This window comes from Perca flavescens, chromosome 3, assembly GCF_004354835.1.
Source record: "Perca flavescens isolate YP-PL-M2 chromosome 3, PFLA_1.0, whole genome shotgun sequence".
NCBI classification, from domain to species: Eukaryota; Metazoa; Chordata; class Actinopteri; order Perciformes; family Percidae; genus Perca; species Perca flavescens.
The window spans coordinates 6,391,547-6,452,801 of record NC_041333.1 but is presented as its reverse complement, the minus strand read 5'-3'; the positions used below and the strand labels follow the sequence as shown (position 1 = coordinate 6,452,801).

Below are 61,255 nucleotides of genomic sequence, written 5' to 3'. Positions count from 1 at the left end.
GGTATTCAATAAAATGCGGAGGTGAGTGCGAGAGCCCTAGCTTTCTGGGCGGCTGCTGGTCATGTGATCTCAGGAAAGCATCCTTGTATATTTCAACTATGATTTCAACCCAGTGCCATGACTGAACACCGCCGGCCCTGCAATGAAAAACCAGACCCACTGGGAATTCTCTAAACAATTCGGACACAGCTACTTTTAAACGTGAAAGACTTGAGATATCAACAGGTTTTGAATATGCACAAACAGTGAATGTAAACAGCTTAGTCAGAATATTGTCTTTTACATAATATTCTGGTTTTCATCTCTACCACATTTTTGACCTGTGAAGACCTCTAGCCTGATGTAAAGGCTTGGGAAGTAAATAACCGAAGGCGCTGCTGTTCAAGTGTTGACAGATATAAATAAACATAGTAATAACTGTCCCATAATTATAACAACGGTGAGCTACAATGTCAAATTATATAAATACTTGTGGTTCTAATTTAATAAAGCTACAGTAAGCTGTCAACCCATATACACACTATTTTTACAGACTGAACAATAAGTGTTTGTGTGTATCTTCTCCTCAGCCACAACCTGCTGGACTCCAGATCAACACTGTGCTGTCCATGTGCCAGGACACCAACCTCCTGAATCCTGTCCATGGCATCGTCCAGGTGTGGTGTGCCGAGAGTCACCCCCAGTACCAGCCCTCCTACTTACAAAGTAATACCGCTGACTTTATCACATTCTGTACAGGCCAAGCATGTTAAAAGACTGGAAATGGGGAGAGGGAGGTATGACATGCATCAAAGGTCCCAAGGCTGGAAACAAACCCAGGACGTTGCATAATGTGGAATGAGCTGTAACATGCTACAAAAAGGCTCTCCAAGGCCAAGCATGTTAACTCCATTAATTGTACAGTTGGGACACAACCTGTTGCTTAAAATAGGAAGTTACCTAAAACTGTGACAGTTATTTAAAATGGATCACAGCTCTGTGCCTTTGTAAAGTAAGCATGTTCACTCTGTCTCCCATGTCTTTCATGTCACCTCTCCTCCTCCTCCTCCTCATCTCCATTCTTTCCCTTCTCTCACATCTCTGTCATTTACAGGCTTTGGCTTTAATGGACTTTGGAGGTTTGCGGACCCTTCTCTAAGGTATGAATGATTATTTTCTCCTGTTATAGAATGTGCATTTACAGAATAAAAGCACAGTGTACTAGATATACAAAACATGTGACACATTTTATTGTAAAAAAGAAGTTGATGTGGACTTTTTCATCCTGCACACTAGCAGCATTTGTAGTATTTATTACAGTATTTATTAATTGAGCTTCAAATCCATTTTTTTAAAGGAAGAGACTTTATTTAAGCAGGATGTCTCCTGGGGTTTGTAGCGTAATAATATTCCATATTAGGGCAACAATTTTTTAAATGCAATATGGATGCATTTTAAGGTCCCATGGCATGAAAATTTCACTTTGAGGTTTTTTAACATTAATATGAGTTCCCCAGCCTGCCTATGGTCCCCAGTGGCTAGAAATGGCGATAGGTGAAACTGAGCCCTGGATATCCTGCTCTGCCTTTGAGAAAATGAAAGCTCAGATGGGCTGATCTGGAATCTTGCTCCTTATGAGGTCATAAGGAGCAAGGTTACCTCCTTTCTCTCTGCCCCCAGAGAATTTGGCCCACCATGAGAGAGACATCATCATGAACTCAAGCGAGCCAAAGTGGCAGTTGGTCAAAGCCACACCCCACCCTCCACCTTGCCCCACCCTCTCTCCTCTCAATAGCTACAGACACAAAAATAGCAGATACTAAGGAAAGCTCATTGTGGGACTGGCTCCATTGGCTGTAATTCTGCCGCGAAGGTTGAATTTAGGAAAGATACTTCAGATACAGTATTAGGGGACCACTAAAGTCTATATAAAGAGACTTCAGATACAGTGATGGGGACCACTAAGGTCTATATAAAAGATACTTCAGATACAGTATTAGGGGACCACTAAGGCCTATATAAAAACATCAAAAACTGCCATGTCATGGGACCTTTAACATTTAATTTTAATTAAACAAATAACAATCAATTACAACACAGCCTACAGCCAATATAATATATGGTGAAAATGTGCATCGGACAACTTGGATTTATAAAGCAGGCATCTTCTAAACGTGGTTTCACCTCTTTATCAATCTGCATTGCAGGCGCTGTTGGGTAAAGTCCGGCTTACCCACACAGGATAGGAGAGGAAAAAAATAAACACTCTGGGTTGTTTGCATTTCTGTGACTATATATTTAACTTTGAAATGTTTCTGAAACTGTGTAATGTTCCATCTGGTGATCATAAATGACCAGTAACAGCAAAAGAGACTAACAGTGAAAAGAACCCTAGTTTTATATAGTTTTTATTAATGCCTCTGCCCCTGTCCGATTTTTTTTTTCCCACAAAGTCACAAAATGATTTACGGCAGTAGACGGCGCTAGAGCACACATTCTGATGGGTTACAGATTTAAAATAACACCAGAAAAAGCCTGTAGTCGTTATCCAGCCAGTTAAAAGGTAGCAGGAGATTTCTTTATATAGGCCTACTTTTATTTTAGAAGTAGTAGGCATAGTTATGGCTAATACTGGGGCAGGGGCCATCACAGGAAAGAAGGAAATAAGCGGAGAACTGAAAGGGAAAGTGATAGATGGAGACAATTACGGGATTGTAAATGATTCAAAACCCACCCCCGAATTGGCCCTCAGGTATGTAATAGGTCTATTTTATTCATTAAATAACTTTACAATGCGCCGATGGGTTGTAGTCAGTTTTCATTTGTTTAAGTAAGTGTTTGTGTTGGCCTACTATTTTTCTTTTCCTTGTCCCCCTGTACTAGAGCTAAAGATCTTTGCCCGAACCAGACGGGTTCAGTCAGGTTTGGTCTTAATTTCTATCATATTACACGGGCTCGGGCGGGCTCGGGCTTGTGCTCCGGGTTGCGCAGTAAATGAGCGGTCATGTGATGTATTTCAATTAAGCGTGAAAATAGATGCTGAGGAGGTGAAACGGAGGCTGGCCTCTGGAGGACTTATTTTATTTCTTTGTTCCAACTTCTATGGCCTATAGCCTCGTTAGGCATGAATAAATGATGTTAAAAAATGTATAAATGACTCATTCTTGACGAAAGGCAAAAGAGCTGTGTGCGTGCGTAATAATGTTGGGCTGTAAATGGGTTCGGGCTTTTAAAAAGCTGTCAATCAAAATGTATCCTACTTGTCGGGCAGAGGCCGAATTCTGTCGGGCATGGGCTGTGTCGGGCCTAACTTTTAAGGCCTGATTACAGCTCTACCCTGTACCTGTGTAAACCGTCCGTGGGTTTTGGTGAAATGTGCTATTATTAGATTTGTTGCTACAACAAACTCTTAATGCTTTGGCTCGTTACACGGTGAGAGTGATAACATTACCCGGTTTAGCTCACGATACATCCAAAGTAGGCTATGGATGCAACACTTGAAATGCAACGATGCATCTGTAATTATTATAATTATAATGACTTATTCTCTTATTGTAAATGAATGATTTTCTGTCTGAGCAAAACATTTATCGCAACTATATGACCTCCCCTAACTCAGTAATACAGCATCGTAAAGAAAAGACCTTTACAACAGCAAATGTGGTAAAACACTACCGCTTTTGTCCAAAGCGGTCGCTAGAATCAACAAAACTGAAAGTTACATATAGCCACTTTAAACCAATCACATTTGTCTTTTGTGGCTAAACTCCAGACGCAGCAACGGTGGCTCTGCTAAATAATCTCAGGAAGGAACTTGTTTTGGTGGAACATTTGCCCCCACAAAAGAAAACACCACATACAATATTAAATGAAGTTAACTGTTAACACAATACAGTAACGTGAGCTATTTAAATTAGCTGGATAAATGGTTAAACCTCATTTGCTCATACCAGTGTATCGCTATGTGTTAATTGTCCACGGCAATCCCACTAATCTGTCCCAAAACGGAGTAAGCCCTGACTGCAGTACGCCGCAGATCGAGGAGTCTCAATGTGGGTGGAGCTAAATGTTTGACTCCGCCGGAAAACACAGGACTTTCAAGCTGACCGGAGATCTTTTCCCGCGTGTGAAGTTTGCTTTTCCCGTTGTTGTTTTTTCTTAACCCAACCGTCCGTTGTTGGCATCCCCAGAGACATGGGCTTGTTTCCCTTGAATTACATTTGCTTTCCCCATTATTCTTTGCCTTAACCCAGCGACGGAGCGGAACCAAAACATCTACCGGGAAAATTTGGAGACCGCCGGCCCGGCAGGCAGTGTCCGTCCAGCGGGCAGTTACCGCAATTTCCACTGGATGCGGAACGCCTCCGAACGCGTCGGAGTCATTAGGTTTCCATTAAAGTCAATCTGTGTATTTCCACTGACTGCGGGCGTCTGCGTCCCTACTCCGTCCCAGTTCGTCCAGTCCGCAGCCCTCCGGAGCGATATCGCAGAGCTTCTATTGTTGACGGACAACGGAGAGCTCCGCAGCAATTCAGCACCACGGCAGATAGTGCGGGACAGGAAGTGGAGCACAGAAACAAAATAAATAACCGGTTAATTAAAAAGCATTAAAAAGGTAGTGTCCGTCCGCTTGCAGGCGGCCGGCAGCCAGCGTCCGTTCGCGGGCAGCCAGCCAGCCGGCAGCCACGCGTCCGTTCGCGGGCAGCCAGCGTCCGTCCAGCGGGCAGCCATTGTCCGTTCGCGGGCAGGCAGCGTCCGTCCCGCGGGCAGGCAGCCGGCAGGTTAGTCCGTCCCAGACTTTACCGATTGCCACTCCGCCTCTGCCTTAACAACCGTCAGTTGTTGTCTGGCGTTCCCCAGAGACCAGGGCTCATTTCCGGGAGTCATGTTTGCTTTCCCGTTCTTCTTTTCCTAAACCCAACCCCGTTCTTTTTCCTTTTTACAATTCAAATATCATGATTTATTATAATCTATATATCTATATATAATATGTTTTATAAAGGTGTTGCATTGACGTTTGAGAATGTGCTGCTGATGTCCGCCACCAGATGGCGCGCCCACGGTGCAATTGCCAAAACGTGCCAGTTAGAGAGGAAACGCCATAAACATACAGTATTCTTTGTAAATCTACAATCATTCCCCAAAAAGAACCAAGCAGGCCTGCCTTATTGCAGCATCCAAATCTTCTTCAAAACTTTTCATTTTCAGTGTGTAGCTCGCAGACTCAAAGTTTGTTGTTTGTTGGGATTTTGAGAACAGGGACACACAAAGAGCGGCAGGCGAGGGACCTCACGTGCCGGATGTCAGGCAGTTATCCTGGAAATGTACTTCCATTGATCCAGACTCCCTCTTTATCTATCCCATAATCTTGGGACTACTTTCATCATCATACATGCCAGCATATATAGCTGTCATATACTTTATGGTACATGCATTGCATTAACGAAAAGAAAAAATTATCGTAATTATAAGTTACTAAATTACAAGATCAGGTTTACTTCCGACATCAGACAAAAAAGGAAATGGTTCACAAAGCTTCATTCAGCTATCACTAATTTAATCTGCTTGTATTTCCTTATTACAGAAGTGTTCTTGCAGGAAGAGAGGGACTTCCAGTAGCTTAGCATCTCAATGACATACTAATATTAATTCCATCCAGATTAAGTAACATATTTCCCATTGTCTCATACCGAGAAGCAAATTAAAGCAGATTAAATCATCATTGCCCACTAATCTCGCGGTGATTGATAACTATACCTTAACTTGCCCTAAAGTTAAGATCATCTCAAGAGATAATTTAGTAGCAATTACTTATTATCATTAATTAATACCCAAATTGATTAATAACTCAAAATTATGCATCATCACTAGTTTACCTTAAATAACAGCATATAAACTAAACCTTCATTTGGACGCCACCCTTATTTTAAAAAAAAGGGAAGTTTTTGTGTCTAAGTGACTGATGGGAACAGCATTTTTTTAAATTGGTCTAGTATTAAACAAGGCTCTGGAAAAACAAGCTGCAATGGATTGTTAATGGGCAATTGCTTACCTTCCATTTGCATCCACTAAAAGTGCTGGTTTTGCCACTGACATGCTCAAGTTATTATTCTAAGTTCAAGTTAGTACTCATCCCTTAGTATTCTAAGGGATATTAATGATTAACCGTCGTTAATACCGATTAATACTATCAGTTAAACAGTTAAAATAAAATTATCAAAACACTTCTCATATTGCTAGACCTACTGTATCTCAACAGCGCTGTGGAGTAAGAATGTATGTGTCGTGTAGCTAGACAGCTACACCACACATACATCCTAGGATAGGAGAAATTAAGTTAACTGTTCACACAATACAGTAACATGAGCTACTTAAATTGGCTGGATACATTTGCGCTTACCAGTTACCAATTCATTAAGTTATGTTTTCATATAATGCAAATTAAATACATTTCATAAGATGTTGACATGAACAAGGTGTGTATGTGTTGATATGGTGTTATAATGCAAGTGTTGTCTTACAGTGGTTATCCATAAATCATTCAGCAGTGTTCACCTAGTCAACACTGTCAACACTTAGGCCATCAGTCTAACATTTGTCTTCTTCTCTGCCACCCCGACACACACCTGCTAACCCTGCAGCAAACGCAGATACCTGACTATGCCGAGCTGATCGTCAAGTTTCTGGAGGCGTTGATTGACAGCTACCTTCCAGCAGCTGATGAGGAGCGAGGGGAAGAGCAGCTAAGGACACCCACCTCACCCTACCCCCCCCCCACCAGCCAGAGCCAGCTCAGCATCACTGCCAACCTTAACCTGTCCAACTCCATGACCTCACTGGCCACCTCGCAACACTCACCAGGTCCCTCTCTCACACACACACACACACACGCACACACGCACACACACGCACGCGCGCACACACACACACACACCCCCGCAGGCTCCATCTGCAGCTGATTTAAGTCACAATCCAAGACCAGAACATCTAAAGGAGGTACTTTGTGGTCATTTTCAAAAACCCAAATGGGAGCTTAGTGAGTGTTCCTCATAGATTACCACGTTACTTAAAGTTCTATTCATAACTCCGGTTCTTTGAGTAACATGAGTGAGATGTCTCACTATGGGAGCAAGCCTCACTGCAGCACTTATCTCATTACACCAATCCTGATTGGCTGTAAATGTGTGTCCATCTGCACCAAGTAGTGCCACCTACCATAAATAGAGTGTGCGGATGGCACAGCGTCATTCAAGATAAGCAACCTCTTATCACCTGCCCAGCAAGAAGGGTTGTGGGGTCTCACTCATATTACTCAAAGAACGGGGGTTATGATTATATTAGATAATATTTGTTTCCATGTCTCACTATGGGATATGGTAGCTCCCGAATTGCCTCCACCACCCTGCAGGAGAGTAGGGCTGTCAATGAATATTCTAAATTCGAATATATATTCGATTAGTAAAAAAAAAATAATTATATTCTAATATTATAAAAGAGTTAAAAAAAAAATGGCACTACCGCCGTCGTTTGTGGGCCTGGGCCGCTACTGCCTAAACATTTAGCTTCCTTACTGATTGAACCTAGCCTAGTCTCACTGACCTATCTCCACAGTGATGTTGAGGAAGCCCAGAAGAGACTTCACAGCGAGCGAGTGGGTGTGTTGATGACGTTCTATCGTGCAGCTGCCGGTACCGGAAAGTAAACAAAGAAGAAGATGGCACAAGACGCTTATGTAAATCTAACTGCAGAGACAACCCTTACCTAGCTCTTTCTTTTGTGAGTGACAATGCCAAAATCCTCGGACCGGCAAGAGACTTCGGTTGTTTATGACAATTGAAGTTTCGGCCCTCTCTGGATTTTGAGAGAGATGATCGGAGGTCTTGCGTCTTCTCGTTCTCGACCCATATCTCCGCATGGTATGCGGTGACGAGCAAGAGGACGTTTAATGCTCTGGCCGAGAGCCTTATCGGTCAGGGCTGACTAAAGCTAGTCCGACTCAGTGGCTCAATTGGAGGCATACACAGGAAACCCAGCCCCTCCATCTCCAGGAAGACAGGGAGAAGCTGCTTGACGGGCAATCTTTTTCCCCTCACAATGGGTCCTGGGTCCAACAGGTCAGTGGGGAGAGAAGAAGCTGGCGTGCTCCTCTCACCTCCATCCTTAAAAGCAGTGAAGGAGTCTGGTCCAGGACTCGTCTTTATCTTCGTCTCCCCCATAGTCCTGTTCAAGGACGTCTTCCTCGTGGGGCGAACAAGGTGTAGATCCGCCCAGCACAGTGTATTTTATTTTGAATAATAACAATCTGCCCTGTGCTGAATTGCTGCGGAGCTCTCCGGCATCCGTCAAAAATAGAAGCTCTGCGTATCTGTTCGTGAGGGCTGCGGATCGCCGGAGCTGGGACGTAGTCGGAACGCAGCCATTCCGCAGTCAGTGAAAATACACACATTGACTTTAATGGAAACCTATTGACTCCGCCGCCGTTCCGGAGTGGATCCGCAGCCGTTCCGCAGTTGGTGGAAATTGGGGGTAAGCCAACTAACCTTGACGCGAAATATGCTCCGAGTGGGAAGAGGTTTTTGAATCACACTGTGCCATCCGCACACACTATGGTAGGTGGCACTACCTGGTGCGGACGGACAAGCGTTTACCAGCAAATCAGGATTGGCGTAATGAGACAAGTACTTCTGAGGGTCACAGTGAAGCGTGATTTATGCTTCTGCATTAAATCTATGCCGTGAGTACGTACGTAGGTACGCGGAGATACCGACCCTACGCTGTAGCCTGACGTGCACCTCTCGAAAAATTTAACTATACGTTGCAGCAATGCACGTTGCTCAACCATGGCTGCATGGCTTGCATTCCTGGTTCTCCTTCTCCATAAACAACATGAAATCAAGGAGGTGGTTAACTTTTCCTGCTACAGATTTCTGACTGTGGTCAGAAAGCACAGGAAGACACTTTGTTTCTCCCACTAGAGCACCGTGCCTGTCAGCAGCAACTTCTCGCTGTGCCGCCCGGTTCCAGCGGGCGGCCTGGACACCGGAGAGTCCAGTACAGCCTGACTCTGCTAACAGAGATACCATTAACGCTTGCTTCACAGCGCACACGTTCAGATTCAGTCAAATCAGCGCCAGCCGCTGTGGATGAGAGGAAGCTGGCTGCTGAAAATCGGGGCGCCAAAACTTTCTCTATGTAGGAAAAACCCTGCTTACACTGACAACATACCAATATTCTGTGACATGATGAACATAATTTAGAGACGTGGTTCTCAGCTAGTGTAGTTTTAGGGTTCAAATTGGCCTTTAGACTAACTTAACACCCATTCTGTTTATTTATATTTATCGATTTGCCTGTCAGTGGATTTCAGTTCTATTCTGCCGCTTGAATTTGATTACCTAAAGTGAAAGAAAATGGGAATTTTAAAGTCATATACAAGAGAGTGAAATTAGGGCTTGACACAGCTGTTGAATCTAATTCCGGCCTGTTTTTACAACGTAACTGTTAAGTTATGTGTGTCCTTATAACTAAATAAAGACACAGAGAGCTACGTGTGAATGTTTACTTGAACTTGTGTCACCTCACAAAACAGTCCCTGTCAAACTATAGTTCCCTTTACTTATGTACTTACATAATTATTGACAGGTTACAGCCCACTTTTAGACCATGTCCCACCAGTTAGGTACCACTGATTTAGGGGAAAGTCAGAGGAAATATTTGAGTTAGAATTTTAATCCTTTCCTGAAATTATTAAACAGATGGTAGCTAATGGCCTCACTCTTGTTTGACATACTGTACATGTTACACATACAGCATGCTTTTAAAACAATGTACAACTTTGTTATCTGTCCTCCCTGTGGTCCTCCAGGTGTTGATAAGGAAAATGTCCAGCTGTCCCCCAGCTCTGCTTTGTCCAGCGGGTGTCGCACTCGCCATGGTTCAGCCAGTCAGGTCCAGAAGCAGCGCAGTGCCGGCAGCTTCAAGAGACCCAGTATCAAGAAGATCGTCTGATCAGCCAGAGAACCGCCCCAACTTCCTCTCCACCAGGCCCCGTGCTGCACTTTTTACTCTTTTTATTTCCTCCTTCCTTTTCATGGTTGTTGCTCTGGCAGAAAAACAAGTTTTCTGTTTTGCATTGAGAAGAATATTAGCAACGGCAAACTTGAAAATTGTGCTGCTTGAGATTTTTTTCAAATCTTTCATTTGAGACAGCTCATGGTAGAGGAGAAACTTCTGTTAAATTATTTCTGTTCTCCTCTGGAGTCAATGTTTAAGCTCTTCTTCACAAGTGTTCAGCAGCAGTTGTGTCTCCTGCAGCAACGGAGGTCACACATGAAACTATTGGTGGGGGGATCCATCTGAGCCTGATGGGAATACAGTAAGATCAATGTTTAGTGTGGACATGGTCTGTGACATTTCCCAGACATAGGGAGGAACCAGTAACTGAAATTCTGTCTTTATGCTGAAGTTTGATCCGTAATATGTCCCTTGGCCTTCCTTATGAATAAACACCTCTGTGTCAGTGAGATGGACCAAATGACAGCAGTGGGGGGGGTCTGTGAGACAGGACCTTCACTCTGGACCTGCTCGGACATCTCATCTCCCCCAGTTCTGTACATATTTTACATAGACAGATGTACATATTTTACATAGACAGATTATGTAAAACTAGACCTTAGTGCTACTTTAGATGTTGACGTTTTCTCCATGGTGTGCCTTTGTCAGGGTTTTTCAATGTGTACAATTTGTAAAGTAAAAGTCAAACCTTGCTAGGGACAAAGAACAGGTACTAATTATGGAGGCGAGCTGTCCATATCACCACCAGTTCACACGAGCTGCATCATGATGGGTCTCTAATGATCGTCAAATATACAATCATCCATATACCCTGTTGCCTGAAAGTATTTATCCTGTACAGCTAAATAGTTCTACACAAATCTTCTTTTCAAACTCTTTCCAAAAATCTACTTTTCAAACATTTTTGATGTATCAACAGGAAGATCAAAACACTAGGGAAAATGTAACCTTGTAAAAAGCTCCAAGCTTTTTGTTTTTGTTTTATTTGCGTTTTGCTTTTATTTAGCTGTTTAATTTCAGTTATTTTTGGAATGAACTGTATTTCCAGCAGCATAGCATTTTATTTTGTTTACACAGTGACAGGGAAAATTGTGTAACAGGCAATAATCCTCAACTCTCAAACTCCTTTGTCCACCACCTATTTTATTTGTACATAAAACAGGGAAAACATCACTATGTCAGCTCTGTGCAATATTTGCCTGTTAACATACCTCCAATGATCATTTGAATAGATGGCAGTGACGTTGATCCCATCATATACACACACCTACATTTGTTTCACCTTAACAGTTTGAGCTGGACCCCCAACCATCACAGGTTTGTCCTGTGGGCTCTTAAAAGGAAAAATCCACCCTAAAGAGAGGCTTTGACACGGTTTGTTAGGGCTTTGTATCATTGGAAAGTTTACAAGCATTCTTTTTGCAGAGAGAAAAGACCCCAAATCAATCAATATGTAAATGAGAATCGACACCCCTCAACCCTGGCTTCTTCTGAATTCTTCTGCTTTTTTTTTTCCTACAAACTTATTTTATAGATTCTACAAAAATGTATTATTATTTAACAACAAAAGCCAATTTGACCATTTCCTGGTCAACACCAGAATAAACCCTTGTAAGCCTTCTTTTTAAAAACTACTCCTTCCAGTCACAAATAAACTTTCACAATTATAAACCAAGCTTCTTACAAGGACTGCAGTTTGTATATATATGATAAAAGAAGTTACCAAAAATCTGACCAAGCATTTTGTGCCAACTGTCAGTACTTGATCTCTGCATCTGTAGCTACTTGTAGCAACTGGACTACACAGTCAGTAGTCAAAAATAATTGAGGTCTATATTCTGCTCTATTATTTGGTCTATTCTCTTTTTCCAACACAACAGTTTCCAGAGGGTTTTCCAGCATTTCTACAACGTTGTGAAATACCACCATGCACCATCATACAGGATGCAGGTCAACACACCACTGAATTGATGAGATGACGCAGTGTGAGATTGTGGATTTTTCCTTTTAAGAGATTTGGTATTAAAGAGCCCTCCTTTTCAGTGTCATATTTGTACTCCTAGAATAAGGATTACATGCTTTGATGTTCAAATAACATGTTTCTCATACTGCCCATTCTTTCTCATATGGGCCAAGAGCTCAGACAGTGCGTGTCAGGTCTCTACCTGACACGCTCGGTCTGAGCTCTTGGCACGTCTTCTCGAAAAGCCCAGTCAGCTCTGATTGGTTGTGATTGGTCAACCAAATTCAAACAAGCCAATGGAGGGGCTATGCTTGCTTAGGCAGCACCTATGGGCAGCACATATGAAAAACAGGGCTAGCATTCTCAATCAGTGACATCAATAATTGAGGAATTTCAAACAGCAATGTGGGCAAGGCGTTTTTAGGCAGTTGAGAAAAAGTGCCATCTGTGGGAAGAAAGCTCCATTTGGAGTGAAATGTGTTTTTTTTATACGTTATACATCTATTACATACACACACTAAAACTATATAACACACTAAAAGACAGGAAAATCCAAAAAAGCATAAATTACGCTCTTTAATAATTAATTGATACAGAGGTCAGCTGTGTGACTTAACCTTCGCACCAAATACCTGCTCTGCACTACAGAGCAACAGGACAGAGAAAATATGCTGTAGTGTTTTGGATAGTTGTGTGTTTCTAACCTTCAAGGCAACTTGGTTTCCATTTATTTTACTTTCAGAGGTTGAAACTTGCTTGAGGTAGCTAATCCATCACAGTGAATATAATGTGATGTGTTGTCAGTGTTTACTTGTAATTGCTTGTGGTAATACAGTGCACACTGACAAAACAATCATCACAGGAACCCAACACATAGGCCTACGTCTGCATGGTTGCCATCAATCTTAGCCCTTCACAGATCTGTTTGTCAGCAAAATGTCAAAAATGTATTTGAAATCATTTAGAAACTATCTATCTATAAATCGAGCAGTTTTGTGTCCCCACACATGCGCAGTACAGCAGCAGGGAAGGGTAGTTGCTGTAGCGTGGTCTTCCCAAACATCCGCACAGCCTACAGGAACATTGCAATGCCCGAAATTTCTAGACTGTTTGTCCTATAGCAGAAACAGTTCCTGAAAGCAGACAACGGGAGCTTTGCTTTGTATGGGGCATTATGGGAGCTGCTTAGTACAGGGAGATATGACCAATCGCAGACAAGAGTTACTGGCTGCGTCCCACATTAGCGTAACACCTACACCATTGGTGCTATCGGAAAAAAAACGTTCCAAAAAACTAGGGAAACCGTTCCTGAAAGAACGAGAGCTTGTCGCCCATAGATGCGACATTACTGTAGGATCAGAATCGCTGCGCCAATGAGGAAGAGAAAAAGAGTGCACATAGCAAATATTAGTAGTAGAAAGACCACGAAAAACAATATTTTTGGAGAGTTTATCAACAGGTGATGTCAATAAAGTCTTCTAGAGTGAGAAAAGCACCCGAGCGAAAAGCGAGCTGCTTCAAGGCCTACAACAAGGGCCAAAAAGCACCTGGACATTGTTAGACAATCAGGCCAGAAAACAAAAACAAAGCCTAAGGCTCGTAAACTTTCTTGGAGATATGTAATATAGTTTAAATCTCTAATTCTTTGTTTTGTATGGAATGTAATCATTTCTGAGAACATGCCAGAGAGATGGCTTTGGTTTTATGGCCACACCTAGGAACATGCAACAGCGTTAAGGCTACTTAATAACAAGCCTATGGCCAAGAACTAGTGGCGGCCCATGTCGCCTTTGTCTTGGCCAACAATTAGCACTGAAACACACCGCAGAGGTTACTGCCGACGGCTAAGTACTACGTACATTCTGCGTTTGCGTGCAAGGAAATAACTCAATACCAGCAGGCGGCAGTAATCTATTGGTCATTCAGAAAGGGAAACCAGATACAAACGTTGCTATGATACCCACAACAAACAGCGTTTGCTCGAATCAGCAGTGGCAGAACCAAATGGATTTTACGGTCCGTCTGCTTCACTCCCCGCCGGGATAACAGCGGACAAAGGCAGATGGCTAACCAGACTGTTGATCTCCCGGGCGGTAATCTGTTCTCTCGGCAAAGAATTCTCTCTACAGTGGGAGTGGAGTGAAAGGATCAAATCTGAATGGCCAGCAGCTGGCTAGTTAGCTAACGTCAATTTGCTAATTCCACTGGTTACAGAAAATTAGCCGAACACAATCGTCACTCATCTGGCGATAGCAATGGCATCCTGCGATGACAAGAGTGTGTGAATGAAACATTAAGTTGTTACATTTTACTTATTTAGAAGCTGGTTAGTAAGCTTAAGTTAGTTGCTTGCTAGGGGGCTAATTGTTTAGCACACAGTGCAGAGAGAGGGAGGTCTATTACGCTCTTTATATAAAATTTCAAGGTATAGGATATTAGTTTATTATGTATTAAAAATTTTTGTGACATGTTAATGTTGAAATAAATATACCTGCACAAATAGTTATGTATATCTCATACGTTTGCCATATTATGGATATAATATGCAAAAATAATTCCAATCGTTTCTTTAAGAATTTGTTTTTTTTTGGCCAGTTTTGTCTTATGTGTATTGGATTGATCAAATGAGATGAAAAATGAGAAGAGCCTTCTGTGTGCCTGCACAGTCGTTTGTTTGCTCTCAGCACTACAGTTTTCAGCGGCCAAAAAAAAGGCTGACCAGTGTACACGGTCAAAAGGGACACACCGCCAAACTAGGGCAATGTCAGGGCCTTTACATTGCCATCTCCCTTTTTGGTAATACTCCCACAGTGTGCCTGTCGGATCCAGGGAAAAAATCTGGGTTTGAGCAGGGCAGGATTTTAGGATCTAAAATCAGGGCTGCTGATCTGAAGGTAAATGTTCAGATTTCAGTATCAGATTCCACACATTCTATAGGATGAGTCCTATACATTAACAATTTAAAAAAGTTAGTGTCAGCTTTTGCACCCAAATGGCACTTAGATGCCTAAGCATTGCTACAGGACAATATCTCCTGACGTGTGCTGCTTAGGTCCCAAGGACACGCCATGTCTGAAATTGTTTGTATGTGCAGTTCTCGAGAAACAAGCAAGCAGCAATGCCACCGTTCCAAACACTTTTGAACGGGCATTGCACTAATATCCAAGAAATATCCAGAGAGCCAGAGACCAAATTATTATTGTAAAATGTTCTGCTCAATACATGTGTTCAATCTGTTCAAACACACAATCGGTAATGGTCTTACTAGCAGTGCATCGTTTAGGATTTAATATGCATTCCGCCACAATAATGCCTCTTGAACGTTAAAGCAGTCATGATGGTCATTTTTGATGGAATGATGGAACCAATGGCTGCCTGAAGGGTACAAAGGCACACTGACAGATTTAAAACACAATAGTTTGTTTGGTTATTATTTTCATTGGATTGTTTGGTTTAGCAGGTGTAGAATTGGACTGTGTTGATCAGTGCTCCACTCACAGCCTCTGTCCACTGCTCAGCAGGTTTGGTTCATAAAAACGCTTCATCCTGCCTTAAAATCTATGCATGGCAAAGGTTAAGTGTTATATAACTGACTTTTTTTTTTTGTTTGCTCAGAGTCTCACATTGTTTCTTACCATTCAAGTTTTCATGTTACCTTGAATCGGTTCACTACTGATTTATTTTCTTGTAAATACTTGTCTGAGAGAAATTTTTTTTTTCTGTCCATGCAGCTCCTTAAATAAACGCATGATTATTAGATACATTTCATGGAAAGGGACATTTTCATTTGAGACAGCCTTAGAAACAGTACTTTGCAATTCAACCTCAAAGAATGACATAAATGTAATGATTAAGAACTAAATTCATGAATCCAGTTTCAGCTGTGGAAGCAAAGTTTAGATAATCCATCTTCTGATGGATTATCTAAACTTTACTTTTCTCATCGCCCTCTGTCACTAACAGATTGGCTTGTATTAAATCTGGAAAACAGTGTGATTGCCTCTAGAGTGTGTAGAGCGTGCGCCCCATGTAGGCTGAGTCCTTTGCAGCGGCCCAGGTTCGAATCCGACCTGCGGCCCTTTGCTGCGTGTCATCCTCTCTCTCGCCCCACTTTCCTGTCTATCCACTAGCTAATAAAGGGAAAAGCCCCAAAAAATAATATTTAAAAAAAGATTTGGGTGATTGCCACCCCTGAGTTAGTGTGCTTTAAACAAACTAGTTTATACAATCATTTATACATCATCTGAAGGCAAAAGTTTAATACTTGTTCTGAAAGGTCACACTAAAAGGTTAAACCAAAAACTGTTAATTATAGAGAGTCACTGGATCATACAAATGGGGATAACCGCGTACACTTTCCAACAGTCGCTTCTTGGAAGCATTCATGGTGTGGACACTGAGAGTCACAGAAGAGAGAAGCTCACACCTCCATGACCTGGCTAATTGCTGCGTATAGCAAATGTAATTGTTTGTTTCAAAAAGGTGGTTTCAGGCAATGTCCAACAAGCCAATGATGTTATTAAAGAAAAACAATTATGTAAATCTTTTAACTTTGCTACCAAAATAGCTGGACCATACTGATTGGCTGATGTTTTTAATGAAACATCAGCTCTACTTCCCATGTAAATAGTCAGAACCTTAGTTCAGAGTCAAGTATGGAGTTTAATCAACCTTGTTTTAAGTTGTTAAAGTCACATTTTCTGACACAGGATGTTTGAAGCAGTGATGTATATCCATGAAGGGTCCAGTTTGGGTTGAGCAGGGAAGGATTTTAGGATCTAAAATCAGGGCTGCTGATCTGAAGGTAAATGTTCAGATTTCAATGTCAGATTCCACACATTCTATAGGATGAGTCCTATAGCTCAATCCATCAACTCTACTTACCACTTTTCACCGTCTAACTGTTTTAAAAGCTACACTCCCTGATTTCCTTTTAAAACAAGCTAACAAACCTGGAATAAAGAATCAGTGACTGAACATTTAACAAGACACAGCTAAAGTTGAATGCAAGGTTTATTTGAGCGCCGTGTTAGCAGATTGCCATCGTTTCCACGTTTTAGTTTGATTTGTGTGTGAATGGAAATATTAAGGATTATGTATCCATAACCTCTTAAACAAGTGGTTAACTTGCACTAATTTAAAAACAGTCATGGGTTTGTAAGATGAAAAACCTAAAATGTGGCATGTTTTATTTGATGTTATGCAAAATCTAATGTCTGTAAAGTCAAATAGTCTGAGTTTTGTTTTATTGCAGTGTGTGATAATTGTAAATAATTTGTGTACAATTTGAGATGGTATATTTACTACACTGTACATACATGTGATATTGTATCATTTTGTTTTTGTAAAGCAGTTAGTTTCTGTATAATAATACACAAATTGAACTATTCCGGTGTTAGTAATAAAATGTTTTGCTCTTGAGAATGTTTGAACCTGCGTGATACCAGCTTTCATTTTACAACCCCAAGTTTAAATCCCAAACTATGATTTATTATATTTTCTTTATAAAGGTTAAAAGGTGTTTTTAAAACATCAGTTTTCATCAGTGGTGTAAATACTGTTCCACAATTCAACATTAAGTTTACATTAGTCTCCCAAGCAGATGTAATTTAGAGTTGTCATTAAGTAACAAAACAAACGGGTCAGTAGGAATTCGACATCCTATCACATCAGATATTATTGTTGTTTTATTCCAAAACGCATGCTCCTGTTCATTATCCCAGACCATGTGCATGAAAGTTCCAGTTTCCAGAGGGAGTAATACTATTGTATTGTTTATGGTCAAGCCTCTTTGAATTTGAGTAGGAATGCCTTTAGAGACGTATCTCTTCTGAGGAGTCCATTATGTCCTATGACATATGTTGAAGTGGATCTGCTGGTGATTGGAACAGTGGGAAATGTTGTCCCAAACTGTCTCCCAATTAATTACATTCCCCTCCGGGCTTAGCTCTCTCTCCCATTTCTTTACTACTGAGTTCTCTTACGGATACTTGCATCAATGTAGCATAAATCCTGGACACTAATCCTCTCGCAGAAAAATCAACAAGCCATGTAATGATCAAGACTGACATGGTAATCCGTAACATTTTAGGGCTGATCATAAAGGAAAAAGGATGTCCTAGTTAGTAGCTAGTTCTCAGGTCCTCAAAGCTCAACATACTGTCACTGGTTACAAACAAAAGGTTTGTTACCAGACATTAAGTGCATGTTGTGCCAAACTGGGGTGCTCAAATGCCACTAAGTTGCTCTTTCACCTGTCTAAAGTTGGTCAATGTGTTGGTGATAATAGAGCCATAGGTTAGCATACACTTTTTTGGACACACCTGCAAAACATTTTGGGTTTAAAACATTACTGCCAAAGACAGTCATTGTACTTCTCAAGAGTTAAGTAAAGTAAAAAGTATCGGTAGCGGCGATACTAGCCCTGTATTTACTTGGTATCGGATCGATTCAAAAATTTCCAGTATCACCCACCCCTATCTCGGAGTCATCTCCCTCCGCTATTTCAGACAGGTTAATGCAAAGCAAATCATTCCGCCCAAGTACTATATTCTTCCGCCTGAGAATATAGGTCCCACTTTGTTTACGGTTAGAAGATGGCTGTGTCTCATGTTTCATTGTTTTTTGTACACGCTGTGACTCTACAAATCACAACATGTAAATAGGAACATGTTGGCGTTATTTTTCACTTTTGTCACAATTCGGAGCAGTAGGATTTAGAGCATGTTGAACATGATTCTGAAACAGAAACATCTTTATAGGAGTTTCTTGAAGGAAATGACTGTAAAGCTATTTTAGTGATGGAAACCAGCTTTACACGCCGCAACAAGCTGTTTAGAGGACCTTGAACATGATTCTGACATAAAAACATCTTGATGAGCACTTCTGGTAGGAAATGACTGACAAGCTATTTGAGACATGGAAACTAGCTTTACACGCCACAGGAAGCTGTTAGAGCACCTTACACATGATTCTGACATAGAAACTTCTTTTATAAGAGATTCTTGAAGGAAATGACTGTAGTGCTTTTTAGTGATGGAAACAAGCTTTACACGCCACAAGAAGCTGTTTAGTGCTCCTTGAACATGATTCTGAAACAGAAACATCTTTATAGGAGTTTCTTGAAGGAAATGACTGTAAAGCTATTTTAGTGATGGAAACAAGCTTTACACGCCACAGAAAGCTGTTTAGAGCATGGTAAACATGATTCTGACATAGAAACTTCCTTTTTAAGAGATTATTGAAGGAAATGACTGTAATGCTATTTTAGAGATGGAAACAACTGTACAAGCCGCAAGAAGCTGTTTAGAGCATCTTACACATGATTCTGACATAGAAACTTCCTTTATAAGAGATTCTTGAAAGAGTGAATGTAGTGCTTTTTGAGTGATGGAACCAAGCTTTACACGCCACAACAAGCTGTGCAGAGCATGTTGAACATGATTCTGACATAGAAACTTCCTTTATAAGAGATTCTTGAAGGAAATGACTGTAATGCTATTTTATGATGGAAACAAGCTTTACTCGCCGCAACAACCTGTTTAGAGCACCTTGAACATGATTCTGACATAAAAACATCTTGATAAGCACTTCTGGTAGGAAATGAATGACAAGCTATTTGAGACATGGAAACAAGCTTTATATGCCACAGGAAGCTGTTTAGAGCACATTGAACATGATTCTGAAACAGAGACATCTTTATAGGAGTTTCTTGAAGGAAATGACTGTAAAGCTATTTTAGTGATGGAAACAAGCTTTACACACCGCAAGAAGCTGTTTAGAGCACCTTACACATGATTCTGACATAGAAACTTCCTTTATAGAGACATACTTGAAGGAAATGACTTTAGTGCTTTGTAGTGATGGAAACAAGCTTTACACGCCGCAACAAGCTGTCTAGTGCTCCTTGAACATGATTCTGAAACAGAAACATCTTTATAGGAGTTTCTTGAAGGAAATGACTGTAAAGCTGTTTTAGTGATGGAAACAAGCTTTACACGCCGCAAGAAGCTGTTTGGAGCACCTTACACACGATTCTGACATAGAAACTTCCTTTATAAGAGATTCTTGAAGGAAATGACTGACAAGCTATGTCAGATATGGAAACAAACTACACGCCGAAAGTAGCTGTTTGGACCACCAAGAGATTCTTGAAGGAAATAACTGTAATGCTATTTTAAATATGTCAACAACTGTACAAGCCGCAAGAAGCTGTTTAGAGCACCTTACACATGATTCTGACATAGAAACTTCCTTTATAAGAGATTCTTGAAGGAGTGAATGTAGTGCTTTTTGAGTGATGGAACCAAGCTTTACACGCCACAACAAGCTGTGCAGAGCACATTGAACATGATTCTGAAACAGAAACATGATGATTAGGAGTTTCTTGAAGGAAATGACTGTAAAGATATTTTAGTGATTTAAAAAAGCTTTACACGCTGCAAGAACCTGTATAGAGCACCTTACACATGAGTCTGACATAGAAACTTCCTTTATAAGAGATTCTTGAAGGAAATGACAGTAATGCTATTTTATGATGGAAACAACTTTGCTCGCCGCAACAACCTGTTTAGAGCACCTTACACATGATTCTGACATAGAAACTTCCTTTATAAGAGATTCTTGAAGGAAATGACAGTAATGCTATTTTATGATGGAAACAAGCTTTACTCGCCGCAACAACCTGTTTAGAGCACCTTGAACATGATTCTGACATAAAAACATCTTGATAAGCACTTCTGGTAGGAAATGACTGACAAGGTATTTCAGATATGGAAACAAGCTTTACACGCCACAGGAAGCTGTTTGGAGCACCTTACACATGATTCTGACATAGAAACTTCCTTTATAAGAGATTCTTGAAGGAAAAATGACTGACAAGCTTTGTCAGATATGGAAACAAACTACACGCCTTGAAAAGAAGCTGTTTGGACCACCTTATACATGATTCTGAAAGAGAAACTTCCTTTATAAGAGATTCTTGAAGGAGTGAATGTAGTGCTTTTTTTAGTATTGGAACCAAGCTTTACATCGCCACAACAAGCTGTGCAGAGCACATTGAACATGATTCTGAAACAGAAACATGATGATTAGGAGTTTCTTGAAGGAAATGACTGTAAAGATATTTTAGTGATTAAAAAAGCTTTACTCGCCGCAACAGCTTGTTTAGAGCACCTTAAACATGATTCTGACATAAAAACATCTTGATAAGCACTTCTGGTAGGAAATGAATGACAAGCTATTTGAGACATGGAAACAAGCTTTACACGCCACAGGAAGCTGTTAGAGCACCTTACACATGATTCTGACATAGAAACTTCCTTTATAAGAGATTCTTGAAGGAAATGACTGTAGTGCTTTTTAGTGATGGAAACAAGCTTTACACGCCGCAACAAGCTGTTTAGTGCTCCTTGAACATGATTCTGAAACAGAAACATCTTTATAGGAGTTTCTTGAAGGAAATGACTGTAAAGCTATTTTAGTGATGGAAACAAGCTTTACACGCCGCAAGCAGCTGTTTAGAGCACCTTGAACATGATTCTGACATAAAAACATCTTGATAAGCACTTCTGGTAGGAAATGACTGACAAGGTATTTCAGATATGGAAACAAGCTTTACACGCCACAAGAAGCTGTTTGGACCACCATACACATGATTCTGACATAGAAACTTCCTTTATAAGAGATTCTTGAAGGAAATGACTGACAAGCTATGTCAGATATGGAAACAAACTACACGCCGCAAGCAGCTGTTTAGAGCACCTTGAACATGATTCTCACATAAAAACATCTTGATAAGAACTTCTGGTAGGAAATGAATGACAAGCTATTTGAGACATGGAAACAAGCTTTACACGCCACAGGAAGCTGTTAGAGCACCTTACACATGATTCTGACATAGAAACTTCCTTTATAAGAGATTCTTGAAGGAAATGACTGTAATGCTATTTTAGCTATGTCAACAACTGTACAAGCCGCAAGAAGCTGTTTAGAGCATCTTACACATGATTCTGACATAGAAACTTCCTTTATAAGAGATTCTTGAAGGAGTGAATGTAGTGCTTTTTGAGTGATGGAACCAAGCTTTACACGCCACAACAAGCTGTGCAGAGCACATTGAACATGATTCTGAAACAGAAACATGATGATTAGGAGTTTCTTGAAGGAAATGACTGTAAAGATATTTTAGTGATTTAAAAAAGCTTTACACGCTGCAAGAACCTGTATAGAGCACCTTACACATGAGTCTGACATAGAAACTTCCTTTATAAGAGATTCTTGAAGGAAATGACAGTAATGCTATTTTATGATGGAAACAACTTTGCTCGCCGCAACAACCTGTTTAGAGCACCTTGAACATAATTCTGACATAGAAACTTCCGTTATAAGAGATTCTTGAAGGAAATGACAGTAATGCTATTTTATGATGGAAACAAGCTTTACTCGCCGCAACAATCTGTTTGGAGCACCTTGAACATGATTCTGACATAAAAACATCTTGATAAGCACTTCTGGTAGGAAATGACTGACAAGGTATTTCAGATATGGAAACAAGCTTTACACGCCACAGGAAGCTGTTTGGAGCACCTTACACATGATTCTGACATAGAAACTTCCTTTATAAGAGATTCTTGAAGGAAATGACTGACAAGCTTTGTCAGATATGGAAACAAACTACACGCCGAAAGAAGCTGTTTGGACCACCTTATACATGATTCTGAAAGAGAAACTTCCTTTATAAGAGATTCTTGAAGGAGTGAATGTAGTGCTTTTTGAGTATTGGAACCAAGCTTTACACGCCACAACAAGCTGTGCAGAGCACATTGAACATGATTCTGAAACAGAAACATGATGATTAGGAGTTTCTTGAAGGAAATGACTGTAAAGATATTTTAGTGATTAAAAAAGCTTTACTCGCCGCAACAGCTTGTTTAGAGCACCTTGAACATGATTCTGACATAAAAACATCTTGATAAGCACTTCTGGTAGGAAATGAATGACAAGCTATTTGAGACATGGAAACAAGCTTTACACGCCACAGGAAGCTGTTAGAGCACCTTACACATGATTCTGACATAGAAACTTCCTTTATAAGAGATTCTTGAAGAAAATGACTGTAGTGCTTTTTAGTAATGGAAACAAGCTTTACACGCCGCAACAAGCTGTTTAGTGCTCCTTGAACATGATTCTGAAACAGAAACATCTTTATAGGAGTTTCTTGAAGGAAATGACTGTAAAGCTATTTTAGTGATGGAAACAAGCTTTACACGCCGCAAACAGCTGTTTAGAGCACCTTGAACATGATTCTGACATAAAAACATCTTGATAAGCAGTTCTGGTAGGAAATGACTGACAAGGTATTTCAGATATGGAAACAAGCTTTACACGCCACAAGAAGCTGTTTGGACCACCATACACATGATTCTGACATAGAAACTTCCTTTATAAGAGATTCTTGAAGGAAATGACTGACAAGCTATTTCAGATATGGAAACAAGCTTTACACGCCGCAAGCAGCTGTTTAGAGCACCTTGAACATGATTCTCACATAAAAACATCTTGATAAGAACTTCTGGTAGGAAATGAATGACAAGCTATTTGAGACATGGAAACAAGCTTTACACGCCACAGGAAGCTGTTAGAGCACCTTACACATGATTCTGACATAGAAACTTCCTTTATAAGAGATTCTTGAAGGAAATGACTGTAATGCTATTTTAGCTATGTCAACAACTGTACAAGCCGCAAGAAGCTGTTTAGAGCATCTTACACATGATTCTGACATAGAAGCTTCCTTTATAAAAGATTCTTGAAGGAGTGAATGTAGTGCTTTTTGATTGATGGAACCAACCTTTACACGCCGCAACAAGCTGTTTAGGTGCTCCTTGAACATGATTCTGAAACAGAAACATCTTTATAGGAGTTTTTTGAAGGAAATGACTGTAAAGCTATTTTAGTGATGGAAACAAGCTTTACACGCCACAAGAAGCTGTTTGGAGCACCTTACACATGATTCTGACATAGAAACTTCCTTTATAAGAGATTCTTGAAGCAAATGACTGACAAGCTATGTCAGATATGGAAACAAACTACACGCCGAAAGAAGCTGTTTGGACCACCTTATACATTATTCTGACAGAGAAACTTCCTTTATAAGAGATTCTTGAAGGAAATGACTGTAATGCTATTTTAGCTATGTCAACAACTGTACAAGTCGCAAGAAGCTGTTTAGAGCACCTTACACATGATTCTGACATAGAAACTTCCTTTATAAGAGATTCTTGAAGGAGTGAATGTAGTGCTTTTTGAGTGATGGAACCAAGCTTTACACGCCACAACAAGGTGTGCAGAGAAAAATTGAACATGATTCTGAAACAGAAACATGATGATTAGGAGTTTCTTGAAGGAAATGACTGTAAAGCTATTTTAGTGATGGAAACAAGCTTTACACGCCACAAGAAGCTGTTTGGAGCACCTTACACATGATTCTGACAAAGAAACTTCCCTTATAAGAGATTCTTGAAGCAAATGACTGACAAGCTATGTCAGATATGGAAACAAACTACACGCCGAAAGAAGCTGTTTGGACCACCTTATACATTATTCTGACAGAGAAACTTCCTTTATAAGAGATTCTTGAAGGAAATGACTGTAATGCCATTTTAGCTATGTCAACAACTGTACAAGTCGCAAGAAGCTGTTTAGAGCACCTTACACATGATTCTGACATAGAAACTTCCTTTATAAGAGATTCTTGAAGGAGTGAATGTAGTGCTTTTTGAGTGATGGAACCAAGCTTTACACGCCACAACAAGCTGTGCAGAGCACATTGAACATGATTCTGAAACAGAAACATGATGATTAGGAGTTTCTTGAAGGAAATGACTGTAAAGATATTTTAGTTTTTTAAAAAAGCTTTACACGCAGCAAGAAGCTGTTTAGAGCACCTTACACATGACTGACATAGAAACTTCCTTTATAAGAGATTCTTGAAGGAAATGACTGTAGTGCTTTTTAGTGACGGAAACTAGCTTTACACGCCGCAACAAGCTGTTTAGTGCTCCTTGAACATGATTCTGAAACAGAAACATCTTTATAGGAGTTTTTTGAAGGAAATGACTGTAAAGCTACTTTAGTGATGGAAACAAGCTTTACACGCCACAAGAAGCTGTTTGGAGCACCTTACACATGATTCTGACATAGAAATTTCCTTTATAAGAGATTCTTGAAGGAGTGAATGTAGTGCTTTTTGAGTGATGGAACCAAGCTTTACACGCCACAACAAGCTGTGCAGAGCACATTGAACATGATTCTGAAACAGAAACATGATGATTAGGAGTTTCTTGAAGGAAATGACTGTAAAGATATTTTAGTGATTTAAAAAAGCTTTACACGCTGCAAGAACCTGTATAGAGCACCTTACACATGAATCTGAAAGAGAAACTTCCTTTATAAGAGATTCTTGAAGGAAATGACTGTAATGCTATTTTAGCTATGTCAACAACTGTACAAGCCGCAAGAAGCTGTTTAGAGCACCTTACACATGATTCTGACATAGAAACTTCCTTTATAAGAGATTCTTGAAGGAAATGACTGTAATGCTATTTTAGCTATGTCAACAACTGTACAAGCCGCAAGAAGCTGTTTAGAGCACCTTACACATGACTTTGACATAGAAACTTCATTTATAAGAGATTCTTGAAGGAAATGACTGTAGTGCTTTTTAGTGATGGAAACAAACTACACGCCGCAACAAGCTGTTTAGTGCTCCTTGAACATGATTCTGAAACAGAAACATCTTTATAGGAGTTTCTTGAAGGAAATGACGTAAAGCTATTTTAGTGATGGAAACAAGCTTTACACGCCGCAAGCAGCTTTTTAGAGCACCTTGAACATGATTCTGACATAGAAACTTCCTTTATAAGAGATTCTTGAAGGAGTGAATGCAGTGCTTTTTGAGTGATGGAACCAAGCTTTACAACAAGCTGTGCAAAGCACATTGAACATGATTCTGAAACAGAAACATGATGATTAGGTGTTTCTTGAAGGAAATGACGGTAAAGATATTTTAGTGATTTAAAAAAGCTTTACACGCAGCAAGAAGCTGTTTAGAGCACCTTACACATGACTCTGACATAGAAACTTCCTTTATAAGAGATTCTTGAAGGAAATGACAGTAATGCTATTTTATGATGGAAACAAGCTTTACTCGCCGCGAGCAGCTGTTTAGAGCACCTTGAACATGATTCTGACATAAAAACATCTTGATAAGCACTTCTGGTAGGAAATGAATGACAAGCTATTTGAGACATGGAAACAAGCTTTACACGCCACAGGAAGCTGTTAGAGCAACTTACACATGATTCTGACATAGAAACTTCCTTTATAAGAGATTCTTGAAGGAAATGACTGTAGTGCTTTTTAGTGATGGAAACAAGCTTTACACGCCGCAACAAGCTGTTTAGTGCTCCTTGAACATGATTTTGAAACAGAAACATCTTTATAGGGTTTTTTTTAAGGAAATGACTGTAACGCTATTTTAGTGATGGAAACAAGCTTATGCCGCAAGCAGCTGTTTAGAGCACCTTGAACATGATCCTGACATAAAAACATCTTGATAAGCACTTCTGGTAGGAAATGAATGACAAGCTATTTGAGACATGGAAATTAGCTTTACACGCCACAGGAAGCTGTTAGAGCACCTTACACATGATTCTGACATAGAAACATCTTGATAAGCACTTCTGGTAGGAAATGAATGACAAGCTATTTGAGACATGGAAACAAGCTTTACACGCCACAGGAAGCTGTTAGAGCACCTTACCCATGATTCTGACATAGAAACTTCCGTTATAAGAGATTCTTGAAGGAAATGACAGTAATGCTATTTTATGATGGAAACAAGCTTTACTCGCCGCAACAACCTGTTTAGAGCACCTTGAACATGATTCTGACATAAAAACATCTTGATAAGCACTTCTGGTAGGAAATGAATGACAAGCTATTTGAGACATGGAAACTAGCTTTACACGCCACAGGAAGCTGTTAGAGCACCTTACCCATGATTCTGACATAGAAACTTCCTTTATAATAGATTCTTGAAGGAAATGACTGTAGGGCTTTTTAGTGATGGAAACAAGCTTTACACGCCACAAGAAGCTGTTTGGAGCACCTTACACATGATTCTGACATAGAAACTTCCTTTATAAGAGATTCTTGAAGGAAATGACTGACAAGCTATGTCAGATATGGAAACAAACTACACGCCGAAAGAAGCTGTTTGGACCACCTTATACATGATTCTGACATAGAAACTTCCTTTATAAGAGATTCTTGAAGGAGTGAATGTAGTGCTTTTGAGTGATGGCTTTACACGCCACAACAAGCTGTGCAGAGCACATTGAACATGATTCTGAAACAGAAACATTATGATTAGGAGTTTCTTGAAGGAAATGACTGTAAAGATATTTTAGTGATTTAAAAAAGCTTTACACGCAGCAAGAAGCTGCCATACATGCCAGACATAGAAACTTCCTTTATAAGAGATTCTTGAAGGAGTGAATGTAGTGCTTTTTGAGTGATGGAACCAAGCTTTACACGCCACTGTAGGATTCTCGTAGGGTACAGATTTGATCATTGGCAAATTATCAAAGATGTTTTATCAATATTAATAAAGTTATGAATATGGTTATTAATAACTTTATCAAATCGACAAACAATCAAAAACGGGGCACCACCCTGCAAGTCAGGGACCAATAATCAAACTATGGAACAGTCTCATTCTGTGGTAATCCTTTAAAAAGGAATTAAAGGAAGGGGTGAATCCAAGCACGGACCTGATCGACCAGCAATTATTACAACAAGTACACAAATAATCACAAGCAACTGCTAATTAAGCATAATAAGATTTATTAACGTCACAATTATCGGTAGCTAATCAAAAATCCTTCAATAATAAACTTCTTTACAATATCACAACCAAAAACAAAGCAAAAACAAAGCAACGCAGCATGGACACGTCTGTGGCTGTGTGTGTGTGTGAGAGGGAATGAGTGAAAAGGGAGGGGCGGTGTCGATCGTAGTTCTAACACATCAAACAACTCCAAAAATGGCTACTCCTGTGAGCTGCACAAACTATTTAGCCTCAAGAGGGCGGTAGTGGTGCTGGGTGCACGGGCAGGGAGTGAAGAAGCCGGGGGTTGCTAGGCAACGCGCACGCTTAGCTGGTATGGCGGCTAGTTCCTGTGTTAGCTCTATACCAACGTAAGCCAATTCCACGTGTGAAGCTAGCCTACAGCGTTAGCTCGGGAGCTACGCGGCTAGCCTGTGTCGTGTGTGTGTGTGTGTGTGTGTTAGAGAGTGAGAAGAAAGAGAAGAAGAGTAAAGAAAAAAGGGGGCACTCTGATCTTTAGTTATCGATAATGACCCAGTTCCCCTCAGCCACTCAGGTCTGGGCTAACGTGTGGTTTAGGACAGACTGAGACTTTGTTTTGCTGAGGAGAACGTCACTATAACTAATTCAGTGACTAACAGCTGATTTTCGCGATTCTATCGCAGACAGTAACTAAACTCCTGAAAGGAGTGATTTAAGCAGGTAGCGATTACAGTTATACCCAGCTACTTAACACAACATAAATCAACGAGTATAGTGATCAATTTATACATTCACAGACAAGATTAATAATCACATATGGACCAGTACATGATTAAATCAGATCACATTAATGGCAACAATGGTAGCGAACCCCTTTTGCTCATTAATAAACACACTACTTATCTCTGCCCAGACGTAAGCCTTCTTACGGTGTGTTCAGTCCGTTTGTTTCTGTCCAGAAATGAAACGGAACGGGTCCCTGGCGCTCGTCAGCGGCCACGGAGAAACTTCCCTCCAAAAAAGCAGCAAGGGGCAAGTTTAGTCGACTTTGAGAAGAAAAACGTTGTTTCCTTCTCACTGCAGATATGAAAACACTGGTGTGTTTTCAAGGATCCACCGAAATAAAATCCACTCTCTCCAGAAAATGGAAGTTTAACACAAGCGCTTGCGCGCCTCCTTTCAGCAACTGAGTTGCAAGTGATGACGGGGGAGTTTCCTAGGGTCAGGTTATTTATAGGTTAAAACCCACCTGCTGTGTTTATGGTCCCGCTGAACCAATAGGAAGACTCAAAACTCTTGAAAGGGTGAAAACTACACTTTTGTAGTCATTTGACTTCCTGCCAGTTGTGAGGAGTTTCCCTTATGGCTGGCTTTTCGCATAGAGGTGTGAATTACCCCGGCTTTGGGGTTTACATGGAGGCCAAGATTCCTTTGTCTTGGTCACATGTTCCTTTGTCTCTGAGCACATGTGTGTCCTGTATCCAGAGGTCAGTTTATTCTGAGGCCTTTTGGTTAAAATCAGATTTAACCAAACTCTTGGTCCCCAACAGTCCCCCTTTTTGCTCTGAAGAGCAGTTGGTCCCCGGTCTTTGGAGCAAACCAAGGACCATACAGTTCATGGGAGAAAAGGTTAAACTGATATCAACATAGTCCATGCCTTCCTGGGAATGAGAGGCAATGAGAGGCAAGTTCATAATGTTCATATGTTGACTGAGGCTACAGTGTCTGGGCAGACAAAATAAGGCAGTTGTCTGGGCAGACAAAATTCTAACTGTAGCTAAACAACAACTGTTTACAAAACACAATCCTTAACATAATAGGTAAGTAATGAATTATCCCTTGTGCAATCATTGTAGTTATTTCAATATGACATTAACCCAAAATATAGTGAAACAAAAACAAATGAAGGAAGATAGGAAAGGAAAGTGAAGTAGTTAGGGGTTAACAGGTTCACTCAAGAAAAGAATTGGGGTTCACCAGTGTATGTACATGTGACTGTGTGCATGTACCTGTGGACTGGTGCATGTATGTTTTAATGTCAAAACAAATACTTAATGCAGACTCTAGTCTGTATACATTCTGTCTTCTGATGCGTAGGTAAATAAAATTGAGTCCTATCTCTCATTCTTATGAGCTACGTAAATTTTGAATTGCACTGCCAAGACTATACGTCAGATGTACCTGTGAAGATCGCACAATACGGTTAGTAGCAGATTTCTGGGTCTACAACAAGGCTTGAGTTTGTTGAAAGAGATTCCTTCTCTACCGATGCTTCGCATTAAATCTCTCGCTACTAGTACCTGGTTGTGTTTCTGTGACACCTGACAGTCTAAAGCATGCCCTGGGTTCTTGAGGAACAGAATGGAACTAACAGTAAACGGTATCCTGAAAAGAATTTTACTACCGAAGCTCTGAGATAGTTTGATTACTGTTTGAAAAGTTTAGGATGGAAGTGCATGTCAACAGAGTGAGGTGAGGCATGCAGCTATCCCTACGACTCAACTGGTTTGAGTCTTATCCTCTTGGGGGGAAAACCTCCCTCCCCCTTTCCAGGTGCAGAAGCTGCTCTTCTCCTGGGAGTGAGGACCACATGGGGAGTTGGTGTGACTGAACGTGTGGTTCAGGAGCGGGACAGTGGTTGTCACGGCTGTGCAGTTGGGTGCTGAGAGGCATTCAACCCACATGGTGAGGCTGCACGTGACGATCAGGAGGTACTGGGTACCTCGCCCAGTTCTGGTAACTGGGCCGATTTACCTGGAGGTGGGGCCATAAATGTATGACCCCCTTTCCCTGGAGTACAGAGAAGGCGCCTGCTCCAGCCACCTTGAAGAGAGTCTGCAGGGACTCTGAAGAAAGGCAGTGGTTTTGCTGTGCAAAAGCTGGAGGCGGGTCAGGTGGGCGCAAGTGATGGTGCAAGTCTGGCCTGACGGCAAGATTCTTTGGCCAAAGTGATATGGGCACGTCTGTTGGCATGGCGCCATAAAAGGGTGCACCTTTAACCATACAGGTGTGGCACGGTGCGTCGCTGTTGTTCAGTGAGCAAAGGAAAGACCTGTGAGGGTTGGAAAAGTCAAGGTTGCCAGACTTGCGGCGGCTGTGTGCTCACCGGCGGCAAAGAAAAGTCAGAGCCAGGGTCAGGCTCTGGAAGAATCATGGCCATTTGCTCATGAATGATGGTGACTTGTCCGTCTGGGGCTGGCAGGCTGCCTGCAGGATCAAGTGGCCTCAGGGTTTTGACCTGGGCCTGACTGTGTCCCCGGTGGCTGTCAGCGAGTGGGCCCGGCCTCAGTTGGTTGTGACCGCTGCCCAAGTCTTCTGTGTCACTCACACAGATGAGACCAGGATGCACCAGAGTCATCCTCTGGGGTGTGATATCGACCAAAACTGGTTTTGTAATGGGCGGTTTATCAGGCAGGTAGCTGGGAATGCTACCACTAAATGCTACGCCTAATACTGGTGTACTGAGGGGAAGCATTGGTTTAACGACTTCTGCAGAAGTGTTAGAATGTGTCTGACTTATTCTGGAGACGCAGTCCAGCAGGGCTAGGGGGCTCACGCCCCCTTTTTCCCCTGCTGTGGTATCTGTACCGTGGGCGATGCCTTTGTGGGCAAGGTCTCCCCAGGACGTCAGGGGAGGGGTTTGTGAGGCGCTAGGCGTTGTGGTTTCAGGGAGCACTCTGGGCTCCTTTAAGTTACCTCCCTGGTCTAGTTCTGCTGATGACAAATCAGTTTCAGGCCCCTTTGAGGAGTCTGACAGTTCTGCTGGATACAGACCTTGTTTTGCGGAGTGGAGCACCTGTTTCCAGCAAACGGCCCGATAGAGGCTCTTGATAACTCTCACCTATAACCAGCTCTGACACCTCCCTACTGGAGTACACTAGGCTGCTAGCCGTGGTCTCTGAGTAGACCGAAGTGACTGGAGGCTCCGAGGGGAGCCAAGTAGGTTCATCCAGGTCAGCTGGACCATTGGATGTGGTAGGAAGGTCAGGCTCAGGGTCAAAGGCAGCATCACGTGCTTCTTGGACGTGTGAAGGTGTCAGCATACTTACCCGTTCCGTTGGGTCACACCGGTCACTCTGTCGTAGTTGGAGAGTATCATGCAGCCAAGGCTCGATCAGATCATGTCTCTGGAGCCGGCGGGGGTTGTTCAGAACAGGAGAATCATAGTCACTCGGTTGAGGACGGCTCCTCCCCTTTGGCAGTGGGGATGGAGTCTGATCAAAGCGGGATGGCGAGCTTTGTGGCTCGCACCGTTTGTCAGTGGACGGAACTCTGATTCTACCTGTGTTCTTCTGATGTTGCAAGACATTCCTCCCCCTTTTGGCAGGGGGGTGGTAATCTCTCCTCCGAGGGGGAGGAGAAGAAGAAGAAGAAGGGTCTCTCCTCCGGGAAGGTGAAGAAGAGGGTTTTCTCCGCCAAGGTAGCAGAGATGAACAAGATCGGTCTCTCCGAGTAGGAGGACGAGAAGAAGAGGAACAAGAATGGTCTCTTCTCTGGGAAGAAGACAAGTGGGTTTTTCGCCGAGGTGGCGGAGAGAAATGGTGTCTCTGACTGTGAGGAGACCAAGGAGGAGGAGAATAGAACGCTGTTCTTTGCTTGGCACGCCGGAGCTGTGCCGAGAGGTCCTCGCGGCTCTCCTCTAACCGGGGGACCTCATCACGCCTGGCTTGGACTCTCTGTCTAAGCCAGGCTGTTTTGCGCTGCTCAGCTTCATAGCTGTCTTGCTTGGAGGACAGCGCGTTGCCGATGGGTTCGGCTCTGATAGATTAGCACCAATTGGCCAAGCAAGCCTTGTATGCTAGCTTTTGGCATCCAAGACGGCTGTGCCCTGTAAGCCAATAGTTCATGGAGTATTTCATCGCAGGTAGTTTCATAACCATCACGGTTATTCTCTTCAGAGTCTAGGATGAGACAAGCGACCACATTCTGCAGGACTTTGTCGGTCGGCTCGTCGGAAGCTTTCACTTCCAGCCTCTGGTACTCAAAGCGACTCATTTTACCTCTAGTAAAGAGATTGTACCAGGGCTCAATTCTTTTGTGGTGACAAAGGAAAATTAACTGTGAACAAGTTGATTCAAGGAGCAGGTGAAAGGCTTAACCTGTAGTTCCTTTAGTTTTAAGTGTTGACTGCTAATTAAGCTTATTACTACCATTTACCACCAACCCAATTCTATTGGGTAGTCGCAGAGGTCCACCAGTTCCGGCGCGTAATAGCTGTTACTGTCAAAAATCTGAGTGTTAGTATTCATAACTTTAAGATCGAGTAGAGCGTGAAAATCTTGACTGCTAACTAAGCTAATTACTACCATTTACCACCAACCCGATCGTGTCAGGTGGCCGTAGAGGCCCGGACACCTCAGTTGAGTAATAGCCGTTACTGTCAAGGGTTAAAGTAGAGCGTGAAATTTTTTTTTTTTAAACAAGGTATTCAACGCTCGCACGGGGCGTTAAATATGTTGCGGGAAAATTATAATTTTCAAAAATACAAAAATTTTATTTTTCAAAAAAAAAAATAATATTCAAAAATTATGGATTATTATGTATAATTATTGTAACAACGCTGGTTCTAACAGGCCTCACACGGGGCACCATTATGTAGGATTCTCGTAGGGTACAGATTTGATCATTGACAAATTATCAAAGATGTTTTATCAATATTAATAAAGTTATGAATATGGTTATTAATAACTTTATCAAATCGACAAACAATCAAAAACGGGGCACCACCCTGCAAGTCAGGGTCTCATTCTGTGGTAATCCTTTAAAAAGGAATTAAAGGAAGGGGTGAATCCAAGCACGGACCTGATCTATGGAGCTAAAAGAGTCTCAATAAAGATAAATGCACACACTACATTCACACATGCACACACAGGATTCATACATGCACACACAGGATACACAAATGCGCACAAAATTCACAAATACACAAAAAAAATTTAAAAAGCACAGAAGATTCACAAATGCACAGAAAATTCACAAATGCACAGAAAATTCATAAATGCACAGAAAATTACGGTTATATAAATTATTAAACGGTTAACGATGCTAGGGTGAGACAGGCTATGAGAAGGTGATCCATTTAACTTATTTCTACATTTGCTAGTAAAGTATAAAGAGATGCCATAGTACCCCATCTAACTGTTCATAAGAACAGTTAGATGGGGTGCCCTTTGTCTGGTAGGGTTGGGAATCTGAACTCCAAAACTAATTTTATTCTGGGTTGGGGCGGGGGGTTGTTCCATGCAGGTGCTGGGCTTGTCCCAAACTTTTCATTTCAATTAGCTTAACTGGCATGAATTTTTAGGTGAAGAATGTTGCTAAAGCAGAAATTCACATAAAAATGGACATTTGATGCTTAAGAAAAGATTAATCAGTCCACCAAAGTTTTTGGTACATAGATAAAGCGTCATGTATTGTCTATTAAGTGACACATGTTCACTTTACTGACAGTGAGTAATATTCTTCTGACACAAATATGTTCCCCCAAGGAGATGCAGCAGTGGGTGATGGTGTCAACAGACATGTTTTGTCAATGGCCATGCAGAAATTGAAAACTGGCTTCAGAATAAATTTAGGTTTGTATATGTGTGTGTAATGTCATCAAATGAGGGAATAGTATTGACATGTAAACTCTACTTTAAATAAACGATATGTTCTAACTTAATCTAAATGAACCTCCAAAGACAGATTTGGGTCTAACTGTGATCAAGCATGTTTTTAATCCTAATTCTCAATGTTTCTTGACTTTTTTTTTTTTTTTTATATTAAGGCTCTGCTGCTTCTACAACCCTTTTTGAGGGGGAAAAAGACCATCGGGTTCCCTCTGCAGCTGTTATCCTGCGGGAAAGCAACCTATTTGAGATGGCAGGTCGTATGATGGGTCATTCTTTCCTGCATGGTGGGTTCAGCTTCTCTGGACTCAGTTTGCCTGTGGTGACCCTATTGACTGGTGAGAGCATTGACACTGCAGCAGCAGCTCTGACACTGGAGGACTGTCCTGATATTGACCATCGTGAAACAATTGGTTTGGTGAGTAACTTGGTTACGCATTGCATTTATATGAATTACTACATTTTTGTTCATGTCACACACGTGGCTGTGCTGAGACATTTTGTGATTTCCAAAGCTTTTCATGTCTGTTATTTACTCCAGATGTTATTTATTTTTATTGTACACTTTGCCTTTTTGTGGATTGCCTGGTGATTGCCTTTTGTGAATGTGTACCTGCTTTAGCTGAAGAATGGTGAACTTACTGCAGAAGAAAACACCAAAGTGACTGATCTTTGCCTGTCCTGGGATCTTCCATTTCCAACCTCCACCAATCGTGTCTGGCTGTTCCAGGAACTGCTTTCACATGCAGTAATTATTTTATAAATTACCTTGTTAGTATTTATATTGGAGGTTGGCCATGTAACTCATGTTACATCTGTGCCTACAGTCTCTTTCCTATAAAATAGTTACCTTCTGTCCTGTCAATTCTGTCTGCAGGTACTTCACCGTGTTAAACAGCCAATTAAACAAATACGGAAAGGCCTTAAACAAACAGGAATCTGGCCACTTCTTTCTGATAGGCCAGATGTCCACCCCTTCATTTTCCCAAGGGAGTCAAGTGAGGAGCTTAACCCACAGGTAAAGCCTAGTTCACACTACACAATTTTTAGCCCAATTTGCAGCTTGTCGATCGTCAGTGATCGATCGGCGTTTGGCAGCTATGTGTGAACTACTCAACGACTCATCAAAATGGCACCCCGACACATCGCCAACACCAGCCAGATATCTAGCATGAGAAATATCTGGAGAAGTTGGCCAACTCAACATCCACATCCAGCCATTGAGAGCAAGCAGCTACTTTTTCACTGCAAAACACTTTTTACTCCCCTCCAGCGCTCTGTAGCTCAGACATCTAAAATGAAAGGTTTATTTTAGTCATGTTAAAGTTGTGTTACTTATGTGACAGAAATAGATTGTTCATTCATAAAAAGATCACTACAATTTTGAGATCACTTTGCAACATTTATTAAAAGTTTCAATCCTGACATGATAGGTTTATATTTGATCCCTTGTAGACCGTGATCCAGAACATTACCTGGCCACAACCTAACTTTGACAGCGACGAGGATGAGGACGACACTGTTCCATTGGAGAAAATCAGTCTTGTCACTGGATTTTTGAGAAAATTCATAGAGGAAGGTAATACTGTAAATGGTCTTTATTTCCTTATTTTTCATTCTCCTCTTAATTCACACAATTGTTTCCTCATAACAATCCCAGTTGCTACAATAATAAAGTGGTTCTTCATATTTACCACGTTTTATGTACATTTGTGTTTCATTTTATCTCCGTGTGAGCTAGTTTACTGTTTTATTGTCAAATTGTCAAATGTTTCTGTCCCTCCTCTTTGTCTGCTGTGTGCTTTACAACAGCACAGGGATAGAAGATGTGAATGTTTGACAGAAACAGTAAAGCCCAGCTCACACTGAGATGAAAAGAAACAAATGCACATAAAATTGGTAAATTAAACGTCATACTTTGTTTACATTCCACAGTATTTACAGCAGCATTTAAAGTAATCCTTTTGATGTTCTAAACTAGGAGAGGAAGAGACTACAAGGATTTTACTTTTGTAAAGTAAGTTCAGCACTGATATTTGGAAGTGTACAATTTTCTCTTCCATAGCGCCACCAGATGTGCTGCGTCACCTGATGAAGTTTTGGGTGGGGTGGGAACTGCCAACAACAAAACTCAATGTTGAGGTTGTAACCTCAACTTATCCAGTGGCTCTCACCTGCTTCTTCAAGTTGAAGCTCCCCAGCCACTACCAGACCTACAAGATTTTTCACCAGGACTTGATGATGGCCCTCAGTTCCATAAGTTCTGGCTTTGGACTTGTGTAGGTATAAATGTCATCAACTTCTTGCACTCAGTCACTCTTTTGAAATGGAGTCACTTAAAAGGGCAATTCCTGCTAATTTATACGGTGGCCGAGACGGTTCAACACAAATACAAAAGCCACACCACAAACACAAAAACTAAAACACAAATACAAAAGCTACAACACAAACGCAAAAGCCACAACACAAACGCAAAAGCTACAACACAAACGCAAAAGCCAAAACACAAACGCAAAAGCTACAACACAAACGCAAAAGCCACAACACAAACGCAAAAGCCACAACACAAATGCAAAAACTAAAACACAAATACAAAAGCTACAACACAAACGCAAAAGCCACAACACAAACGCAAAAGCTACAACACAAACGCAAAAGCCAAAACACAAACGCAAAAGCTACAACACAAACGCAAAAGCCACAACACAAACGCAAAAGCCACAACACAAATGCAAAAACTAAAACACAAATACAAAAGCTACAACACAAACGCAAAAGCCACAACACAAACGCAAAAGCCACAACACAAATGCAAAAACTAAAACACAAATACAAAAGCTACAACACAAGCACAACACAAAGCAAAAGCTACAAAAGCACAACACAAAAGCCAAGCAACACAAACGCAAAAGCCACAACACAAACGCAAAAGCTACAACACAAACGCAAAAGCCACAATATAAATACATAAGCTGGAAGCTTAAGCATGTGGTTGACAAACGGAGCCGGAGGAGGAAAGTTCTTGTTTGTTTGAGAAGTAAGTGAAACATGGTTCCTTGCTCATTATGATTACTGTCACAATGTGTTTGTCACAAATAAGCAGCATTGTTCAATATCTTTTTTTATTTTCATATGTACTCTGCTATTTAGGCTACAAAGCTACAGCTGTAACGTTATCTAAATGGCGCCCAGCGTCTTTTACCCGCGAGTCCTACGTTTAAAGTCAAAAGTTTGTCAAGTTTAGTGAAGCTGTTTAAATCACACAAATATTATATCCCACTGTTACATGCTTGTAACTTGTTAACCGTATATATCTGGTTAGCGATCAGATCCCAGTGGCAAATTCCCTCGATACTGTTGGTTTGGAAAGTGTGTGTGTGTGTGTGTGTGTGTGTGGTTATGTTTACTGTAAACAGATGTTTAAAGTGAATGCTAATTGTTTTACCTTCAATATGCTGCCTATTATAGTGTTAGGGGCGTTATATGTCATACATACACACATACATGGGTTGGTCTGAATGAAATAAACCCAGAAATTTAAAAATGACCTTGCTTCGTGCTTACTAATAAAAATAAATAGAATTCAGACTGTGGACTCCTGTGTTTACACTGTATTTAAAGCCATGTAAAAGGGTTTGTTCATAGACTGTATATTACCATTTGTACAGTCTATTGTTCTATGGTTTATGGTTTTGTTGCATGTCCTTAGTCTTACCCCTACAAATAGGCACACACACACTTTCCTTTGTAGCCTATATGGAGAGTACATATATGAAAATACAAAGATATTGAACAACATTGCTTATTTGTGACACTCACATAGCAACAGTACGGTAATCCTAATTAGCAAGGAACCCTATTTCAATTACTTCTCAAACATGCAAGACATTTCCTCCTGCTCATACGCTGACTTCTGTTGTCACTCACTTTTGTTGTCCCTTATGCATTTGTGTTGTAGCTTTTGCATTTGTGTTGTGGCTTTTGCATTTGTGTTGTAGCTTTTGCATTTGTGTTGTGGCTTTTGCATTTGTGTTGTAGCTTTTGCATTTGTGTTGTGGCTTTTGCATTTGTGTTGTGGCTTTTGCATTTGTGTTGTAGCTTTTGCGTTTGTGTTGCGGCTTTTGCGTTTGTGTTGCGGCTTTTGCGTTTCTGTTGTGGCTTTTGCATTTGTGTTGTGGCTTTTGGGTTTGTGTTGTGGCTTTTGCGTTTGTGTTGTGGCTTTTGCGTTTGTGTTGTGGCTTTTGCGTTTGTGTTGTGGCTTTTGCCTTTGTGTTGTAGCTTTTGCGTTTGTGTTGTGGCTTTTGCGTTTGTGTTGCGGCTTTTGCGTTTGTGTTGCGGCTTTTGCGTTTGTGTTGCGGCTTTTGCGTTTGTGTTGTAGCTTTTGCGTTTGTGTTGTGGCTTTTGCATTTGTGTTGTGGCTTTTGCGTTTGTGTTGTGGCTTTTGGGTTTGTGTTGTGGCTTTTGCGTTTGTGTTGTGGCTTTTGCCTTTGTGTTGTAGCTTTTGCGTTTGTGTTGTGGCTTTTGGGTTTGTGTTGTGGCTTTTGCGTTTGTGTTGTGGCTTTTGCGTTTGTGTTGTGGCTTTTGGGTTTGTGTTGTGGCTTTTGCGTTTGTGTTGTGGCTTTTGCGTTTGTGTTGAACCGTCTCGGCCACCGTAAATTTATGCACCATTAACGTTATAAAGTTTGACTATTCTACTTGTCAGGCACCACCTTCACCTGTCAAATACTTTTGAGTTGGTTTGGTGATTGGCTTTAGCCTGTGTTTTTTTTTCTAAAGTTCTTTTTAGTGATTTTCATGTTCTTAATCTAGCTGCTAGTGTTCTTTTGTGATGTCCTCTGCAGTGCAATGAGCTTGGATCATATAAAGATCTCTTTGAGAGCTGTGGCAGCTTTCTTGGCCTCTCTAGTTCATTAAGCTCAGACTTCCATATACATTTAGTTGTAATTATTGAACAGTTTATACAGCTAGTACATGTTTAATACATTCAGATGTTGAGGTAGATACCAGTTTCTCCAATATTACTGTTGCCCTTTTACAGTAATGTTCTAAATGACCGTGTGTACACCTAACACTGTTGGTTTTGTAAAGCAAATTTGTCTAAATTTGTTATCCCTTTACAGTGATGTGTTGTAAATACAACTGTACTGCTACATTTGATAAATTTACACAAGAATTTTATGTTCCCTTGAACAACATTAAAGGTGTTAAACAAGCATTTGTATGGTCTTATTCTTTATGCCCTGGTTCATGTAGCCATTTAAATTGCCTTCTCAATCAATATTGGACAAATTCCAAAAATGTTTTCACCACCGTTACAGGGACAAATGTTAAAAAATACAGGAATTTTTAAAACCGTAAATCAGTTCTTTATTAACATGTCTTATTCACATAGCATGCAAAGTGCAAGTAAAAAAAGTACATTTCATACTATTAAATCAACGCTCCATGAAATTTTGGTCCAAGTCACAGGAGGCCACTGGAAAGTGCCAAGAGAGCCACATGCTCTTATTAGGGCTGTCCTCGACTAAAGAAATTCTTAGACGACTAACATACGATTTTGTCAACTAATTGATTAGTTGATTTAATTGACAGAGCTGTGCGCTTTGAGAGGTGGTTAAGACTAGAAAAGCACAATATAAATGTAGTTAATTAAGCATCTGTAAAATGGAGTTTCTCCACAATTAATCCTGCAAAAGCACCACTTTGAATCTTTTGTTTACCATAAATGTGCTCAGAAGTTTCTTGGAAATAAGTAATGAAAAAAAGCATGAATAAGCATAAAAAATGACTAATCGACTAAGAGGTGGCAGCCCTAGCTCTTATCTTGCCTCAATTAAGTTCTCAACGTATTGGACAGTGTTGATGTATATATCTGCCCCGAAACAGTCAGATTGCTGCAATGGATCCATGTTGTCTCGCAGTGCCATCATTTCCAGATCCAAAAGAGGACTGTCCAGTTCAGGGATATTGACCCCGGAATGAGGCTCATTTGTGTAGCCACTCTCCTCCCATTGAATCTCTGGGATGGGTATTCCCTGACAAAGACGTGTGTATAAAAATTAGGCATATTAAATGTTATTGAACAAATTTACACTTGTGCCCATATCACTACTTATAACAAAAACAGGTAATCATTTCAGACCATATAGAAAAATGAATCACTGTTAAAATGTGAAGGTAATTACATATTCAAGACCAAAAAAAGACCTGAGCCCTGTTTCAGAAAGCGGGTTTAGTGAAAACAGTGTTCAGCCTGAGATGAGGGGAAACTGGGTTTTCAGTTTCAGAGAGCAAGATCAGATAAACTCTAGATCAGTAACCCTCGCAACTTACGCTGTGAACAAACGCAGTTTTCCTCATTCATAATGTCGCTATCAAAGCACATATCTGAACGCATATACGTCTTTAGAAACATTGAAATCCCGGTTAGTTTTTTTTTTTACCCAAACATGATCTTGAGCATGACCGCTTCATGATTAATAAAGCGGTAACATGTCATCGATAACAGAGAATCTCGGGACAACGTGGATTTCTCTTCAGCACAGAATAAAATCGTTAGGCTACACTATCCTTTATAACACTGACTATGTGGACATTAAGGCAGCTGTCAGGTTGGCAACAGTTGCACTGAAACAGCAAAATTAGGCCTACTGTAGTAGCCTAATCACTAAACTAATCTGTATAAAACCAATGAACGAATCTTTCTTTATGGTAGTTGCACTGATTGGAACATTTATATGGTAGTTATGTTGGATAGGCGTGAGTTTTTCCATTATCTGCTGATCGTCGGTTTTACATAATTTCTTTAAACACAACATGAACTCAGAGCTCAGGGATAAGCTCAGTTTGTTAAGCCTGCTTTCTGAAACAGGGCTCTGGCTATGCTCAGATTCTTGTCACTTCACTAGAGGTGCACAAAACAATCCTATTCTTGCTTGCATTTTTTTGGCATTTGTCTTTTTTTTGATTTAGGCTCAACATTACTAAGCATTATTTACCTCAGAATCAGGATCTGCAACGGGGTTAAGGGCCTGGCCCACCTGCCACAACTGATTTGGTGTCAGGTTCTGCTCAGTCCTGATGGGATGGTTGTCCCACGCATCACTGAAGACATCTAGGCTTGCCTGAATGCGCGGTAGGAAAACATAGTGGCAGCAGAATATGTGTAGGCCATTGCTGATGTCAAGAAGGTGTTCGTCCTCAAGAGAGTGCAGGATATTGTAATACACTCCTGTAACACTCATGAACAAATCACGCCAGAGGCGCTCAATCCTGTATTAAAGAAAAAAAAAAGGGGAAAATACATTTTTCATAATGTGTCCTTTAAGATCCTTTGAATAACTTAACTTTTCCCCAGCCACTGAATAAATGGCCATGTTTCAAATTGATTATTGTATACATTTTAATAGAAATCAACTGACATGGGAGTTAATACTATAAATTAAATTCTAAAAGTTTTTTATTTTTTATATTTGCGATCATGGCCAGTAGATTTTTTTGGTGAGGATATTGTCTGTTCTTACAATTGCTTATGGTAGGCATCTTAATAAATAATACCTTTAGGCTTCCAAAATTAAGTTTAACTCACCACTGATTGTGTACGCTTTTCCCCGCAATGAAGCGGTTAATGTCAGTTCCACGAACTGAGAACATTAATTCCGCTATCCCCACATTTTCTCCTCCGTGATCTCCTCTCACTCTGAAAATAAAACATGAATTTTAGATCTCATCAAGGACACAATTATGCAGAAGTGCCAACAAATAATACGTGAATCCTTTAAATTTTCCTGCATTTTTGCATAATTTAGTAATACAATATTGTCTGACAGGTCTATGTACTGTATGTAGTATAATTGATCTGTAGGTGCTCACAAAGTATAATGAGAAATATAAGTAACTTCAATTGTTTCTTTCTTAAACTGGTAAATAAGCAAGATTACTGGGCCCCGTTTCAGAAAGCAGGCTTAAAAAACTGAGTGATATGTGAAACTCCAAGTTCCAGAACAGCTGATCAGAATTAGTTCAGTCAACTCTTAGTATGTTGAACCTGATGAAAACGCGTGTGTGGGGATAACAAAAAAAAACATCATCACTGGAGCCCCGATACTACGATTCACCATGGCAGAGCCTCCATTTTAAATCGGGTGGAGTGGGAAAAAAATGAATGTGTGCCAACGCGGACCATGATAGGCTATTCACGTTAAAATGCAGGAGTGGAGGATCAATACGTTAACATTAGTAGTTTTAATACAGCGTTGCTCATTCATCATTTACAAGACTGGACTTTCCTTAATGAATGATAAAGAGCTGGAATTTTCCTAGAGCCCATTACATTTATTTTAAAAAGGCTAAAGGCCTGTTTATTAATTTGTAATATGAAGGGACAAAATGCAGGTGGCAATAATTGAACATAAAAATACTAATCAAACACATTAGACATAGTTTAGCCTACTCATAGACAGATTGTAAAGTAACAGTCCGCCCCAGAAGGTTAGCCTATTAATGATTTTTTTTTTGCAGTGGAAGAGGTGTCTAGGTTCAAACTGACTGTAAAGTTCTATTTTAAATTGATAAAATTTTTTATTTTATGAAATGCTGTCAACACATTCAGGCTATGCAGCTAAGAATGAAAATCTCACTTTTAAATTACTTTTATTTGTTTCTGCTGCACCACTGCCAGCCTCACTCAGAAATGTCACATGTATCATATCCAACATGATAACTATGATAAGAATGTTCGAATCAGTGCATCTACAATATGAAAGATTACTGTTCATTGATTAGTTTTATAGAGATTAGTTTAACAGTGATTAGGCTGCTGCAGTAATGTAGCTCACAGTAAGCGTCTCAGTGCAACTGTTGACCTGACAGCTGCCTTAATGTCCACAGAGTCAGTGTTATAAAGAATTAGGGCAGCTTTGTTTTAAAAAAAATAAAAATAGACAAAAAAAAGGAAATATCGGACAACTGCTTCAGGCTCTGCAGGAGGAGAGAAACCCCTAAGGTTTATCTGATCTCGGTCTCTGAAACTGAAAACCCAGAGTTTCCCTCATCTCTGGCTTAACTTACTCTGAGTTTTCACTAAAGGGCTTTGGTTTGTTACTCTTTATATTAAGTAAATAACACAATAACATTTTTATTTCTTAAACCAGTAGTTTTAAAAGGGGAGAATTTTGAATGAATGTTCTGAATTATGTTTATTATTTAGTGTAGCTTTCCTTAAATTGTCCAATGTAGCAAACACTTCAAAATAGTTAAAAACACTCAACTTTGAAGTTCAGCTGATTTGTTTTTGATTCTCAACTTTTTCTATATCCATTGTACAAGTTAGATTATGGAACAATTGACAATTGTTGTAGCTTTTCTGATAACTTATTTAAGAAAGAAAAATACTGTCATGGAGGCCTATGTGTGAGGTTACAACATACTGTAGTTGATTCATGTTAGAGACAACAATTTAAAAAGTAGCCCATGTCATGTGAAAGAGTAAGACCATTGAGAATTCTGTAATGTCATCTTTAACACATACATAGTTAGTACATAGATGTGCTAATGAGCTTATACAAGTTAATGAGCTTATACAAGTTTCAGATGCAATTTAGTGATGCTGATTATGTCCACTTGTAGGTCCAAGCATGTGTTCAGACTATGCTACTTTGAACCAACTGCAAAGCACTACTATATCTGCAATAATAAGTTTGAGTGTTTTTTTTTTTTTTCATCTGATGGAGCCGTTCGAGGGTAGCCTCAAATTTACGCAATAACAATAATAATTACAATTAAATAACATCACTACCTCAGAGGAAACCCATGCTCATTCACAGCTTCATTGAAGAATGCCAGGTGTGTATCAGATCGGTTGTTGTCTGCTACCTTGAGGTACATCATCTACATATACAATAACAAATAGAATAATACATCAATACTGTCAAGAATTTATTTTCCCCTGTAAAATAAGTCAGCTGACAAAGTTCTGAAGGGGTAAAACAATGCTTAAATGACAGGTGGAACAGTAAGAACTATTGACTCATTCAATTTATAATGGGATCTCATGACATGAGAAATCATCAAAACAGTTAATTTTAGTTCAGTTCATAATAAAGAGTTCAGCACTGATAAAACTGCTGAATGGGACAGATGTAAACTTGACAGGAAAATTGTTAAAGGTTAAAAGTACACCCTCAAAGTTAACAGAATAATACGTAATACGTTCAATACGACTTTGCAAAGTCAAGTTCATGTAATTGACTTTCCTGAAACCATTCAAGTGAAAAGGCTATTAAAATCTACAGGACTTGTGTATGGGATGCTGTGTATGCCAAGGCTAACCAGTTGTTTATTTTTTACATTTGTCATGAACATCCAAGAGACCATTAGGACATTTGCTACACGTATTTGCAAAGACCGGCTAATTCTGACTTTTTCAAATTATGAATTTTTCAAATTATGAATTAGGAGGTTCCTGAGTTGGTATGGAATGACCCTAGGGGTAGGCTACACTGCTGGATGACAGAAAACCATTGAAGTCAAATATATTTGTTTCTAAGGAACACCACCTGTTTGTACAGAAAATAAACTAAAAACGTATGAGAATAAAAAAATCTTCCATGCTTAAAACGGGGTCAGTCAGTAACATTTTGCAGTTCTTTGTCCTTGAAAGGAATTCTTACCTTTCTTGAATAGCCATCTATTCCCCCAAAGATAACAAAGTTGTACCTAGATTAAAATAAATCAGACAAGTAGTAAGTCCAAAACACACTACATAACTCTGTGATCTATTACTCTGGTTGATGTGATACAATATACACAATGCCAGATACACAACTAGAAACAAAAACGAACTAAACAGATACAGATAGTGTACAGACATACCTGATGAGCTTGTGATTGGTGTCAATGGGCACCATCTACTTTGGGTAAGGAACTGTGTACGTCCTCCTCACCACACATCTCAGACGAGTCATCCTGGAAAGTACACCTACACTGTCCACGCAATGCATGGATGCATACACTCTGTCCCATTGCACTCTGTGTCCCTGTGCAAGTAGAGCACCTTTGACTACTCTGCACCCAGCATCTGGCATTGTGCTCTTAATTCCTGTTATCAATGAGTCCAATTCATCGTCACTGCAGCCACTGTATGAGGCAGATATAGATAGATTATTTTCAGCCATCCGCCTAAAAAGTGTAGCTCTCGACACACCAAGGAGTCTAGCGATGCATTTTGATGGCAGCCCAAGTTCTAGAAGATGTGTGAGGGTCTCTACTGACGTTGTCAATCGTGGACGCCCACAAAAGCCCTTCTGCAAATCCAGTGTTATAAATGTCTGCTCATTCTCCATCTCCTGTTGGATAACAGTACTTAAATTTGTAAGTGCAGACAGTAATTCTTCTCCTACATTCACTGCGTCATCCAGAGCACTTAATAAAACTAAATTCTGATGGCAAACAAAATGTAACCCTTCCATGTCGAGAGGCTGCCTCTCCAAGATGTGTAGCAGTCGGTCATGCAATCTCTGAAGGATTTCACGCTTCAGTGATTCCTAAAGGATAGAGAGAAATAGATATTTAAATTGTATTTACTTGCTGTCTGTAAATGTTTTCTTAGCTTTCCCCTTAAATACAGAATCACAAGCTGTGAATTGGAGGCCAACTTCAGCTTCATCTTATGCCGGTTTCACATACAACGCAGCTCCCGGGCCAATAACCGCACAAAAGCCCAAGCTGCTACCTCGGCTTGGGGCGACAGACCCTGTCAAACAGTCACTTAATTCATAAAAATTTCACCTTTATGGAAAGATACTAGCCTGACCCTATTAGCATGCAGACGCGCTAGCGTAGCTCGCTAGCTCAGCTCGCTAGCTTATGATGATAGTTGCACAATTAAACCGGTTAACATTAACAATTAAACAACATCTCATAACAAGGAGATAACTAACTAAACACGTTAAGTTATACTTACCGCTCCCCTGTCGTTGCCAGAAGCCATATTGAGGGCTCAACCAACTGACTGAACTCCACCGTGACCGCGCTAGCCCGCACCACAGGCACGTAGCGCTGTGCGAACGCGTTCGTGATTGGCTTATGAGTAAACAATCCCCCACGTGGGGTGCGTTCTTGTGATTGGCTAAAATAAGGGAGCCATCTGATTGGTTGCAGATCTGTTTAAAAAAAGGCATTTGTGTGTGAGTCGAGCCACGTCAGGGGAGTCTCAAAATTCACACACAAATGCAGGGAAGTTAACAGACCGCAAGCAGTTTGTAAATCAAGATTTATTTGTGTGTGCATCAGAAATACATTTGTGAATCTTGTCCTGTGCATTTGTGAATGTTGTGTGCATTTGTAAATTTTGTTTGCATTTATGAATTTTCTGTGCATTTTTGAATTTTCTGTGCATTTGTGAATTTTCTGTGCATTTGTGAATCTTCTGTGCTTTTTAAATTTTTTTTGTGTATTTGTGAATTTTGTGCGCATTTGTGTATCCTGTGTGTGCATGTATGAATCCTGTGTGTGCATGTGTGAATGTAGTGTGTGCATTTATCTTTATTGAGACTCTGTTAGCTCCATATTGTGTGTGAGAGGGAATGAGTGAAAAGGGAGGGGCGGTGTCGATCGTAGTTCTAACACATCAAACAACTCCAAAAATGGCTACTCCTGTGAGCTGCACAAACTATTTAGCCTCAAGAGGGCGGTAGTGGTGCTGGGTGCACGGGCAGGGGATGAAGAAGCCGGGGGTTGCTAGGCAACGCGCACGCTTAGCTGGTATGGTAGCTAGTTCCTGTGTTAGCTCTATACCAACGTAAGCCAATTCCACGTGTGAAGCTAGCCTACAGCGTTAGCTCGGGAGCTACGCGGCTAGCCTGTGTCGTGTGTGTGTGTGTGTGTGTGTGTTAGAGAGAGAGAAGAAAGAGAAGAAGAGTAAAGAAAAAAGGGGGCACTCTGATCTTTAGTTATCGATAATGACCCAGTTCCCCTCAGCCACTCAGGTCTGGGCTAACGTGTGGTTTAGGACAGACTGAGACTTTGTTTTGCTGAGGAGAACGTCACTATAACTAATTCAGTGACTAACAGCTGATTTTCGCGATTCTATCGCAGACAGTAACTAAACTCCTGAAAGGAGGGATTTCAGCAGGTAGCGATTACAGTTATACCCAGCTACTTAACACAACATAAATCAACGAGTATAGTGATCAATTTATACATTCACAGACAAGATTAATAATCACATATGGACCAGTACATGATTAAATCAGATCACATTAATGGCAACAATGGTAGCGAACCCCTTTTGCTCAATAATAAACACACTACTTATCTCTGCCCAGACGTAAGCCTTCTTACGGTGTGTTCAGTCCGTTTGTTTCTGTCCAGAAATGAAACGGAACGGGTCCCTGGCGCTCGTCAGCTGCCACGGAGAAACTTCCCTCCAAAAAAGCAGCAAGGGGCAAGTTTAGTTGACTTTGAGAAGAAAAACGTGGTTTCCTTCTCACTGCAGATATGAAAACACTGGTGTGTTTTCAAGGATCCACCGAAATAAAATCCACTCTCTCCAGAAAATGGAAGTTTAACACAAGCGCTTGCGCGCCTCCTTTCAGCAACTGAGTTGCAAGTGAAGACGGGGGAGTTTCCTAGGGTCAGGTTATTTATAGGTTAAAACCAACCTGCTGTGTTTATGGTCCCGCTGAACCAATAGGAAGACTCAAAACTCTTGAAAGGGTGAAAACTACACTTTTGTAGTCATTTGACTTCCTGCCAGCTGTGAGGAGTTTCCCTTCTGGCTGGCTTTTCGCATAGAGGTGTGAATTACCCCGGCTTTGGGGTTTACATGGAGGCCAAGATTCCTTTGTCTTGGTCACATGTTCCTTTGTCTCTGAGCACATGTGTGTCCTGTATCCAGAGGTCAGTTTAATCTGAGGCCTTTTGGTAAAAACATCTTGATAAGCACTCCTGGTACGAAATGACTGTAACGCTGTTTTAGTGATGGAAACAAGCTTTACACGCCACAAGAAGCTGTTTAGAGCACCTTGAACATGATTCTGACATAGAAACATCTTTATAAGAGATTCTTGAAGGAAATGACTGTAAACCTTTTTTAGTGATGGAAACAAGTTTACACCCCGCAAGAAGCTGTTTAAAGCACCTTGAACATGATTCTGACATAGAAACATCTTTATAAGAGATTCTTGAAGGAAATGACTGTAAAGCTATTTTAGTGATGGAAACAAGCTTTACACGCCACAAGAAGCTGTTTAGAGCACCTTGAACATGATTCTGACATAAAAACATCTTGATAAGCACTTTAGTGATGGAAACAAGGTAAGAAGAAATGACTGACAAAACATCTTAATTTTAGTGATGGAAACAAGCTTTACACGCCACAAGAAGCTGTTTAGAGCACCTTGAACATGATTCTGACATAAAAACATCTTTATAAGAGATTCTTGAAGGAAATGACTGTAAAGCTATTTTAGTGATGGAAACAAGCTTTACACGCCACAAGAAGCTGTTTAGAGCACCTTAAACATGATTCTGACATAAAACATCTTTATAAGAGATTCTTGAAGGAAATGAATGTAAAGCTATTTTAGTGATGGAAACAAGCTTTACACGCCACAAGAAGCTGTTTTAGAGACCTTGAACATGATTCTGACATAAAACATCTCTATAAGAGATTCTTGAAGGAAATGACTGTAAAGCTATTTTAGTGATGGAAACAAGCTTTACACGCCACAAGAAGCTGTTTAGAGCACCTTACACATGATTCTGACATAGAAACTTCTTTATAAGAGATTCTTGAAGGAAATGACTGTAAAGCTATTTTAGTGATGGAAACAAGCTTTACACGCCACAAGAAGCTGTTTAGAGCACCTTGAACATGATTCTGACATAAAAACATCTTGATAAGCACTTCTTGAAGGAAATGACTGTAAAGCTGTTTTAGTGATGGAAACAAGCTTTACACGCCACAAGAAGCTGTTTAGAGCACCTTGAACATGATTCTGACATAAAAACATCTTTATAAGAGATTCTTGAAGGAAATGACTGTAAAGCTATTTTAGTGATGGAAACAAGCTTTACACGCCAAGATGCTGTTTAGAGCACCTTTTAACATGATTCTGACATAAAAACATCTCTATAAGAGATTCTTGAAGGAAATGACTGTAAAGCTATTTTAGTGATGGAAACAAGCTTTACACGCCACAAGAAGCTGTTTAGAGCACCTTGAACATGATTCTGACATAAAAACATCTTGATAAGAGATTCTGGAAGGAAATGACTGTAAAAAGCTATTTTAGTGATGGAAACAAGCTTTACACGCCACAAGAAGCTGTTTTAGAGCATGTTTAACATGATTCTGACATAAAAACATCTCTATAAGAGATTCTTGAAGGAAATGACTGTAAAGCTATTTTAGTGATGGAAACAAGCTTTACACGCCACAAGAAGCTGTTTAGAGCACCTTGAACATGATTCTGACATAAAAACATCTTTTATAAGAGATTTTTGAAGGAAATGACTGTAAAAACATATTTTTTAGTGATGGAAACAAGTGATTAACAAGCTTTACACACAAGAGAAGCTGTTTAGAGCACCTTGAACATGATTCTGACATAAAACTTCTTTATAAGAGATTCTTGAAGGAAATGACTGTAATGCTATTTTAGTGATGGAAACAAGCTTTACACCGCCACAAAAGCTTTTTAGTGATGGAAACAAGCTTTTTAGTGATGGACAAAACAAGCTTTTGAACATGAAAGAAGCTGTTTAGAGCACCTTGAACATGATTCTGACATAAAAACATCTTTATAAGAGATTCTTGAAGGAAATGACTGTAAAAAACATTTTTTAGTGATGGAAACAAGCTTTACACGCCACAAGAAGCTGTTTAGAGCACCTTGAACATGATTCTGACATAGAAACATCTTTATAAGAGATTCTTGAAGGAAATGACTGTAAAGCTATTTTAGTGATGGAAACAAGCTTTACACGCCACAAGAAGCTGTTTAGAGCACCTTGAACATGATTCTGACATAAAAACATCTTAAGAGATTCTTGAAGGAAATGACTGTAAAGCTATTTTAGTGATGGAAACAAGCTTTACACGCCACAAGAAGCTGTTTTAGAGCACCTTGAACATGATTCTGACATAAAACATCTTTATAAGAGATTCTTGAAGGAAATGACTGTAAAGCTATTTTAGTGATGGAAACAAGCTTTACACGCCACAAGAAGCTGTTTAGAGCACCTTGAACATGATTCTGACATAAAAACATCTTTATAAGAGATTCTTGAAGGAAATGACTGTAAAGCTATTTTAGTGATGGAAACAAGCTTTACACGCCACAAGAAGCTGTTTGGAGCACCTTGAACATGATTCTGACATAAAAAAACATCTTTATAAGAGATTCTTGAAGGAAATGACTGTAAAGCTATTTTAGTGATGGAAACAAGCTTTACACGCCACAAGAAACTGTTTAGAGCACCTTGAACATGATTCTGACATAAAAACATCTTTATAAGAGATTCTTGAAAAACATCTTTAAATGAAAGTAATGACTGTAAAGCTATTTTAGTGATGGAAACAAGCTTTACACGCCACAAGAAGCTGTTTAGAGCACCTTGAACATGATTCTGACATAGAAACATCTTTATAAGATTCTTGAAGGAAATGACTGTAAAAGCTATTTTAGTGATGGAAACAAACAAGCTTTACACCCACAAGAAGCTGTTTAGAGCACCTTGAACATGATTCTGACATAAAAACATCTTGATAAGAGATTCTTGAAGGAAATGACTGTAAAAGCTATTTTAGTGATGGAAACAAGCTTTACACGCCACAAGAAGCTGTTTAGAGCACCTTGAACATGATTCTGACATAAAACATCTTTATAAGAGATTCTTGAAGGAAATGACTGTAAAGCTATTTTAGTGATGGAAACAAGCTTTACACACCACAAAGAAGCTGTTTAGAGCACCTTGAACATGATTCTGACATAAAAACATCTTTATAAGAGATTCTTGAAGGAAATGACTGTAAAGCTATTTTAGTGATGGAAAACAAGCTTTACACGCCACAAGAAGCTGTTTAGAGCACCTTGAACATGATTCTGACATAAAAACATCTTGATAAGACTTCTGGAAAACAAATGACTGTAAAGCTGTTTTAGTGATGGAAACAAGCTTTTTACACGCCACAAAGAAGCTGTTTAGAGCACCTTTACACGCCACACATGATTCTGACATATTCTGACATCTTATAAGAGATTCTTGAAGGAAATGACTGTAAAGCTATTTTAGTGATGGAAACAAGCTTTACACGCCACAAAGAAGCACCTTGAACATGATTCTGACAGCACCTTGAACATGATTCTGACATAGAAACATCTTTATAAAAGATTCTTGAAGGAAATGAATGTAAAGCTATTTTAGTGATGGAAATGACTGTAAAAGCTTTTTAGTGATGGAAACAAGCTTTACACAAGAAGCTGTTTTTAGCACCTTGAACATGATTCTGACATAAAACATCTTTATAAGAGATTTCTTGAAGGAAATGACTGTAAAGCTATTTTAGTGATGGAAACAAGCTTTTTACACGCCACAAGAAGTTTTTGAGCACCTTGAACATGATTCTGACATAAAAACATCTTTATAAGAGATTCTTGAAGGAAATGACTGTAAAGCTATTTTAGTGATGGAAACAAGCTTTACACGCCACAAGAAGCTGTTTAGAGCACCTTGAACATGATTCTGACATAAAACATCTTTATAAGAGATTTGAAGGAAATGAAATAAAAAGTATTTTTTTAGTGATGGAAACAAGCTTTACACGCCACAAGAAGCTGTTTAGAGCACCTTGAACATGATTCTGACATAAAAACATCTTGATAAGAGATTCTTGAAGGAAATGACTGTAAAGCTATTTTATGTGATGGAAACAACCTTGAACATGATTCTGACACAAAAAACAAAGAAGCTTGTTTGCTATTTTAGTGATGGACAAGCTTTTACAACATGATTCATGATTCTGACATAAAAACATCTTTATAAGAGATTCTTGAAGGAAATGACTGTAAAGCTATTTTAGTGATGGAAACAAGCTTTACACGCCACAAAGCTGCTGTTTAGAGCACCTTGAACATGATTCTGACATAAAAACATCTTTATAAGAAGATTTTGAAAGGAAATGACTGTAAAAAGCTATTTTAGTGATGGAAACAAGCTTTTTACACGCCACAAGAAGCTGTTTTTAGCACCTTGAACATGATTCTGACATAAAAACATCTTTATAAAGAGATTCTTGAAGGAAATGACTGTAAAGCTATTTTAGTGATGGAAACACTTTACACGCCACAAGAAGCTGTTTAGAGCACCTTGAACATGATTCTGACATTGGAACAACTTTATATAAGATTCTTGAAGGAAATGACTATAAAGCTATTTTAGTGATGGAAACAAGCTTTACACGCCACAAGAAGCTGTTTAGAGCACCTTGAACATGATTCTGACATAAAAACATCTTTATAAGAGATTCTTGAAAGAAATGACTGTAAAGCTATTTTAGTGATGGAAACAAATGCTTTACACCACAAGAAAGCTGTTTAGAGCACCTTGAACATGATTCTGACATAAAAAAACATCTTTATAAGAGATTCTTGAAGGAAATGACTGTAAAGCTATTTTAGTGATGGAAACAAGCTTTTTACATGCCACAACAAGCTTTACACACACAAGAAGCTGTTTTAGAGCACCTTGAACATGATTCTGACATAAAAACATCTCTATAAGAGATTTCTTGAAGGAAATGACTGTAAAGCTATTTTAGTGATGGAAACAAGCTTTACACGCCACAAGAAGCTGTTTAGAGCACCTTGAACATGATTCTGACATAAAAACATCTTGATAAGCACTTCTGGTAGGAAATGACTGTAATGCTGTTTTAGTGATGGAAACAAGCTTTACACGCCACAAGAAGCTGTTTAGAGCACCTTGAACATGATTCTGACATAAAAACATCTCTATAAGAGATTCTTGAAGGAAATGACTGTAAAGCTATTTTAGTGATGGAAACAAGCTTTACACGCCACAAGAAGCTGTTTTAGAGCACGTTGAACATGATTCTGACATAAAACATCTTTATAAGAGATTCTTGAAGGAAATGAATGTAAAGCTATTTTAGTGATGGAAACAAGCTTTACACGCCACAAGAAGCTGTTTAGAGCACCTTGAACATGATTCTGACATAAAAACATCTTTATAAGCACTCCTGGTACGAAATGACTGTAATGCTATTTTAGTGATGGAAACAAGCTTTACAAGCCAGAAGAACCTTGAACATGATTTACAGCACCTTGAACATGATTCTTTACACACCACAAGAAGCTGTTTAGAGCACCTTGAACATGATTCTGACAACAGAAACATCTTTATAAGAGATTCTTGAAGGAAATGACTGTAAAAACTATTTTAGTGATGGAAACAAGCTTTTACACGCCTTGACAAGAAGCTGTTTAGAGCACCTTGAACATGATTCTGACATAAAAACATCTTGATAAGAGATTCTTGAAGACAAATGACTGTAAAATGACTGTTTTAGTTATGATGGAAACAAGCTTTACACGCCACAAGAAGCTGTTTAGAGCACCTTGAACATGATTCTGACATAAAAACATCTCTATAAGAGATTCTTGAAGGAAATGACTGTAAAGCTATTTTAGTGATGGAAACAAGCTTTACACGCCACAAGAAGCTGTTTAGAGCACCTTGAACATGATTCTGACATAAAAACATCTCTATAAGAGATTCTTGAAGGAAATGACTGTAAAGCTATTTTAGTGATGGAAACAAGCTTTACACGCCACAAGAAGCTGTTTAGAGCACCTTGAACATGATTCTGACATAAAAACATCTTTATAAGAGAGAGATTCCTGAAGGAAATGACTGTAACGCTGTTTTAGTGATGGAAACAAGCTTTACACGCCACAAGAAGCTGTTTAGAGCACCTTGAACATGATTCTGACATAAAAACATCTCTATAAGAGATTCTTGAAGGAAATGACTGTAAAGCTATTTTAGTGATGGAAACAAGCTTTACACCACAAAAAAAGCTGTTTAAACAAGAGCACACCTTGAACATGATTCTGACATAAAAACATCTTTATAAGAGATTCTTGAAGGAAATGACTGTAAAAGCTATTTTAGTGATGGAAACAAGATTTACACGCCACAAGAAGCTGTTTAGAGCACCTTGAACATGATTCTGACATAAAAACATCTTGATAAGAGATTCTGGAAGGAAATGACTGTAAAGCTATTTTAGTGATGGAAACAAGCTTTACACGCCACAAGAAGCTGTTTAGAGCACCTTGAACATGATTCTGACATAGAAACATCTTTATAAGAGATTCTTGAAGGAAATGACTGTAAAGCTATTTTAGTGATGGAAACAAGCTTTACACGCCACAAGAAAGCTGTTTAGAGCACCTTGAACATGATTCTGACATAAAAACATCTTTATAAGAGATTTTTGAAAACAAGAAATGACTGTAAAGCTGTTTTAGTGATGGAAAAAGCTTTACACGCCGCAAGATGCTGTTTAGAGCACCTTGAACATGATTCTGAAATAAAACATCTCTATAAGAGATTCTTGAAGGAAATGACTGTAAAGCTATTTTAGTGATGGAAACAAGCTTTACACGCCACAAGAAGCTGTTTAGAGCACCTTGAACATGATTCTGACATAAAAACATCTTGATAAGAGATTCTTGAAGGAAATGACTGTAAAGCTATTTTTAGTGATGGAAAAACAAGCTTTACACGCCACAAGAAGCTGTTTTTAGCACCTTTGAACATGATTCTGACATAAAAACATCTTTATAAGAGATTCTTGAAGGAAATGACTGTAAAATTCTATTTTAGTGATGGAAACAAGCTTTTACATGGAAACACAAGAAGCTGTTTAGAGCACCTTGAACATGATTCTGACATAAAAAACATCTTTATAAGAGATTCTTGAAGGAAATGACTGTAAAGCTATTTTAAACAAGCTGGAAACAAAAAGCTTTTGGACACGCATGACAAGAAGCTGTTTTTAAGCACCTTGAACATGATTCTGACATAAAAACATCTTTATAAGAGATTCTTGAAGACATAGAAACATCTTTAAAAGAGATTCTGTAAAATGACTGTAAAAAGCTTAGTGATGGAAACAAGCTTTACACGCCACAAGAAGCTGTTTAGAGCACCTTGAACATGATTCTGACATAAAAACATCTTTATAAGAGATTCTTGAAGGAAATGACTGTAAAGCTATTTTAGTGATGGAAAACAAGCTTTACACGCCACAAGAAGCTGTTTAGAGCACCTTGAACATGATTCTGACATAAAAACATCTTGATAAGACTCCTTGAAGGAAATGACTGTAAAGCTGTTTTAGTGATGGAAACAAGCTTTACACGCCACAAGAAGCTGTTTTTAGAGCACCTTGAACATGATTCTGACATAGAAACATCTTTATAAGAGATTCTTGAAGGAAATGACTGTAAAAAGCTATTTTTTAGTGATGGAAACAAGCTTTACACGCCACAAGAAGCTGTTTAGAGCACCTTGAACATGATTCTGACATAAAAACATCTTGATAAGCATTCTGGTGAAGAAATGACTGTAATGCTGTTTTAGTGATGGAAACAAGCTTTACACGCCACAAGAAGCTGTTTAGAGCACCTTGAACATGATTCTGAAATAAAAACATCTTATAAGAGATTCTTGAAGGAAATGACTGTAAAGCTATTTTAGTGATGGAAACAAGCTTTACACCACCACAAGAAGCTGTTTGGAGCACCTTGAACATGATTCTGACATAAAAAACATCTTTATAAGAGATTCTTGAAGGAAATGACTGTAAAGCTATTTTAGTGATGGAAAAGCAAGCTTTGTTTGGAGCACCTTAAAATGATGTTTAGAGCACCTTTATAACATGATTCTGACTGTAAAAAAATTTTAGTGATGGAAACAAGCTTTACACGCCACAAGAAGCTGTTTAGAGACCTTGAACATGATTCTGACAAAAAACATCTCTATAAGAGAGATTCTTGAAGGAAATGACTGTAAAGCTGTTTTAGTGGTGGAAACAAGCTTTACACGCCACAAGAAGCAGTTTGTAGCACCTTGCACATGATTCTGACATAGAAACATCTTTATAAGAGATTCTTCAAGGAAATGACTGTAAAGCTATTTTAGTGATGAAAACAAGCTTTTTTAACGCCAAAGAAGCTGTTTAGAGCACCTTTAGAACATGATTCTGACATGAAAAACATCTTGATAAGAGATTCTTGAAGAAAATGACTGTAAAGCTATTTTAGTGATGGAAACAAGCTTTACACGCCACAAGAAGCTGTTTTTAGCACCTTGAACATGATTCTGACATAAAAACATCTTTATAAGAGATTCTTGAAGGAAATGACTGTAAAAAATTTTAGTGATGGAAACAAGCTTTACACGCCACAAGAAGCTGTTTTGAACAGCACCTTGAACATAATTCTTCTTGACATAAAAAAACAAGCTCTTTGTTTAGAGCACCTTGAACATGATTCTGACATAAAAACATCTTTATAAGAGATTCTTGAAGGAAATGACTGTAATGCTTTTTTAGATGGAAAAACAAGCTTTACACGCCACAAGAAGCTGTTTAGAGCACCTTGAACATGATTCTGACAAAAAAAACATCTTTATAAGAGATTCTTGAAGGAAATGACTGTAAAGCTATTTTAGTGATGGAAACAAGCTTTACACGCCACAAGAAGCTGTTTAGAGCACCTTGAACATGATTCTGACATAAAAACATCTTGATAAGAGATTCTTGAAAATGAAAAGCTGTAAAAAAAAATTTTTTAGTGATGAAAACAATTCTGACATAAAAACTTTATAAGAGATTCTTGAAGGAAATGACTGTAAAGCTTTTAGTGATGGAAACAAGCAAGAAAGCTGTTTTAGAGCACCTTGAACATGATTCTGACATAAAAACATCTTTATAAGAGATTCTTGAAGGAAATGACTGTAAAGCTGTTTTTAGTGATGGAAACAAGCTTTACACGCCACAAGAAGCTGTTTAGAGCACCTTGAACATGATTCTGACATAAAAACATCTTTATAAGAGATTTGAAGGAAATGAATGTAAAGCTATTTTAGTGATGGAAACAAGCTTTACACGCCACAAGAAGCTGTTAAGAGCACCTTGAGAGCACCTTGAACATGATTCTGACATAAAAACATCTTTATAAGAGATCCTTGAAGGAAATGACTGTAAAGCTATTTTAGTGATGGAAACAAGCTTTACACGCCAAAAAGCTGTTTAGAGCACCTTGAACATGATTCTGACATAAAAACATCTCTATAAGAGATTCTTGAAGGAAATGACTGTAAAGCTATTTTAGTGATGGAAACAAGCTTTACACGCCACAAGAAGCTGTTTAGAGCACCTTGAACATGATTCTGACATAAAAACATCTCTATAAGAGATTCTTGAAGGAAATGACTGTAAAGCTATTTTAGTGATGGAAACAAGCTTTTACACGCCACAAGAAGCTGTTTAGAGCACCTTGAACATGATTCTGACATAAAAACATCTTGATAAGAGATTCTTGAAGGAAATGACTGTAAAGCTGTTTTAGTGATGGAAACAAGCTTTACTTGCCACAAGAAGCTGTTTAGAGCACCTTTGAACATGATTCTGACAAGAAACATCTTTATAAGAGATTCTTGAAGGAAATGACTGTAAAGCTATTTTAGTGATGGAAACAAGCTTTACACGCCACAAGAAGCTGTTTAGAGCACCTTGAACATGATTCTGACATAAAAACATCTTTATAAGAAGACTCCTGAAAATGACTGTAAAAGCTGTTTTAAACAAGTGATGGAAACAACATGATTTACATAAAAACGCCACAAATGAAGCTGTTTTAGAGCACCTTGAACATGATTTAGAGCTTGAACATGATTCTGAAAAACATCTCTTTATAAGAGATTCTTGAAGGAAATGACTGTAAAGCTATTTTAGTGATGGAAACAAGCTTTACACGCCACAAGAAGCTGTTTTTAGCACCTTGAACATGATTCTGACATAAAAACATCTTTATAAGAGATTCTTGAAGGAAATGACTGTAAAAAGCTATTTTAGTGATGGAAACAAACTTTACACGCCACCAGAAGCTGTTTAGAGCACCTTGAACATGATTCTGACATAAAAACATCTTTATAAGAGATTCTTGAAGAAGGAAATGACTGTAAAGCTATTTTAGTGATGGAAACAAGCTTTACACGCCACAAGAAGCTGTTTAGAGCACCTTGAACATGATTCTGACATAAAAAACATCTTGATAAGAGATTCTTGGTAGGAAATGACTGTAAAAAGCTATTTTAGTGATGGAAACAAGCTTTACACGCCACAAGAAGCTGTTTAGAGCACCTTGAACATGATTCTGAAATAAAAATGATCTTTATAAGAGATTCTTGAAGGAAATGACTGTAAAAAAAACATATTTTTTGAAGGAAATGAAAACAAACTTTTTAGTGATGGAAACAAGCTTTACAAGCTGAAGCTTTTTTAGACCTTTGAACATGATTCTGACATAAAACATCTTTATAAGAGATTCTTGAAGGAAATGACTGTAAAAGCTATTTTAGTGATGGAAACAAGCTTTACACCACCACAAGAAGCTGTTTTAGAGCACCTTGAACATGATTCTGACATAAAAACATCTTTATAAGAGATTCTTTCTTGAAGGAAATGACTGTAAAGCTATTTTAGTGATGGAAACAAGCTTTACACGCCACAAGAAGCTGTTTTAGAGCACCTTGAACATGATTCTGACATAAAACTTCTTATAAGAAATTCTTTTTAAGAAAATGACTGTAAAAGCTATTTTAGTGATGGAAACAAGCTTTACAGCATTCTTGAAGCCAAGCTATTTTAGTGATGGAAACAAGCTTTACACCACAAAAAGCTTTTAGAGCACCTTGAACATGATTCTGACATAAAAACATCTTTATAAAGAGATTCTTGAAGAAAATGACTGTAAAAAGCTATTTTAGTGATGGAAACAAGCTTTACACGCCACAAGAAGCTGTTTAGAGCACCTTAACATGATTCTGACATAGAAACATCTTTATAAAGATTCTTGAAGGAAATGAATGTAAAGCTATTTTAGTGATGGAAACAAGCTTTACACGCCACAAGAAGCTGTTTTTAGAGCACCTTGAACATGATTCTGACATAAAAACATCTTGATAAGAGATTCTTGAAGGAAATGACTGTAAAGCTGTTTTAGTGATGGAAACAAGCTTTACACGCCACAAGAAGCTGTTTGAGCACCTTGAACATGATTCTGACATAGAAACATCTTATAAGAGATTCTTGAAGGAAATGACTGTAAAGGTATTTTAGTGATGGAAACAAGCTTTACATGCCACAAAGAAGCTGTTTAGAGCACCTTGAACATGATTCTGACATAAAAACATCTTGATAAGCACTCCTGGTACGAAATGACTGTAAAAAATGTTTTAGTTTAGTGGAAACAAAACTTTACACGCCACAAGAAGCTGTTTAGAGCACCTTGAACATGATTCTGACATAAAAACATCTTATAAAGAGATTCTTGAAGGAAATGACTGTAAAGCTATTTTAGTGATGGAAAACAAGCTTTACACGCCACAAGAAGCTGTTTAGAGCACCTTGAACATGATTCTGACATAAAAACATCTTTATAAGAGAAAGCTTTTTGAAAAACTGTAAAAAAGCTATTTTAGTGATGGAAACAAGCTTTACACGCCTTGAAGGAAATGAAGAAGCTGTTTACACGCACCTGTTTAGAGAACATGATGATTCTGACATAAAAACATCTTTATAAGAGATTCTTGAAGGAAATGACTGTAAAATGCTATTTTAGTGATGGAAACAAGCTTTACACGCCACAAGAAGCTGTTTTAGAGCACCTTGAACATGATTCTGACATAAAAACATCTTTATAAGAGATTCTTGAAGGAAATGACTGTAAAGCTATTTTAGTGATGGAAACAAGCTTTACACGCCACAAGAAGCTGTTTTTAGAGCACCTTGAACATGATTCTGACATAAAAACATCTTGATAAGAGACTCCTGAAGGAAATGACTGTAAAGCTATTTTAGTGATGGAAAAAAGCTTTACACGCCATGATTCTGACAAGAAGCTGTTTAAAGAGCACCTTGAACATGATTCTGATTCTGACATAAAACATCTCTATAAGAGATTCTTGAAGGAAATGACTGTAAAGCTATTTTAGTGATGGAAACAAGCTTTACACGCCACAAGAAGCTGTTTAGAGCACCTTGAACATGATTCTGACATAGAAACATCTTTATAAGAGATTCTTGAAGGAAATGACTGTAAAGCTATTTTAGTGATGGAAACAAGCTTTACACACCACAAGAAGCTGTTTAGAGCACCTTGAACATGATTCTGACATAAAAACATCTTGATAAGCACTCCTGGTACGAAATGACTGTAAAGCTGTTTTAGTGATGGAAACAAGCTTTACACGCCACAAGAAGCTGTTTGGAGCACCTTACACATGATTCTGACATAGAAACTTCTTTATAAGAGATTCTTGAAGGAAATGAATGTAAAGCTATTTTAGTGATGGAAACAAGCTTTACACGCCACAAGAAGCTGTTTAGAGCACCTTGAACATGATTCTGACATAAAAACATCTTGATAAGCACTC

The 61,255-nt window shown here is 39.3% G+C and overlaps 1 protein-coding gene across 1 annotated transcript; it reads left to right on the top strand.

The window, feature by feature from the left end:
- Nucleotides 1–34,094: 34,094 nt before the first annotated feature.
- Nucleotides 34,095–36,855, top strand: LOC114553073 (G2/M phase-specific E3 ubiquitin-protein ligase-like). Its single transcript, XM_028574171.1, has 6 exons — nucleotides 34,095–34,465; nucleotides 34,660–34,919; nucleotides 35,124–35,249; nucleotides 35,379–35,519; nucleotides 35,957–36,080; nucleotides 36,567–36,855. Exons 1-6 carry the CDS (start codon nucleotides 34,366–34,368, stop codon nucleotides 36,782–36,784), a joined length of 969 nt encoding a protein of 322 aa, XP_028429972.1. The 5' UTR covers nucleotides 34,095–34,365; the 3' UTR covers nucleotides 36,785–36,855.
- The last annotated feature ends 24,400 nt before the right edge of the window (nucleotides 36,856–61,255 follow it).

What these genes read in the sequence shown, in the direction of transcription:
- LOC114553073 (XM_028574171.1), top strand. Translation starts at nt 34,366, where the DNA reads ATGTTCCCCCAAGGAGATGCAGCAGTGGGTGATGGTGTCAACAGACAT. An exon ending in AGGAACTGCTTTCACATGCA is followed by an intron (nt 35,250 to 35,378) that starts GTAATTATTTTA and finishes TTCTGTCTGCAG; the next exon opens with GTACTTCACCGTGTTAAACA. An exon ending in GAGAAAATTCATAGAGGAAG is followed by an intron (nt 36,081 to 36,566) that starts GTAATACTGTAA and finishes TCTCTTCCATAG; the next exon opens with CGCCACCAGATGTGCTGCGT.